The 72,089-nt window shown below is 47.1% G+C and overlaps 3 protein-coding genes and 1 long non-coding RNA gene across 5 annotated transcripts in view; 3 read left to right on the forward strand and 1 right to left on the reverse strand.

Annotated features, from left to right (window-relative positions):
- The first annotated feature begins 12,613 nt into the window (after window positions 1-12,613).
- LOC116971356 lies at window positions 12,614-21,853 on the forward strand. Its single transcript, XM_033018477.1, has 4 exons — window positions 12,614-12,991; window positions 18,177-18,590; window positions 19,909-20,008; window positions 20,875-21,853. The coding sequence occupies exons 1-4, from the start codon at window positions 12,631-12,633 to the stop codon at window positions 20,888-20,890; spliced, it is 891 nt and encodes a 296-aa protein (XP_032874368.1). The 5' UTR covers window positions 12,614-12,630; the 3' UTR covers window positions 20,891-21,853.
- A 22,819-nt stretch (window positions 21,854-44,672) lies between these two features.
- Window positions 44,673-51,807, reverse strand: LOC116971582 (sodium channel subunit beta-2-like). The gene is made up of 3 exons (XM_033018817.1): window positions 51,716-51,807; window positions 44,838-45,197; window positions 44,673-44,692 (listed from the first exon to the last, which is right to left on the reverse strand). Exons 1-3 carry the CDS (start codon window positions 51,774-51,776, stop codon window positions 44,673-44,675), a joined length of 441 nt encoding a protein of 146 aa, XP_032874708.1. The 5' UTR covers window positions 51,777-51,807.
- A 2,282-nt stretch (window positions 51,808-54,089) lies between these two features.
- LOC116971357 lies at window positions 54,090-59,837 on the forward strand. Its single transcript, XR_004411478.1, has 3 exons — window positions 54,090-54,100; window positions 55,918-55,923; window positions 59,805-59,837. It is a non-coding gene; the product is annotated as an uncharacterized LOC116971357 (long non-coding RNA).
- A 1,423-nt stretch (window positions 59,838-61,260) lies between these two features.
- Window positions 61,261-72,089, forward strand: part of LOC116971348 (dual specificity testis-specific protein kinase 1-like) — a 108,663-nt gene continuing 97,834 nt past the window's right edge. Inside the window, exons 1-2 of one of the 2 annotated variants that reach the window (XM_033018460.1) lie at window positions 61,261-61,453; window positions 62,220-62,889. In XM_033018460.1, the coding sequence (XP_032874351.1) occupies window positions 62,671-62,889 (219 nt within the window). In that variant the 5' untranslated portion in view covers window positions 61,261-61,453; window positions 62,220-62,670. Of the gene's footprint in view, window positions 61,454-62,106; window positions 62,890-72,089 lie in introns of those variants that run through there. The other variant, XM_033018459.1, reaches the window with a different exon arrangement.

Genomic DNA, 72,089 nt, shown 5'->3' on the forward strand with positions numbered 1-72,089 from the left:
AAAGTGCTGCAAATTCCCAGTTGGTTAGAAGGGGACCGGGCACGAAGCGTCACCTATCCATGTCCTACAGAGTTTCTGCCTGACCCACTGAGTTACGCAAGCACATCGTGTCTATCTTTGATAAACACCGGCATCAACAGTTCCCTCTTATTACAAGTTGGAAGGATATGGATCTAATTGAGGCCAACGGGATGCATGTGCATAGACAAAGATGTTCATATCGACATGTGTGTCCGAAGGCCCAATTTCTTCACTGTACAATTCTCTGACACGTTGACTTCAGAAGCATGTCCAAACCTTTCTGCAGTGGCAACCCCTGGATCCTGACTAATTTATTTCGAGTCCTTTGCTTTGTGGTGCTCTGCTTATAAATCTCAAATGATGCATTGAGCACGCAGGGAACACAACCTTATTATTAATGCAGTTTGCTTAATTTAAAATATTTACAACCTTCGAAGTAAATTTTAATGGAAGGGCGATAAATCGAAAATGCTAATTAAATTCACTTATGCAATACATGGAGAACTTAACTTTAATTTTGAATTCAGTATGCTTAATTTCGTATATGTATAAATCTCTCAATGTATTTGAATGAGAGAGCGACATGGAACAACGTGTAAAATGGTTATTAAATTCAGCTATACAATAATTATTTGGTTTGCTTTATTTTTATTTTAATACAATGACGTTCTGAATTGCTTGTAACATTTCCAAAGGACCATTCGGCCCATTGGATCCATGACCACATCGACCATTTGACTCATCTCCAGTTCTGTTTATTTGTTACCTGTTATCTTGCACAAACCTCAGTCCATTCCCCGCCATTCTCCAGCCAATCACCGTAGCGCTTGATCTTGGTTTACGGATACAGCATGGAAACTCCTTCGGTTCACAGAATCCACGTCCACCAATGATCACACGTTCACGCTAGTTCCATGTTATCCCATTTACTCTTCCACTCGCTGTACACTAGGTGAAATAGACAAAGGCCAATTGAACTACAGACCCGCACGGTCTTGGGATGTGGGTAGAAACCGGGTCTCCCGGAGAAAATCCTCCCGGTCACGGGCAGAACAGCACAGACAGGAGCTCAGTTTGACAAGTTGGTGCCTGATTTTACAATCATAGAACATGCAAACAGGCATTTCGGCCCCACTCGTTGATGTTGCCCAAGATGCCCCACCTAATTTGGACCCATTTGCCTGCGTTTGACCCATTATCCTTCTAAATATTTTCTACCCATTGACCCATCAATCACTCACCCTTTCATATATTAGTCGTTTGTGTTTCCCAGGCTCAGCAGGTACTATGGGAATACGGAACCCTAGTGTTTAAATGGAGCGTGGGACCCGTACCCGGGTTAAAATAAAGGATCACACAAACCTGGGGCCTCTGTTTGTCAGAGGTATTACGAAAATGTGGGTCTTGGTGTGTTAACAAACTTTGATTCATAAACGAACAAGCAAATTCCAATCAAACTCAAATCACTAATCCCGCGTAAATCCAGTCATCCATGTGTCAGTCCCAACCAGACCTTATACTTTAGAGATATAGCGTGGAAACAGGCCCACGGCGTCCCCGCCGACCAGTCAACCCGGTATTAACACTATCCTGCACATCGGAGGAAACTCACGCGGTCACAGGGAGAACATACAAACTTCGTACTGACAGCACGCATAGTCAGGATGGAACATGTCGCTGTAAGGCACCAACTCCACTGTTGCTCCACTGTGCCGCCCCAAACTCTTCTTCAAACTTCTGAAGATGGGGTCCAGTGACATTTCCCCCTCTGTCATTGGATCTTTCACTTCCTGGCCCATGGACCACAAGCAGCGAAGATATGCGACAAAACATCCTCCACAATAATTGTCACCACAGGTGCCCCGCAAGGGTGTATTGGCATTCCCCCACTATACTCCCTATAGTCGCGGTTGTGCGGACAAACTCTGCTCTGGATCATCTACCAGTTTGGAGATGACACCATTGTAGTGGGACGATGTCAAACAATGATGAGACATTGTGCAGGATGTAGATAGAGAGCGTAGTAAACCAACCCTCACGCCCCCCCCCCCTCCCCCGCGCCCACACACCTGTTTCAATATCAACAAGACAAAGGGGCGGAATTTTTCCGACGCGAAATGTCAGCGATCCACGTCGTCCAGAGACGCTGCTTGAGCCGCTGGAAGTAGATGAAGGCTACCGGTTCCCTAATAATTTGCCCTAAGGAACCGTCCTTAGGGCAAATATCGCCAATAATGTGTCCTCGACCAACCACCCTGAAGCTACAGCCAAAAAGGCAGGGAATGGAGGGATATGGATTAAGAGCTGGCTGGTTAGAGTAGGTGTTGGCATCGTGTGCAGCCCAAACCTCTAAACCCAATACTACTGCCTTCTCCTCATAACCCATGACACCCGTACTCATTAGAATATATCCATCTCCGCGTTAAATATATAAATTGACGGCGATCACCAGCCTTCCCTGGCCACGAATTCCATAATTTCTAGAAGTACGTGTTCTTATTCTGGTCTTAGACTCGCCCACTAGTGGAAACATCCTATCCGCATCCACACTATTCAGGTCTTTCACTATTCGGTCAGTTTTAATGAAGTGACCCCTCATCCTTCTAAACTTCCCGTTTCCTATTGTCCCGCTGTTTTCCGATTACTGAACGATCCTCCCACAAACTAGGTCTTTTGTCCCGATCTTACAAGCTAGATTGTCACAGTCTGCCCTCTCCTCATTCTCATCCACTTCACCTCCCAGTACTTTTCCACCGGTCCCTCCTTCTCCTCACCTGCCTGCCTGCCACTCCCCTCTCATCAGCTCAACTCTCCTCACCTGTTGCACTCAGTTGCCTCTGATCACCAATTAACCCGGTATAAAGACTCTCCTCACCGTTCACACAATGCCAAATTGTTCTCAGCATTCATGCAAGACTCTCCAGCGATTTACCGACTGCCTACACGGATTCGAACCTTCGCTCAATCCTGAGCCTCTGTGTGAGTACGGTGTACCCATTCCTGTGTTACTACTCTGTGTTACAGTATCGTAATAAAGTTCATTACCAACTATACCTGCCTGAATCTGTGCTGCTATTGGGTCCAAGCTATACCCGTTACATAGATAAATGTGGACATATTCTCACAATGACGTCCGCCGATCCCACCTGCTTTTGCGGTGTGACTGACTTTATCGAACTTTGGTTGTCAATCATATTAATTCTCCGACTCGTCTTTAATTTGTTAATGTCACACAGTCGTTTACTAATTTATCCAGTTTACCCAGTCAGTTTCAGGGGGGCATTGTAATGTATCCCCCAGTGGGTTTAAAGGGAGCGAGGGACCTGGGGTCCGGTGAGTTTAAAGGGAGGGCGGGAACAGGAGCTCAGTTTCCCAAGTTGGTGCCTGTTGCTCGAGTAATAGAACTTGCAAAGAGGCCCTTCGGACCTACCCTTTGATGCTACTCGGGATTCCCCTTCTAGGATACACCCATTTGCCTGCGTTTGACCCATGTCGCTCTAAATCATTTCTACCCATCACTCTCAATCTTCCCTTTCTGAGTCCGTTGTGTTCGCCCAAGGAGGCACCGTGAGAATACAGAGCCTCGGTGCGAGAGCGAGTGAACCGGTTCCAGGGTGTCTATAATGGGACACTGAACGTCAGAGAAAACTAAATAATCACTCCGCAAAAAGACACAACGTTCCGGAGCTACTCAGCGCAACAGGCAGGCACCTCTGGAAGACGTGGATAGCTGACGATTCGGGAAAAGAGGATATGTACTCGATAGGCGAATGAACTTATTCCGTTGCTGTGTTTTATAATCTTATGATCGTATACATATATGTCGAAATACCGTTTGGAAGTCATAATCGCATCTGCTTCCATAGCTTCATCCTATATGCAGAAGAATGTCAGTGAAAATATTATTCATCGGTTCCCTCTTACATATCTCCAGTCTCACAACCCTCTGCCCTCTAGTTGTAAGGTCATCTGTCTTGGTATAAATACTGCGAGCTTCAGCTAATCCAGGCCCCTGATACTGTACACCTCAATGAAGTCACCCCTCAGCCTCGTGTACTCCAAAGGAAACTGTCCCAGCCTATCTTACCTCTCCCTATAACTGAAGTCTGCAACCCCATGTAATGACATGCTTCCTATCGCTGATAGGCCACAGTGCTCCGAATGTGGTCTCTCCAAAGACTTGTAGAACTGAACCATGATATTCCACATTTTGGATTCAATATCATTCCGGGAAAATATACTGTACTTGCAGATCTGTCTGTTCTGCAACATTCTCCATGGCTCTACCAAGTCCCGTCTTGGTTTAACACAATGAAGTGGACGTTATTTTTTTACACTGAGAGTGTTTGCAATCTGGAATATGCTATTTAAAAAAGGAGGTGAAAATTAGATACAAATACTTGCTCGATGGACGTTTGGACAAACATTTAATTAGCCAAAATTTGGAAGGTTAGACGAAGTGCTTGAGTTTCTCGGATCAGAAAGGATCCCGATCCGATGTCACCAATCCAAGTCCTCCAGAGATGCTGCCTGACCCGCTGAGTTACTCTACCACGTTATGTCTATCTTTGGTATAAACCGGCATCTGCAGTTCCTTTTCTTTACAAGTTGGAAGGATATGGATCTAATTCGGACAAACAAGATTCATGTACACAGCCAAAATGTTCACATCAACATGGTGGGCTGAAAGACCAATTTCTCCACTGCAATTCCCTGACGCGTTGACTGCAGAAGCATGTCCAACCCTCCCTCCTGTGGCAACCCCTGGATCGAACTAACTTCTTTGGTCCTTTTCTTCACAAACCTCAAATCTGCTGATAAACCTCAATTGATGCATTTAACCCGCAAGGAACACAATCTAATTATAAATGCAGTTTGCTTAATTTAGAATATTTGCAACTTTCGAATCAAATTATAATGAACCGAATCTAAAATGCTATTTCAATTCACTTATGCAATTCATAGAAAATATATCTTTATTTTTAATGCTCTATACTTAGTCCGGAAGTGGCGGCGCCGGGAACGGCTGCGGCTCGCCTGCAGTCCGTTTGTCTTTTACTTTTTTGTGTTGTATTTTTTCGTTTTGTCTAGTTACGTTTTTGGTTTTTAGGTCGTGTTTATGTGGGGGGTGAGGGTGAAACGGGGCTTGCCGTCTGTCCCTTCGGGGGAATACGACCTTTTTGTCGTATCCCCCTTCTCTGCCTCCGTCTACACTGAGGCCTAATGGCGGAGCTGGCGACCTCGGGACTCTGGAGGCAGCTGACGGGACTCGCCCTGAGCTCCCCTGAGGGTGGCCCAGCCCGGGGCTGGAACTGCGCTCTCGTGAGAGCGGCCTGGCGAGGGGCTGAGAGACTTTCCCGTGAGGGGCTGTGGCCCGTCGGAGTGGCCCAGCCCCAGGGAGGAGCGGCACTCCCGTCGGAGTGGCCAAGCCCGAGGGTGGAACGGCACTCCCGTCGGAGTGGCCCAGCCCGAGGGAGAACGGCACTCCGGTCGGAGTGGCCCAGCCCGAGGGTGGAACGGCACTCCCGTCGGAGTGGCCCAGCCCGAGGGTGGAACGGCACTCCCGTCGGAGTGGCCCAGCCCGAGGGAGAACGGTACTCACGTGAGGGCGATCCGGCTCGGGGCTGGAAAGGTGCTCCGGTGGCTGGGACGGCGTTCTGAGGCGGTGACCTGAGTCCGGGGTTCAGCCGCGGGCCAGCGGCTGCGTGTGCTGGACTGGAGGGCGGCAGCTTCGACCACCCCCGGGCCGCGGTGTTTTAACCGGCCCGTTTGCGGGGTTCGGTGAGCCGCGGGACTGTTGTGCCATCGCCCGGTGGGGAATCGCCTCAGCGCAGAGGGAGAAGAGGAGGGAAGAGACAGTAACCCTAAGATTTTTGCCTCCACCACAGTGAGGAGGTGCTTGGAGGATACACTGTGGTGGTGTTAATTTGTGTTTATTGTTGTTTATTATTGTATGATTGTATGTATGACTGCAGGCACGAAATTTCGTTCAGACCGTAAGGTCTGAATGACAATAAAGGTATTCAATTCAATTCAATTAATTTAGATTACATATTTATGCAAATATTTAAATGTATTTGAATAGAAGTGATATATGGTACATAGTGTAAGTTATTTATTAAATTCAGCGGTACAATGATTATTTGGTTCGCTTTAATTGGAGGCCTTATTTTAATTCCATTACGTTTTCAATTGCTTGTAACATTTCGAAAGGGGCTATTCGGCCCATTGGGTCCGTGTCCACACCGAGCATTCGACCCCTGTCCTGCCCAATTCATTTGATACCCACAACAGGTCCACGGACGATGCCAACGCCCTAGCCTTACAATACTGCCCACAACGCCAGGATAACAGATGTACATAGGTCAGACCTGTTCAAAGACTACAGCTCAGCCTTTAATATCATGATAGCTTTCCAAACTCATCACCAAACTCCCGGGACTTGGGGTCAGCTACTCATCTCTGCCAATGGATCCTCGACTTCCTTACCAAACGACCCCAATCAGTAAGGACATGGATCAAATCATCCTCCACTGTATTCCTCAACACGGGGGCTCCGCAAAGAAAGCGTTCTCAGCCCTGTTTTTTATTCCTTGTACACCCTTGTAGCCATGTATAAATCTAATTCAATTTTCAAATCTGAAGACAGCACCACCAGTGTGAGCCGGCTATCATGTATTGATGAGATGGAGTGCAGTTGGGAGATTAACAACCTCGTGTCCTGGTGCCCAGACAACAAACGTTCTCTTAATTTCTGCAAGACAAAGGAAATCGAGATCGACTTCAGTAAACGAAGCGATGCACAAACTCCAGTTTGCCTTGATGGTGCCTGGTGTGATGTTGCTGTTCAAATAACTGAAGCCTTACACCACGATAAAGGTCCAAAGACTTTATTAACGTTACAGCATCGGTAACTTCATACTAGCACGTTTCTGCAATAATGTGGGAACCAGGCAGGGAGGGTTACTGTAAAGCTAGCGGGCGTAACTACAAAGTATGACACATAGCATGAGTGACACTGATCTACATCCTCCCTCTTAAAGAGTCAACAACAGTACAAAACCTTTAAAAGGGTAAAACATGCATAGCTTTACTAAAGGAAAGATGGTTGAAAACTTCAAATTCCCATGAGTCAATATCCCCAGCAACTCCTGGACCACACATATTGAAGCCATGACCAAGAATGCACACCAGCGCCTCTACTTCCTTAGAAGGCTTAAGAAGTTCGGCAAGTCCCCGACAACTCTCACTAACTTCAACAGACGCGCGTTGGGAAGCATTTTATCATGTGCCGTCGCAGCTTGGTTTGGGAACAGCTCCATCCAAGACCGCAAGAAATTGTAGACGCAGCCCAGACCATCACACAACCCAACTTCCCTTCTATAGACTCAATTTAACCTCACGCTGCCCGGGCAAGGCCAGCAGCATTATCAAGGACGAGTCGCACCTTTGCCACCTTCTTCTCCACTCTCCCATCAGGCAGCAGTTAGAGAAGTGTGAAAACGCACACCTCCAGATTCAGGGACAGTTTCTTCCCAGCAGTTATCAGGCAACTGAATCATCCTACCACAACCAGAGAGCAGGACTAAACTACTATTTACATTTTTTGATGAACATAGGAGTCTCCTTGACCGGACTTTGCTGGCTTTACCTTGCACTAAACGACATTCCATATCACGAATCTATACTCTGGTTCTATTGTAATCATTTATTGTGTTTCTGCTGACTGGTTAGCATGCAACACGTGTTTTTTCACTGTTCCTCGGTACACGTGACAAAAAACTAAACTAAACTAAACTAAATTAAACAAAACACGCACATCAATGCCGGCCACTAGGAATAGCATCCACTTATTCCCCTGTGTGGTCTGTCCGTCACACACTGCCTTACTTTGTGGAGAAGTGAATATTTTCTGGATCCTCCACTCCCGACACTCAATGCAAGGCTTCCCTGCTGCCAAGGTAGGATTCCCCTGGAGGCAAACTTTGCTGCTGTGCCTTTCATTCCTAAATTGACTTTGCTGTCTGTTCTGCCTCCTTCCTTTGAGTGATGAATGTCAGTGTTGTAGTTTAGCATTGTTTGAACATTTTGCAGCAAATGAAGAGAGTAACTTCTACATTTCAGTATCAAGAAAAGAACATTGCGTGAGAGCACCGATTGAGCTGTTGGTGAGGAAGTGACTGTGGGGTTGTCTTTGCAGAGTTCTGATGTCGCTCTCACTGTAGCTTGACAGCGTTTGATTCATTCTTTAGAATCACTTCCTCACAGAAACTGTAGAGTCCAGAAACAATGTTCACAGCCTCAGGGTGAATGGAAACAAACAGAGATGACGGGTACCCGGGAATGAGATACAGCCTGTATTGGACTGAATGTGATCAATGTGGACTCAGTGTGAATGGTTGGCTGGTGGCTGGTGATGAAACAGGCTTCAACCAAAAATGGCTGCCTCCATCAAATGTTGTACAATAACATTTCCCGTTGTCCCAATAGGACATGGAGCTAATGGATCACAGGTGGATGGGGTTACCGGGAAACACAGGGAAATAAAAAAGCAGAACGCACTCTAGCACCAAAGAGGTTCGTTCCATACAACACGCATCCTCCGCATAGCATCTGTTCATGCAAACAGTGGTGTTGCATGCAACATCGTGCACAGCTTGAGTTGCACTTTTGACCACATCTACACATCTGGAAGATTGAAATTGTGCAAAGTCCAATCTTCAACGCCCGTCGTCTTCCTTTATGCTGGACTTCTACTTGTGCGTCCATGGGGATTCTTCTTGAGGGGGATTACGTTCAGTCAAACCTGTTTGCCGGGTCTATGTAAGTAAATCTGACTCCTTAAAACACGTTCTAATCCTCCCCGTACTATGTTGAAAGCCTTACTTGCCAAAATTCAACGTTCTCCCATCCCCATCCATTTCCGCTTTCCTTGAAGGGCTGTAACATAAAGCCCCACATAATATTGAAAGTGCTGACCAATGACAGCAAGCGTGCCATACTCCTTCTTCGCTACAGTAACTAACTGTCACCCCAAGGGCACAATGTCATTGTACCTCTGGATCTGTCTGCTTTGCAGCACTCTCCGGATGAGGATGTTTCCACTAGTGGACCAGAGGCTGTGGCCTCTAAATAGCAGGACGTGCCTTTAGAAAGGAGATGAGAAGGGATATATTTAGTCAGAGGTTGCTGAATCAGTGGAATTCGTTGCCACCGAAAGCTGTCGATGCCGTCAATGGATATTTTAATGACAGAGATGGATAATGTATCAGTACGGGTGTCAGGGTTATGGGTAAAAGGCAACAGAATGGGATTGAGAGGGAAAATAGATCAATTGATGTCAATGGATGAGGTGGGGCGGGTGGGGAATGTGGTGATATTGTCCATACCTAAGTGTCCTTCAGAAGGTGGTGGTGAGGCGCCCCCTTGACCTACCGAGCCGTTCGTGAAGGTTATCTGGTCACGGCTAAGATGGAGGGAAATGCGTATGGCGACCGCCATTAATAAAACAGAGTGAGACACGATAAGCAAGAGGGCAAAAGTTGACAGAGAGTAGGCGGGGATATGGAGAGAGGTTTAACAGCAGATCAGCCGCGATGTTATTGACCGGAGGTACAAATTGAAGGGGCCGACTGGTTTCCGTCGGGAGAAGTTCTAATGGAGGGATTAAACATTGCTTACAGAGAGGGTGTTCCCATTGGTGGACGGAGAAGAGATGGTTGGGAGTGATGCAGGGAGCCTAGTTTTGTAGTTTAGCAACTCCTGAACATTCTGCAGCAAATGAAGAAAGCAAATGGGTCTAGAATTAAACAGCCGTGAGAGAGGTGGTTATAGCACTGAGGTGTTGGTGAACAAGTGTCTGTGGGTTTGCCATTGCTGGACCCTGCTATCGCTCCGATTGCAGGGTGACAACGGGTGATTCATTCTTTACATTCACTTCCTCACACAAACTGGAAAACACAGAAGCAGATTTCACAGCCGCAATATCCTTGGAAACAAAACGAGATGACAGCTACCCTGGAATGAGATACAGCCTTTGATGAGTTGAATTGGATTAAGGTGGGATTAATGTGAATGGGTCACATTAATCCTGCCTAAACCTGCCACACACCTTCCTCGCCACGCTGACTACCCGTGTCGCCAATTTCTGGAAAATGTTAACTTGTGTGCTATTGGGCTCTTTGTTTTACAGCACTCGCCAGGGCGTTGTACAGTGTACGTCATTACTTTTTTTAAATGACTGGCCTTCGATTCCTTAGCACATTTTCGCAGTTGATCTAGATGATCATTAATTTTGTCTGCCTGTGCTATTACATGTAAAGACTCTCTGACGTTCTTTGCATTCCTCGAGGGTCACTAGGATTATGGCGATGGATACTTGTTGGCACATTGTACGCATGTCGGGTTAGAAGGCCTGTTCCTGCACTACATCGCTCCATGGCGATAATGCTGGGGACACGAACATGCAGATCCGGAATCTTGTGCGAAAACCAAATTGCTGGAAAAAGATCAGCGGTTCAGGCAACGCCTGTGGAGGAGAATGGGAAGACGACGTGCCGGGTCTTGACCTCTTTATTCAGACGCCGTCTGTCAATGTCCCTTCACGGATACTGCTTAACCCGCTTAGTTCCTGCATGACTTTGATTTTTGCTCAGGACCCTAACCCTGCCCAGTATGAAATGACTAATTATCAGTATCTTTGCCGGAAATGTAGAAATACTTGGAGCAAGTTCCGCATTTCAGCGTCAAGAAGCTCACAGCTGTGGGTGAGGTGGACTCCACACTGAAGTGTTGGCGATGTGCTCTCTCTGGGTTTGTCTCTGCACCGTCCTGTTCTCCGTCTCAGTCCACGGTTACAGTAGGTGTTTTTGTTGACCTTGTTATCTCCTCATTGTCTCGTCATATCTCCCAATGTACCGGTTCGTACTTTGTCCGCGCTCCTGCCGTTTGTACTTTGGCTGAGGTCTGTCAATAGATGAGGTGGGGCGGGTGGGGATTCAGGTGATATTATCCATACGGAAGAGTGTTTCAGAAGGTGGTGGTGAGGCGACTTATTTACCCACCGAGCCCTTGGTGTAGGTTATCTGGTGACGGCTAAGATGGAAGAAAATGCGTATGTAGACCGCCATTCATAAAACAGATTGAGACTCTCGATAACCAAGAGGGTATAAGGCGACAGAGAGCAGGCGGGGACGTGGAGAGAGAATTAACAGCAGAGTAGCCGTGATGTAATTTCCGGAGGTGCGAGCTGGAGGGGCCGACTGGCTTCCAGTTCCTAACACTGAGGTCGGGAGAAGATTTAATGGAGGGATTTAACAGTGTGCACGGGGGGGGGGGAGGGCGGAGACGCGAAAATTTAACCGACGGTATGTGAAAGTAAGGAAGTTGCAGGGCTGTCTGGAGGTCCGACTGGCTGGATTGATGTTACATTGAGTTAGCATAGAACCGATGGAACGAATGGCCGTCTCCACTGTGAATCTATTATGTGACAGTGATAGAATCCGAAGAATCCATCTCCGTTCCCGGTCCTGAAAAATGTCCAAACATTTCCCCTCCCCAGAATGTAAATAAATCAGCAACATTATAAAAAAACAACTCATAAGTTCATAATTTCATAAGTTCATAAGTTCGTTTATTGTCACATACATCAATTGGTGTAGTGAAATTCACTGGCCAGGTCAGTCATACAATTTAAAAAGCAGCAGACTCAAAAAAACAGATTTTAACACAAACATCCATCACAGTGACTCCTACATATTCCTCACTGTGATGGAATGCGAAAATAAAGTTCCAAGTCCTTCCCTTCTTGTTCTTCCTTGGTTGGCGGCCTCGAGCCATCCGTTGACGGGATGGTCGACTCCGGCGGCGTCGAGGCGTTCAGCTCCCCCGCGCCGGGCGATGAAACCTCGCGTCGGGGCTGGACGAACCTTCTGCGGCGTTGAAGCTCCCGACTAGCCTCTCCCGAGACTGCGAGCCCTTGGTGGTAAGTCCGCAGGCCGCGGTGGGAGCGATCCCAGGCAAGGGATCCGCTCCGATGGTAAGTCCGCGCCCCGCGGTGGGGCTCACGACAGCCGAGGCGGCTCCCAGCTCCAGCGATGGTAGGCCGCAGAGCCCGGAGAATGTGATCCAAACGTTGATCACATCTCCGGGAACCCCCCCCCCCCCGAACACCCCCCCTCCCCCCACACACACACACACACACACACACACACACACACACACACACACACACACACACACATAAACAAACAGAATAACTTAAACAAACGCTAAAAATAACAAAAAGGATGTAAAACGAACAGACTGCCGGCAGGGCTGCCATATCCCTCCTCCGGCAACCCCTTGTGCTGACCCGCGGAACAGACGTGATTACACACCCATGAACAGTTGATTATATCCCAGCCCCCGTGTTGATGATTCTGTCCCACAGACATCTGAAGACATCGCTTGTGACAACCACCCGGGGACAGTGTGTATTTGGAACCGCGCACCTGTACTCGTTCCAATATTAACCTCTCCCCTCCCTCTCCCCCCCCCCCCCCCCCCCCCCCCCTCTCTCTCTCTCTCTCTCTCGCCCTCTCTCCATATGTTTCCTACCTTAATTGGTCAATGTCCGGTGCTGATGAGGTGTCTGCCGTGGAAGGGGCCTCCGCTGTGTTGCCGTGTACATTCACCCACCCAGGCATTGATCACAACCTCAGCGGCTCCGTGCTGTGGTACAAGAGGACATCATTGAATCCCAGCATTGCGTTTAACTGCACATTTGCCGGTCCCGGCCGCTCCCAATGCGACGAAGTGACACAGGAGGCCGGAGGGAGTCGTTTCAGATTCGTGGGGAACCTCAGAGAGGGAGATGCCTCAATAATGATGGAGCGACTGAGATGGGAGGACTGGGATATCTACCGGTGCCGCCTGGAGCTCAGTGTTGGGAATTTTCAATCTGTGATTCCAACGCAGCTGACGGTGGAAGGTGAGAACAATGTTCAGAGACTGTCGCTGCCCCAGAGCTCACGGACCGCGGGTTCCCCCGGTACATTGCTCATCAATACATGTTGATCGTTCAATTCAATGATTCAATGATACTGTATTCTCACACGTGCCTAGGTACAGTGATATACGTTGTTTTGCAGACAACCCAGAACAATCATGTAGCAGACGTCACCTTGACAGTACACAAGTGTCGCCACGTTTTGGCGCCGACAGCTGCAAAGATTCACCGCAGTTATCTCTACTGCCTGCTGCCGCTGGTGGCATCGGCCCCACCTCCCCCTCACTGTCATTCTGGGCTGCCCTCCTCGCCCCCCGACAGCCCCACTCACTTTCAGACGACCCTCCACTCTCCCGGACGGAGGTTTCTCCCGGGTCCCTCTTCATTATTACGGCGCGGGTCCTGTCGTTAGGTCCGCGGTCGGCGAGCCGGTCCTAAAGTAGGGCCAAGCCGGAGAACACTCACAGCCGCGCTGCTGGGCGAGAACCATCGCCGCCTGGCGTCGAGTGGTGTGGGGTGGGGGGGGGGGAGGGGGGAAGGGTGCAGAAGTGCCGGAGTTCCTACTCCTGATTCCTCTCCAGTTAATCCGTCTGGATAGTGCGCTCCTGGAGTAGACGAGACGCCGGCCTTGGTCGACAGTCAAATACAGGTGGGCTGTGTCAACTGAGAAATAGGAAGATGACGTTATAGACAATAGACAATATGTGCATGAGTAGGCCATTCGGCCCTTCGACCCAGCAGCGCCATTCGATGGGATCATGGCTGATCATCCCCAATCTGTACGCCCTTCCTGCCTTCTCCCCATATCCCCTGACTCCGTTATCTTTAAGAATCCTATCTAGCTCTCTCTTGAAAGTATCCAGAGAAACGGCAGAGAATTCCACATACTCACAACTCTCTGTGAGAAAAAGTGTTTCCCCGACTCCGTTCTAAATGGCTTACCCCTTATTCTTAAACTGTGGCCCCTGGTTCTGGACTCCCCCAACACCGGGAAAATGTGTCCTTCCTCTAGCCTGTCCAAACCCTTGATAATCTTATATGGCACAATATGATCCCCTCTAATCCTTCTAAACTACAGAGTGTACAAGCTCAGCCGTTCCATTCTCTGAGCATATGACAGTCCCGCAATCCCGGGTATTAACCCTGTAAACCTACGCCGCACTGCCTCAATAGCAAGAATGTCATTCTTCAAATTAGGGAACCAAAACTGCACACAATACTCCAGGTTTGGTCTCACTAGGGCTCCGTACAACTGCAGAAGGACCTATTTGCTCCTACACTCAACTTCTCTCGTTATAAAGACCAACTTGCCATTCGCTTTCTTCACTGCCTGCTGTACCTGCATGCTTACTTACATAGACTGATGAACAAGGACCCCCAGATCCCGTTGTACTTCCCCTTTTCCCAACTTGACACCGTTTGGATAGTAATCTGCCTTCCTGTTTTTGCTACCAAAGTGGTTAACCTCACATTTATCCACATTAAACTGCATCTGCCATTCATCTGCCCACTCACCCAACCTGTCCAAGTCACCCTGCATTCTCTTAGACTCCCCCTCACAGTTCACACTGCCACCCAGCTTTGTGTCATCTGCAAATTTGCTAATGTTACTTTGAATCCGTTCATCTAAAGCATTGATGTATATTGTAAATAGCTGCGGTCCCAGCACCGAGCCTTGCGGTACCCCAATAGTCAATGCCTGCCATTTTGAAAGGGACCCGTTAATCATTTCAGCAGGACTCAGCAATTTATTCATCACATCCAGAGTAAAGTCCAGAAGATTTGTCAAGCATGATTTCCCCTTTGTAAAGCCATGCTGACACGGACCAACCCTGTTACTGCTATCCAAATGTGCCGATATTTCACCTTTTATAATTGACACCCAGCATCTTCCCCACCACCGATGTCAGGCTAACTGGTCTATAATTCCCTGTTTTCTATCTCCCGCCTTCCTTAAAAATTGGGATAACATTAGCTACCCTCCAATCCTCAGGAACCGATCCTGAATCTATAGAACATTGTAAAATTATCACCAATGCATCCACGATTTCTGGAGCCACTTCCTTAAGTAACCTGGGATGCAGACCATCAGGCCCAGGGGATTTATCAGCGTTCAGTCCCATCAGTCTACCCAACACCATTTCCTCCCTAATGTGGATTTCCTTCTGCTGCTCCGTCACCCCAGATCCTATGGTGACGAGTATATCAGGAAGATTGTTTGTGTCCTCCTTAGGGAAGACGGATCCAAAGTACATGTTCAACTCATCTGCCAATCAAATAAGATAAAAGAGAACAAGACGTCCTACAACTTTAGGCTGTGCACGCCATACGCAAGAAAAATAATAACTCATCTGCCATTTCCTTGCTCCTCCTAATAAATTCACCCTTTTCAGTCTTCAAGGATCCAACTTTGGTTTTCATTATTTTTTTCCTCTTCACATACCTAAAGAAGCTTTTACTATCCTTCTTTGTATTCTTGGCTGGCTTACCTTCGAACCTCATCTTTTCTCCCCGTATTGCCTTTTTAGTTATCTTCTGTTGCTCTTTAAACATTACCCAACCCTCTTGCTTCCCGCTCATCTTTGCCTAGTTGTACTACTTCTCTTTTATTTACATACTGTCCCTGATGTCCCTTGTCAGCCACGGTCGCCCCTTATTCCCCTTGGAATCTTTCTTCCTTTTTGGAATGAAATAATCCCGAACCTTCTGTATTATTCCCAGAAATACCTACCATTGTTGTTCCGCTGTCATCCCTGCTAGGGTATCTTTCCAGTGAACTTTGGCCAGCTCCTCCCTCATGGCTCCATAGTCCCCTCTATGCAACTGTAACACGGCCACCTCCGATCTACTCTTCTCCCTCTCCAATTGTAGATTAAACGACCATATTAGTCACTACCTCCTAACGGCTCCTTAACCACAAACTCCTTTATCAAATCCGGTTCATTACAAAACACTAAATCCAGAATGGCCTTCTCCCTGGTAGGCTCCAGTACAAGCTGCTCTAAGAATCCATCACGGAGGCACGCCACAAACTCCCTTTCTTGGGGTCCAGTGCCAACCTGATTTTCCCAGTCTACCTGCATGTTGAAATCTCCCATAACAACCGTAGCATTATCTTTGCTACATGCTAATTTTAACTCCTGGTTCAACTTGCACCCTATGTTCAGGCTACTGTTTGGGGGGCTGTTGACAAGCCCATTAGGGTATTTTTACCCATACAATTCCTTAGTTCTATCCATACTGAATCCACATCTCCTATTTCAATGTCACCCCTTGCAAGGGACTGAATTTCATTCCTCACCAACAGAGCTACCCCACCTGTCCAGCAGAGCCCACCTGTCTGTCCTTTCGATAGGAGGTATACCCTTGAATATTCAGTTCCCAGCCCTGGCCCTCTTGCAGCCATGTCTCTGTAATTCCCACAAAATCATACTTGCCAATTTCTAACTGAGCCTCAAGCTCGTCCACTTTATTTCTACTTCGCGCATTCCTATACAACACTTTGACCTCCGTATTCACCTCCCCCTTCGAACCGCTCGCAATTGACGCTGACATTCTCTTATCCCTTTTCGAACTTTCCTTCCCGAGAGTCTTTTGTAATTTTTCCAGTACTCACTTCCCCTTCAACCCCATCTTTATACTCCCAATTTGTCACTCCCTCCCCCCCCCCCCCACTATTTAGTTTAAACCCACACGTGTGACCCTAGAAAATCTTCCTGCCACAATGTCGGCCCCTCTCCAGTTAAGGTGTAACCCGTCCCATTTGTACAGGTCACCCCTACCCCAGAAGAGATCCTAGTGGTCTATAAATCTAAATCCTTGCTCCCTGCACCAGCCCCTCAGCTACACATTCAGATCCCCTATCTCCCTGCTCCTGTCCTCACTAGCACAAGGTACTGGACAAAATCCAGAGATAACCAGCCTAGAAGTCCTGCCTTTCAGTCTGCTTCCTAACTCTCTTAACACGCGTTGCAGAACCTCCTTCCCCTTCTTCCCGATGTCGTTTGTGCCGACGTGCACAACTACTGCGGGCTGTTCGCATTCTCTCTCGAGGATGTTCTGAATTCGGTTCGTGACATCTTGAAACCTGGCACCAGGGAGGCAACAGACCATCCTCGCGTCTCGCCTGCCTCCACGGAATCTCCTGTCCGCAACTCGGATAATGGAGTCACCCACCACTATGGCTCTGCCCGACGTCGGTCTCGCAAGTCGAGTCCCATCTCTAGGATTGGAGCCACCGACGTGTCCACTGCTCGGACTGGAAGCGTCGTCTCCCCCAAGAGTGTGTACATGTTTTCTTTAGGCACAGCCACCTTGGTCTCCTGCACTCCACGGTTACCTCCCTGTCTCACAGTCACACGCCTTCGTTCTTCCCGTATCCTCGGCGTGGCTACCTCACTGTAGGTCCTGTCCAGGAAACTCTCGTATTCCCAGATGGCCCTGAGGTCAGCCAACTGCTTCTCCAGTGCCCCAACACGGTCCTTCAGGAGCTGAACCCGGACGCACATGCCACTGTTGTAGCAGCCAGAGGCTCCATCCATGTCGCTGGGCTCCCACATTCTGCATCACACTGTCTCATCTTCCCCTTCAAGTGTTCACCGCGTCCCGTCATCTCCAGCCTTTTGCGTAGTCTCATCTCCTCAGCCTCCTCACCGAAGAATCTCGAGCCAAAGACTCACACTTTACTCACGGCCGCTCCCTCACTGCCGCCCTCCCAGAGCAGCCTTGCTTCTATTGACCAATAAATTGCCTAATTTACAAATCAAATTCCTTAGTGTTCACCGTGTTGGAATCCAACTATCAATGGAAACCGAAGTGTCCAGTGTTAAAGGAGGTGTCGGTGCCCGGTGCCCAATCCCGTGTGGGCGGGTCTCCCTCTCGGTGTGGACTTCACCGCTTCACATATTGAATATTCCCCGTGGAGACCAGTGTTGGGATCCGGGTAGGCGCAGGTTCGCTGTGCCTTCAGCGACGACCAGTGACCCCCTGATGCAGAGCCATCCTTGAATGTGTCCTGTCCCCTGCGCACTCTGACCCATCTTCCCTGGGGCCTTTACTGTCAGCTCCACACTGGGCACCGCCTCCACCCACTCCCACAGGGAGAGGTCGGTACAAGACGATTCACCCACAGAACGCTGATACATTCCGGTGTCTGTCCTTCCCTCAGATCTCGACGGGGATGTCTCAGTGGTAACTGAGACTGAAGGGGGTTCGGCCACGTTACCATGTGTGTATCGGCAATCCCTGAATCACCGCAGCGCCCTCACGGTCACATGGATGAGGAAGGATCCCTACCGACACATCGTCACGTTCAGACACCAAGCTGATGGATCCTGGGCGGCGGAGAACGGAGCAACTCGGTTCGAGCTGGTCGGAAACCCAGAGCGGGAAAACGCCTCAACCAGGATAAACCAGCTGAGTGTGGAGGACAGTGACGGCTACCTGTGTCTGGTGGAGTTCAGCAAAGAGAAAAACTACGATCCGATAAAATACATCGACGAAAAGTTGAGGAGCAGCGTACACCCCCCGTACACCCATCAGTACCAGCGTGAGGTCCAGCTCCGGGTGCGGATCACATCCGGTAAGAAACCATCGCCACATTCTGCCGTGTAGAGGGAAGGTGCAGAGGGAGGGAGGAGAGCAGGAACAGGGAACCCTGTCTCTCAGGTCTCAGTGGGCGCAGCCTCGCATCTGGAGGGTCAGATACAACTCCAGAGAAAAGTCAACCATAGTTGATCAATGTATTGGAGTCCTTTGGCGAGGTGAGGTTGAATGCCCGAGAGGGAACAAGGTGCTGTGGTAGGTTTGGATTCTCAGAAGGATCTAGGTTGGGTCCCAGCCAGGAGTTTGGGGAACCAGGTGCGAGAAGGCGGCATTAAGGCAACGCACTGTCAGGGATTGAGAAGCAGTTATCGAGCAGAAGGTAGAATGAAATATCTGGATCTCTGTCATGTTGAGAGTCTGCGGCTGGCGAGGTACTTCACAGATTGGTTCTTGGTCTCAGCTATCCACAGTCTGCATCAGTGAGTTTGATTGGGGGGAGCCAATTGTTAGGTCTGATGATGGTGGTAGTGCCGTGGGACTGTGAGAGGGCAGGAGGACGCGGAGCTTCGGGGAAGGTGGACATGCTGAATGAGTGGGTGGGAGCATAATGTGGAATAAAATGTGGCAAATTGTCAAATTATCCGCACGGGTGAAGTAAACATAAAACAAGAGTGTTTATTAAATGGTCAGAGATCGGGTAGTGTGGATGTTTAAAAGGAACCGAGTGTGCTTGTTCTCGTGTCAATGAAGGGTGATGTACTGATGTGGAAGAATCGAGAAAGGCCATAGTTGTTCAGGTTTTATCAAGAGAGGAGTTATATTCAAGGGTTGAAATATTTTACCGCAGTTATATAATGTTCTAGTGAGACGACCCCTGCAGTACTGGGTCGGACTTTGTTCTTCTTAACTGCAATAAAGCCACGATTAGTGCAGTGAAGATTCCGTCACTGTTTTACCAGAAGGGCAGGTTGATTGAAGATCAGGGGAGATTGATTATACCGGAAACCCTGTAGAATGCAGGCACATGAACCTTGAGCAGAAAAAAAAGCTACTGGAGGAACTCGATAGGCCAGGTAGCATGTCTGGAAGGAAATTACCGAATGACAATTCATATCGAGACCTTGCCTCAAAACTGGAAGGATTCCCGGACAAAACGACGTCTTTGGATTTCCTTCGACAGTTGCCTGACTTCCTGAGCGCTGTCAGCAGTCTGTTGTTTCCTCCAGCAGATTAGACCTGTATTCTCCAGAGTGTAGAGAATGGGAGGTGATCTTAGTGAAGCAAACACCATTTGTACATTGTCGATCGCTCCCCTTTCCCAGTGACCACTCTGATCTCTCTCACTCTCTCCTCAGTCACACAGAGTTACAAGGTTCTGATCCTGTGGATCCCTCTCGGATTGAAAACCATTTTCCTTTCATTGATGTGTGTTATCTTCTACTATGACAAACTCAGGTATGTAATGTTGCGTTTCTATGCCTGGAATATAAACTCAATGACCTTTGGGGTGTTATTGAAAACTGTGAGGCTTCCTAGGCCGCGCCAACCATCGATCATCCATGCACTAGTTCTATCCTGCACTATAGGGGGCGTTTGCAGAGGACAATTATCCTACAAACCCCACACGACTTTGGGATATGGGAGGGACAAAAACCATGCGGTCACGGGGAGCACGTGGAAACTCCGCACAGACAGCACCCGTAATCAGGATCGAACCCGGGACTCTGCGCTGCAAGGCAGCATCTCTACAACTGCGCCACCGTGGTACCCCTGTCACGTTGGCAACAAATGGCTCAGGTGCATCATGTACCTACAGATGGAAGAACAGTTTCTTACGCGCTCAGACGCGTTGAGAAATCCCTCAAAAGATAAGATTGTATTCCCGATCCTCCAGTCTACCTTGATGGGGCCCTTGCCCTCTGCCCTTTCTCTGTAAGACTATATTCTGCACGGTTTGGGTCTATGGAATAATTTATCTGGATGACACGCGAAACCAAGTTTTTTTCCTCGTATCTGTGTCAAGGTGACGATAATAAACCAATACCTTGCTGCAGGTCAGACATCCTCCTCACTGTCAACACAACGACCAATATACGTGACCCCTGTTAAGTTAATCACCTGTTTCGCATATTGATGTTCACCTCAAATGTTGTTGTCAAACGCTGACATTGACAATAACGTTTCCCCTCTGGAGAATTCCGTTCAAATCTCCGGCCGAATCACTTCAAAGATTTAAATGACGGCTGTGAATGGAGATGCCAGAAATGGTCTTGTGGTACAATTACTGAGGCTTATTTTAATTGGTCTTGTTTTATCCGCAGCAAGAGTGGAGACTGATCCATCCGAGGAAGCTGAGCAGACCAGTGTTCCGACTGCAATATAACCTGCCTCGCAATGAAGTCCGCCGATCCCACCTGCTTTTGCCGTCTGGCTGATTTTGTCGACCTTTGGTTGTCAATCATATTAATTCTCCGACTCGCTTTAATCTTTGTGTAATATAATAAAATGCAGTACTTCTAGTTCAAAGGAGAGGTTTGAACTCCGAGAGGGTTTGATATCTGGATTATGATAGTAAACAAAGTGGTGAAAATGAGATACACCAACATGTACAATAGACGTTTAGACGCATGAACAGGCTCTTAATTAGGAAATAGTTGGAAGGATAGACAAAGTGCTGCAAATTCCCAGTTGGTTAGAAGGGGACCGGGCACGAAGCGTCACCTATCCGTGTCCTACAGAGTTGCTGCCTGACCCACTGAGTTACGCAAGCACATCGTGTCTATCTTTGGTAAACACCGGCATCAGCAGTTCCCTCTTATTACAAGTCGGAAGGATATGGATCTAATTGGGACCAACGGGATGCATGTACAGAGACAAAGATGTTCATATCGACATGTGTGTCCGAAGGCCCAATTTCTTCACTGTACAATTCTCTGACACGTTGACTCCAGAAGCATGTCCAAACCTCCCTGCTGTGGCAACCCCTGGAGCCTGACTAATTTATTTCTAGTCCCTTTCTTCGTAGTGCTCAGCTTATAAATCGCAAATGATGCATTTAACACGTAGTGAAGACAATCTTATTATTTATGCAGTTTGCTTAATTTAAAATATTAACAACCTTCGAAGTAAATTTTAATGGAAGTGCGATAAATCGAAAATGCTAATTAAATTCACTTATACAATACATAACTTTAATCTTGAATTCAATATGCTTCGTATATGTATAAATCTCTTAATATATTTGAATGGGAGAGCAACATGGAACGTGTAAAGTGGTCATTAAATTCAGCTATACAATAATTATTTGGTTTGTTTTCATTTGATGTTTTATTTTAATACAATGACGTTCTGAATTGCTTGTAACATTTCCAAAGGACCATTCGGCCCATTGGATCCATGGCCACATCGAGCATTTGACTCATCTCCAGTTCTGTTTCTCTGTTACCTGTTATCTTGCACAAACCTCAGTCCATTCCCCGCCATTCTCCAGCCAATCACCGTAGCGCTTGATCTTGGTTTAGAGATACAGCATGGAAACTCCTTCGGTTCACAGAATCCACGTCCACCATCGATCACCATTTCACACTAGTTCCATGTTATCCCATTTACTCATCCAGTCGCTATACACTAGGTGAAATAGACAAAGGCCAGTTGATCTACAGAACCGCACGGTCTTGGGATGTGGGTAGAAGCCGGGTCTCCCGGAGAAAATCCTCCCGGTCACGGGCAGAACAGCACAGACAGGAGCTCAGTTTGACAAGTTGGTGCCTGCTTTTAGAATCATAGAACATGCAAACAGGCCTTTCGGCCCCAGGTACTAAGGGAATACGGAACCCTAGTGTGTAAAGGGAGCGTGGGACCCGTGGCCGGGTTAAAATAAAGGAACAAACAAACCCGGGGCCTCTGTTTGTCAGAGGTATTACAAAAATGTGGGTCTTGGTGTGTTAACAAACTTTGACCCAAAAACTAACAAAGCAAATTCCAATCAAACTCAAATCACTAATCCCGTGTAAATCCAGTCACCCATGTGCCTGTCCCAACCAGACCTTATGCTTTAGAGATATAGCGTGGATTCAGGCCCTGCGGCCCATCACGTCCCCGCCGACCAGTCAACCCGGCATTAGCACTATCCTGCACATCGGAGGAAACCCACGCGGTCACAGGGAGAACATACAAACTCCGTACTGACAGCACGCATAGTCAGGATGGAACATGGCGCTGTAAGGCAGCAACTCCACTGTTGCTCCACTGTGCCGCCCCAAACTCTTCTTCAAACTTCCGAAGATGGGGTCCAGTGACATTTACCCCTCTGTCACTGGATCTTTCACTTTCGGGCCCATGGACCACAAGCAGCGAACATAGGCGACAAAAGATCCTCCACAATAATTCTCAACACAGGCGCCCCACAAGGATGTATTGGCAGTCCTCTACTATTCTCCCTATGGTCGCGGTTGTGCGGATAAACCCTGCTCTGGATCATCTACCGTTGTAAACCGTTGTAGTGGGACGATGTCAAACAATGACGAGATGGTGTACAGGATGGAGATAGAGAGCGTAGTAAAACAACCCCCCCCCCCCCCCCCCCCCCCCCCCTGCAATATGAACAACACAAATGAGCGGAAGATTTCCGACCCGAAATGTCAGCTATCCACGTAGTCCAGAGATGCTGCGTGAGCCGCTGGAAGTAGTTGAGGGCTTCCGGTTCCTTAGGGCGCATCGCCAATAATGTGTCCTGGCCCAACCACACTGAAGCTACAGCCAAAAAGCTGATATTGTACTTCCTCGGGGGATGAAACAAGTACAGCATCTCCGCAATAACAACCCACAGGGTGGTAGGAGCCTGGATGGTTCTGCTTGGCGTAATGCTGGAGGCTGATGCCATAGTGGTATTCAGGAGGCTTGTGGATAGGCAGGTGGGTATGCAGGCAATGGAGGGATATGAATTAAGAGCCGGCTGGTTAGAGTAGGTCTTGGCATCGTGTGCAGCACAGACCTCTAAATCCCATTCTCCTGCCTTCTCCCCATAACCCATGACACTGGTACTAATTAGAATCTATCAATCTCCGCCTTAAATATATAAATTGACGGCGATCACCAGCCTTCGGTGGCAACGAATTCCACAGATTCATCATCCTCTGATTAAAGAAATTCACCCTCATCTGCTTTCTAGAGGTACGTGCGTTTATTCTGATGCGAAGGCATCTGGTTCTAGACTCTCCCACTAGTGGAAACATCATCTCCACATCCACTCGATTCAAGTATTTCGCTATTCGGGCAGTCTCAATGAATTACCCCTTCATCCTTCTAGACCTCCCGTTTCCTATTTATCCGCTGTTTTCAGATTATTGAACGATTGTCCCACATACTAAGGTTTAGTCCCGCGACTAAGGGTTAGTCCCGATCTTACAACCTAGCTTTATGTGGACATATTATCTGGAATTGTAATCCTACAATGCTCTAAAACTATATTCTGCGCTCTGGTATATTTCTCTCCGAACGACCCATTGCATTTATATATGGCTTGTGTTTACTCGTGTAGAGTATGATTTCGTTTGACTGGATAGCACACAAACAAAAACTATTCACGGTGTCTCGGTAGACATTACAATATCAACATCTCAATGGCCAGTCTTCCCATTGTTTCTCGACCCCAGTTCTCCTGCCAACCGCCACCACGTTTCAGCTCAATCAAATCCACTTCCATACTGCCCGCCATTATACTCTACCACCATACTATTCACTAGTCACTGCTATTTCCCCCCTACTGCCCCATTAACCAATCACTCCTAAAATGACCCAAAGTCCTGGAGTAACCCAGCGGCTCACGCAGCATCTCTGGACGACGTGGACAGCTGATATTTCGGGTCGGAACCCGTCATTATTCTGAATCGTCACCTATCCATGTCTTGCAGAGATGCAGCCTGACCGGCTGAGTTACTCCAGCACGTTAGGGCTTTTTTTGTGAAACTGCATCTACAATTCATTGTGTCAACCAATCATTCGTGTTTCAATCCCTGTGTGCCATGAACCAATTATTCTTAGTTTAGTTTAGTTTAGAGATAACAGGTGCAAACAGGCCCTTCGCCCCACCGAGTCCGCGCCGACCAGAGATCCCCGCACTTTAACAACTTCCCACGCACACTAGGGACAATTTCAAAATGCGCCAAGCAAATGAAACGGGCCCTTCGGTCCACGGCCTTCCCAGCGGGGTCCGACTTCCCTTACAGAGTAGGTAGACAAACAAATGCTGGAGAAACTCCCGAAACGTCGCCAATTCATTGTCTCCTTGGATGCTTGCCTCACCCGCTGAGCTTCTCAAGTATTTTTTGTCTACCTTCGATTTTTCCAGCATCTGCATTTCTTTCCTAAACATTCCTTTACAAAGTGATTTACCACTGTTATGGCAATTTACACGTGCACCAAACCAATTGACCTACAAACCTGTCCGTGTGGGAGGAAACCCAAGCACCCACAGTCGGAGTCGAACCCGGGTCTCCGGCGCTACAAGCGCTGTAAAAGGCACCAACTCTACCGCTGCGCCAGCCCCTGTCCCACTTAGGAAACCTGAACGGAAACCTCTGGAGACTTTGCGCCCCACCCAAGGTTTCCGTGCGGTTCCCGGAGGTTGCAGGTGGTTGCCGGAGGTTGAAGGTAGTGGAAGCAGGTAGGGAGACTGACAAAAACCTCCGGGAATCGCACGGAAACCTTGGGTGGGCGCAAAGTCTCCAGAGGTTTCCGTTCAGGTTTCCTAAGTGGGACAGGGGCAGATGACTTCCCAGTCTCTTCGTCCACTTTTGAAAAGAGAAAATGTTTAATGAAAGAATATCCAATCCTGGAAACAGGCGCGATTTCTTCATCTTCGTCCTCCCAGAATTTGGACAAACGATCTCGGTGGAAGCTCCAAAGGACTGTCGAAATATCTCCCCGAAGTGAGTCTGAAAGACTCGTTACATCAGCAGCATTCTTTATTGTACAAGCCGCATATAAAGAGCGTCTCAATCAAGGGCTCAGGTCACAACTCCAATGATAATTGTAATGCGCAGATATTTATACAGAGAAGTGAGGGAGTTTCTAAACATGGCGCCTGAGGTTCTACCAAACTGTAGAACCAGGGGGTTAGTTGTGCAATGTGCACCAGCTGATCTCAGCAGAAATATTTTAATAATATCTTGCGAAAGGGAACGTGATTAACTGCTCACATGACAGGTACAGCGATACAGCGGTAGATTTGCTGTCTTACAGCGCCAGAGACACGGGTTCGATGCTGACCTCGGGTGCTATCTGTACGGAGTTTGTACGTTCTCCAAGGTTAATTCCCGGGATGGCGGGACTGTCATATGCTGAGAAAATGGGCTTGTACACTCTGGAGTTTAGAAGGATGAGAGTGTATCTCATATAAGATTGTTAAGGGCTTGGAGGCAGGAAACATGTTCCCGATGTTGGGGGAGTCCAGAACCAGGGGCCACAGTTTAAGAATAAGGGGTAAGCCATTTAGAACGGAGACGAGGAAACGCTTTTTTCTCACTGAGAGTGGTGAGTCTGTGGAATTCTCTGCCTCAGTGGGCGATGGAGGCAGGTTCTCTGGATTGTTTCACGAGAGAGCTAGATAGGGCTCTTAAAAATAGCGGAGTGAGGGGATATGGGGAGAAGGCAGGAACGGAGGACGTGCAGAGACGTGCCTGCGGCTTCAGCGGCGGGCGCAGCGAGTGCGCCGGTGTCCGCCAACATTCCAAAGACGTACAGGTTTGTAAGTTAATTGGCTTCTGTAACTTGTCACTTGTATGGCAGATAGAACTAGTGTATGAGTGATCTTTGTTCGACGTGGACTTAGTGGGCCGTAAGGCCTGTTTCCACGCTGTATCTCTAAACTAAACTAAAAGATTTCCCCTTAAATCTCTCCGCTCTCACCTTAAGCCTATGTCCACGAGTTTTTGAATCCTTTACCATGGGAAAATGACTGTGAGGGTTCACTTTATCTATGCCCTCGTGATCTTGTGCACCTCAATAAGGTAATTCTTCAAGGTCGGCTGCAGGAGGTTCCCTGGGATCTAGACATCCAGGGAATGTGATGGCTGGAGGCCCTGCAACAGCCTGGGGCTCACCTGGATCTGGAGCTGCTCATAAGACCTGGAGTTCAGGCTGGACTTTTAAATGGCGGCAAAACCTTGCGCCTCTTGCATGCAGTCTCAGTGGACTATTTCTGTACACTTTGCTAATCGGGGATTGTGGTTAGGTATTGCAATATGGCATTAGAGACCCTCGGACTATCTTTGATTGGACTTTACTGGACTTTTTCTTGCACTAAACGCTATTCACATTGTTCCCTTTGTCATGTATGTGTACACTGTGAATGGCTCGATTGTAATCATGTATTGTCTCTCCACTGACTGGTTAGCACACAACAAAAGCATTTTACAATACCTCGGCACACGTGACAATAAACTAAACTCAAAACCTTACTGGACTGTATGTAAGGCAAATAATGTCACTGTGTGTTTGCACGTGACAATAAAAGCAACATTGAATCATTGATTCTGACCCAAAAAATGGGCTAGAACAGGGACGATGGGCTGAATGCTCTGACTGAGTGCAGTGCAGATTATCACTGAGGAACAGCCAACGTCCTTGCACAAAACAGGTTTATTTGTTGCATTTCAAGTCATTGTAGCGTCATCGAAAAACTTTCATAAACTCCGAGACTAGCTTGGATAAGGCACCTTGGTCGGCACGCATGAGTTGGACTGAAGGGTCTGCTGTGTGCCGTATGTCTCTACGACTGTGAAAGCACAGTCCACCACAGTGGGAAAGGTAAAATTAGCAAGGATTAGGAACTCTTTATGGGGAAATACGGGTCTGGTCACCCTGAGACTGACAGACCCAAGGAGAAGGAACTATCCATTTGACTGCCTGTAGCCCACCAGCTGGGTTTTGAAATTCTTCGTGACTGGGAGGTCACAAGGAGAGAGGAGCTCATCCCAACGTCTTAGAATAAAGGGGAGGTCATTTAAGACTCTGGGTGAGAAAATACTTTTTCACCCAGAGAGTTGTGAATTTATGGAATTCCCTGCCACAGAGGGCAGTGGAGGCCAAGTCACTGGATGGATTTAAGAGAGAGATAGATGGAGCTCTAGGGGCTAGTGGAGTCAAGGGATATGGGGAGAAGGCAGGCACGGGTTATTGATAGGGGACGATCAGCCATGATCACAAGGAATGGTGGTGCTGGCTCGAAGGGTCGAATGGCGTCCTCCTGCACCTATTTTCTATGTTTCTATGTAACTCCACATTAAATGGTACCTCTCCCTCAACCCTGTTTTCCGATCTAGAATTTCTATGGTAACCCTGTGTGCGGATGATGGGCGGCACAGTGGTGCAATGGGTAGAGTTGCTACCTCACAGCGCCAGATACACGGGTTCGATCCTGACCTTGGGTGCTGTCTGTGTGGAATTTGTACGTTCGCCCTGTAACCCTCTGGGTTTCCTCCTGGTGCTCTGGTTTCCTGCCACATCCCACATCCCAGGGTTTGTAGGTTAATGGTCTCTGTAAATTTCCGCTGGTGTGTAAAGAGTGTATATGAAAGCGAGGTAACGTAAACTAGTATGATGTGTGTTTGTGTGTGTGCAAATACATGCATTGCTGTATCATAGTACCATCCTGCACCATGTCTACATGCACTCTTGTCTGCTTATGCACGTGTTATTTGTAAATGCGTGCATCAGCAGTACATGGACTGTGTATGCAAATACATGTGTGTGCATATATATGATCTGTGTGTTATATGCTGATAATAATTCTGTGTACAATTCTGTACAATTATACTTGTGTGAATAATTATGCAACTTTGTGAAAGGTACATATGTTTGCCATTGTTTACCCTTCTACTGTATCTTCACTTGTGGTTCATTTCGGTCTTGAATGCATTTTATTATGCCTGTCTGCCCTGTAGGTACATTCCCAACTTCTGATGAGCTAGTGGGAAGTCCTAGAACTAATATGCGTGGGTGATCGATGGTTGGCGTGGATCGGTGGGCCAAAGGATGTACTCCCATGCTGTATCTCTAATCTAAATCTCCATATCCCACCACTCCCCTGACCTATTCCCTCCACACTGATTATCGCCTCTCCCTCTTACGCCTCGCTACTCTTTCCCCGCACTCAGCCCAAAATAAATGTTCCCAAATTTCTCACCCTGACTGTTTGTGAAGTTTAGTTACTGGTATATTCATGTCCAGAATTATTATTGGGAATAATTGTACATAAATCCCAGTGGGAATGCTAGGGTAGGGTGGGGTACAACGGTGATGGATAGCTCGTAGGCAGGACGAAATTTGCTCTTGGGGCCATGCATCGCGCATCGAATGATTGCCTTTACAAGCGCAGCCGAGATCAGCGGAGGCAGGCAGTGTGGAAAGAGCGGCAGATGTGCATGTGGATGAAGAAAATGGGTGTCTCAGCCTCCAGCGGTGGATCAGTCCCGACTCCTTCTGTGGACAGAACAAGACCAGTTAAAATGAGCTTCAGTAATTCCACAGGAAAATCTTTTTTATCACATTAATTGGTAGCATCACGGAATGGTTACAGCATAGGCGGTGACCACTCAGCAGGTCAGGCAGCTTCTGTGGAGGGAAATGGACGGACGGCGTTCCCGTGTGTCAAGGAACTGCAGATACTGGTTTATCAAAGAAAGACACCTGATTATTATGGGTTTCGGGGTTATGGGGGAGGGCAGGAGAATGGGGTTGAGAAGGGAAGACACATCATCCATGATTGAATGGTGGCATAGACTTGATGGGCCGAATGGCCTAATTCTGCTTCTTGAACTTATGAACATGAACTTAAGACGCAGTGGGTTAGGCAGCATCCCTGGAGAACCCTGGAGCATCTCTGGTAGATCTTCCCCTTTGCTCTACCTGTTGTACTTGAGTGTCACTTGATTGCAAATATGTATCATATTATCTAATCTGAGTGGATGGCATGCAAAGCAAAGCTTGTCACTGCACCTCAATAGCCGTGCCAATAATAAGCCTAATCCTAAACCTCACTCGCTCACCCCCTTCTGGACTTGCAGCGCTCCATTCACTGAATACCATCACATCTGAGCTATTCAGGCAAAGAATGTGAAGGGCCATGGGGAGAGACAGAGCAGAGCATGGGAGACACAAGGAACTGCAGATGCTGGAATTGTGAGCAAAACGCAGAGTGCTGGAGGAATTCATTAGGTCAGGCAGTGTCTGTGGAGGGGAAGGACAGGTAACATTTTGGGTTAGGACCCTCCTTCATCCCCTGAATTTTCTTTCACCTTTAGGTTCAGGTTTATTATTGTCACATGAACTGAGGTGCAGTAAAAAGCTTTGTTTTTCATGCAAAACAATAAAATCAGATTATGCTACACATAAAAACAATCATGTCAAACAAGTACGATAGGTAGAGCAAATGGGACGATGCAGAGTGTAGAATATAGTTCTCAGCAATGTAGCGCATCAGTTCCAGATACAAAGTACAATGTCCACAATGGACACGAAAGGGTTAGAGGGATATGGGTCAAATGCCAGCAAATGGGATTATATCAGATGGGGCCAAAGGGCCTGTTTCCATGCTGTGTGTTATAGACAAATTGGATGCTGAAATGGGTAGACAAGGTTTGACACAGAGAAAAACAGAGGAAACCTGGGAAGAAAGGATAATGACAGACTGTGCAGATCCACATTTCCTGAATAATGAATGAATGAATGAATGAATGAATGAATGAATGAATGAATGAATGAATGAATGAATGAGTGAGTGAATGAATGAATGAATGAATGAATGAATGAATGAATGAATGAATGAATGAATGAATGAATGAATGAATGAATGAATGAATGAATGACTGAATGAATGAGTGAGTGAATGAATGAATGAATAATTTTGAATGAATAAAAATAACTTCTCAGATGTCCGAAAGGGGAAAACATTGTGAGAACAGAAGGAGAATGGAATAGCAATCTTGCAGGAGACAGGGTGGGGCTGGGTGTAGTCAAGGAAGATGTCAGTGTGTTTGCTGAAAATATCTATGGATAGTCTGTCCCCTGAGATAGAGACAGAGAGATTGAGAGAGGAGAGGAACACTGAGAACACTCAGTTGGTCAGGCAGCATCTTCAGAAGAGAAAAGGAATTAATGTTTTAGATGAATCACCAGAAGAAGACCATGCATCACATTGCGGACATTGGAAGGCAAGTATCTCGCAGCAATATTACATACCTGGTTTTGTCCCTGATTAAAATGAAGCCCATCACCAAAAGGACAAGGCTTTTCACTCCAAGTGGAATACACAGTATCAGAGTGTAGGAAAACTGTGGGGCTGAAGAGAGAGAAGTCAAACCAGACTCGATCAATAACATGGAGACAATTCATTTTGCCATCTCCGGCAGAAGGTACAGAAGCTTGAAAGTATGCACCACCAGACTCGGGAACAGCTTCTTCCCCTCTTTTATTACGATAGGTAGACATTGAGGCAGTGGGGAAGATTAATAATAATGGGGACTGTAGTACAAACTCGCTGTTGGCTGGAGTCGCAGTGTAAGGTAGGTGGTTGTGTTTCTTCAAAACGGTCCTTGCTTTTCCAAATAACAAGGAATAGAAGGTAAAAGAGAAATCCTGGGGAAAAACAAGGATGAAAGCTGCCGAGAAGCGTTGTTCAATTATTTTAAAATGTAGAATCTCTATGTGGCCGTTGTAGCCAAAAGCCTGTTGATGCTGTGAATCATTGAAACACTTTGGGTTCCCTCAGAGTGTTCCCCAGTATTTAGTGTGAAGGCCTTGAATAACACGACTTGTTTGAGAAACTCGTCACCATTCTGCGAGATGCTGACTGTCCTGGTCAAACACACAATTCCCTCCAACAAGGACCAACAAAATGGGGCGTACATATTACATTAGTCACACGGTTGCCCTTGACATTGAGGCAATGGGGAAGTTTAATAATAATGGGGACTGTAGTACAAACTCACTGTTGGCTGGAGTCACTGTGTAAGGTAGGTGGTTGTGTTTGCTCTGGGTTAATCATCTCAACGCCAGCATTTTGTAGAGCCCCAACTACTTCCCGCTGCTCCATCAACTGACCATCCCGCAGCAAAGTGCAGCACTGTGGCGCCACTGATAGAGCCGGTGCCTCACAGCGCCAGAGACCATGGTTCGATCCCAATCTCAGGTGCTGGCTGTGTGTGGAGTTTGAACGATCTCTCTGTGACCGCTTGGGTTTTTCCTCCAGTTGCTCCGGTCACCTCGCACACTCAAAAGACGTACAGGTTTGTAGATTAATTGGCTTTGATAAAATTATAAATTGCCCCCAGTGTTTGGAATAGTGCTAGTATACAGGGTGATCACTGGTCAGTGTAGACTCGGTGGGCCGAAGTCCTGTTTCCGCACTGTATCTACAGTATGTATCTCTAAAGTCCAATGTCTAACGCATGCGAAACAAAGCTTTTCACTGTGAAGAGCTTTTGTTCGCTGTAAAGCTCACTTTTCACATGTGACGAATATAACCCTAAACCTAAAATATTGTGAGCGCAAGAGCTATAATGACATCCTGTCTGAGGGCGCCACCTTGTGACACTCCAAAGACATGACACCATTTACAGAGCACAAGTCAGGAGTGATGCAACATTCTCCAATTCTTCACTAATGCCCCTGTCCCACTTAGGAAACCTGAACGGAAACCTCTGGAGACTTTGTGCCCCACCCAAGGTTTCCGTGCGGTTCCCGGAGGTTGCAGGTGGTTGCCGGAGGTTGCAGGTAGTGGAAGCAGGTAGGGAGACTGACAAAAACCTCCGGGAACCTCCGGGAACCGCACGGAAACCTTGGGCGGGGCACAAAGTCTCCAGAGGTTTCTGTTCAGGTTTCCTAAGTGGGACAGGGGCATTACAACCTTTAAGAAGCTCAAAACTTTCCAAGACAAAGCAGCCAACTTAGAATAGTGTTTATAGATACAGCGTCCCCGCCGACCAAGTATCGCATGTACACTAGTTCTATGGTGTCCTACCTTTCTACACACTTGGGGCAATTTACAGGAGCCAATTAACCCACAAACCTGTGTGTCTTTCAAATCTGGGAGCAAACCAGAACACCCAGAGAAAACTCACACGGTCAGAGGGAGAATGTGAAAATTTCGTATAGAGAGCACCCAGAGTCAAGATTTAAACTGGGTTTTTGGCGCTGTGCGGCAGCAACTCTACTGCTGTTCCACCCTGTTAATTCTGTATTATCCCACTTTTGCATCCTAAAACCTTGGAACAATTTACAGTGGCCAAGTAACGTGCAAACCCGTAAGTCTTTGGAGTGTGGGAGAAAACCGGGGCACCCGGAGAAAACCCACACGGTCACAGGGAGAACGTACAAACTCTGTATGGACTTCTGAATGGTCCTTCCATAAGCTATGACACAGTTACGATTTTCCAACCTACCTCATTGCGGACATTGGTCTCAGGAAATGTAACCTTACAATATGAAGAAACGAGTTTTCTATAATGTGGGTGGCACGGGGGCACTGCGGCAGAGTTGCTGCCTTGCAGTACCAGAGACCCGGGTTCAATCCCGACTACGGGTGCTGTCTCTACAGAGTTTGTACGTTTTCCTTGTAACTGTGTGGCTTTTCTCTGAGTGCTCTGGTCTCCTCCCACAATCTAAAGACATACCGGTTGATCGGTTAATTGGCTTTAGGAAGATTATAAATGTTGACTAGTGTGTAGGATTGTACTCGTGTGTACGGGGTGATCGTTGGTCGGCACCAACTCGGTGGACCGAAGGGCCTGTATCCGCGCTGTAATTCTCCATATTCTGCAATCTGATTTCTTTCTCTTCGCTCTACCTATTATAGAGTAAATGAGTCATCGAGTAACACAATGTGGAAACAGGCCCATCAGCCCAAATTTCCCACACCAACACCGACCAACATGTCCCATCTACACTAATGTGTAGGAAAGAACTGCAGATGCTGGTTTAGATCTGCCTGAAGAAGGGTCTCCACCCGAAACGTCACCCATTCCATCTCTCCAGAGATGCTGCCTGTCCCGCTGAGTTACTCCAGTGTTTTGTGTCTACCAACTACACTAGTCCCACTTGTCTGCATTTGGCCCATATCCCTCTAAACCTGTTCTATCCATGTACCTGTCTAATTGCTTCTCAAACACTGTGATAGTACCTGCCATCACCTATATGTGAAAAAGTTACACCTCCCATTCCAATAAAACCTTTCCCCCTTCCCCTTAAACCATTGTCCTCTGGTTCTCGAGTTCCCTGCTCTGGGCAAGAGTGTGCGTCTACCCAATCAATTCATGTGGTACTTGTGTTTGGTTTTATTGTATTCGCATACAGTATTATATGACTTGATCAGATAGCCTTACAAACACAAGCTTTTTAACTATACTTCAGTACACGTGACAATACAAAACAAAAACCTAGCACTAAAGCTAAACCTAAATACCTTCGCTGCACACTGCAGCATGAGTTGATGGGGTTTCTTACCTGTTGCAACTTGCAGTTGGATCTCGCACAGGAACAGATGGTAGGTCGAGGTCACGAGACACAGGTAGTCGTCACTGTCCTCCACCCTCAGCTGCTTTATCCTGGTTGAGGCGTTTCCCAACTCTGGGTCCCCGGCCAGCACGAACCGAGTTGCTCCTTTCTCCGCCGCCCAGGATCCATCAGCTTGGGGTCTGAACGCGACGATGTGCCGGTAGGGATCCTTCCTCATCCATGTGACCGTGCGAGGCATGTGGCTCGGCAGAGGCGGTGAGAAGACACAGGGTAACGTAGCCGAAGCCCCCTCAGTCCCAGTCACCACTGAGACATTCCCTCTGGGAGCTGAGGGAAGGACAGACACCGGTCAAGAGAAGCAGGACGAGGGAGCTGGAGATACTGTAAGCTGAAAATAAGAACTGGATGCTGGACTCATGCTGAATGAGCTTTATACGTGTCATAAGTTCATAAGTGGTATGAAATGAATTAGGCCATTCGGCCCATCAAGTCTACCATTCAAACATGGCTGATCTATCTTACCCTCTCAAACCCATTCTCCTGCCTTCCGCTGGTAACCTGTGACACCCGTACTAATCAAGAATCTGGCAAATCTCTGCCACAAAAATATCCATTGACTTGACCTCCACAGCCTTCTGTGGCAATGCGTTCCACAGATTCACCACCCTCTGACTAAAGAAACTCTTCCTCATCTCCATTCTAAAGGTACATCCTTTTATTCTGAGGCTGTGGTCTCTGGTCCTTGACTCTCCCACTAGTGGAAACATCCTCTCCACATCCACTCGATCCAGGCCTTTCACTATACAGTAAGTTTCTATGAAGTACCCTCTCATCCTTCTATCCTACAGCCCATGGGCGGAAATCCCGGGGGGGGGCTGAGGGTGCACGTCCTCCTCATGCTTTGAGAGGCGGGGGACAATCCCCCCCCATGTTTAATAATTCGGTAGAAAAACTATTACAAATCACCGCTTTCCACGAGACTGCGGGTGGAACTGATGATCAAGGGCGCCAATTGGACAAGAGAGACGTCGGTCAGCAGGCAGTGGGTGGGCGAAGGGGGGGCGAGACATTATGATTCAGCGTGATGATTGGAGGATGGAGGTGTCGTTCCGAGGCGGAAGTACGGGGGTGGGACTGAGGTGATTGGAGGAGGGAGGTCCTGGTGGAGCAAAGATCATAGAGCGGAGCTTGAATCGGCCCGTTAGCAGGACCTTTCATCGCACCGCCGGGCGATGGAAGCTCCTGCGGCCGGTTTTAAGCCGCGCCGGGCGACGAAAGGCCCCGCGAACGGGCCGATTGAAGCACCACTATACAGGGCGGACGAAGCTGCTGTTGCTGGAGTCGGTCACCAACCAGATCAGCCCCCGATGTTATCGTCCACAGGGCCGACGGCCGAAGCCTGCATGTGTGCGTGTGCGTGCGCGAGCGGCCACCAAGAATTTGTGTCCCCCCCGTGTTTTTTTTTTTTTTTGTTTTGTTTTAAATTTTTTGAGAAGGAAGTAAGCAAGACAAGAAAAAGAAAACAATAGAAAGGGGGAAAAAGGGAAAAATAGATGGTAGAGAATAGAAAAACGTGAAGTGTGTATATAAAAAAAAAGAAAAAGTGGAAAGTAGAAATAGGAGAGAAGGCCCCTTAAAAGAGAATTTTTCAAATCTTTATTCGGAGATGTAGATCTATCCGCGGCATGAACTGAAATCAGCAATCTTTACGGTACCGCTGCATCACATGATTCCAAAACGTCGATGAAAGGAGACCAACTCCTTAAGAATTGGTCATATTTATCTATTAGTCGGAGTCTCATTTCTTCAAGGCGTGCTATGTCCATCATATTCCTAATCCACATTTTAACAGTTGGTATGGTTGTATTTTTTCCAAAATGTAAGTATCAATTTCTTTCCAATTATTAACCCATAATTAAAAAAAACGTTTTGGTCTTTCTTTAAATTCATATCTTCTACAATTATTCCAAATATAGTCCATTCCGTTTTAGGTTCTGTTCTTGACTTGAAAAGCTTTGTAAATATATCAAATATATCGCTCCAAAATGTATTCAACTTTGTACATCCTACAAATGAATGTGTTATATTAGCGTTTTGAAACAAACATTTATCGCATCTGGGAGAGACGTTTGGATAAAATTTATTCAACCTCGTTTTTGAATAATATAGTCAATGTAATAATTTGAATTGAATTAAATTATGTCTTGCATTAATAGAACAATTATGTGTGTTCATCAGATACTTTTCCCATCTATCCTTCGAGATCTTTATCATTAGCTCATGTTCCCAATCTTCTCTTAGTGCTTCTGTTGAGGGTAATTCTCTATTTAATATATTATTATAAAAGTATGATATTAGTTTTTGTGAATCAGCCTTAATATGCATTGCTTCTTCTAAAGGGTCTAAAAATATAGTTTGAAATCTATGTGTATATTTCTTCATGAAGTCACATATCTGTATATATTTAAAATATTGATTATCCTTCAATTTAAATCATGTTTTGATAGCGATTTCCATCCTGGCTCCAGCCAGTACAGGCCCAGTGCCATAAAACGCTCATCATATGTTAACCCACTGATTTCTGGGATCATTCTCATAATAGACAATAGACAATATACAATAGGTGCAGGAGTAGGCCATTCGGCCCTTCGAGCCAGCACCGCAACTCAATGTGATCATGGCTGATCATCCACAATTAGTACCCCGTTCCTGCCTTCTTCCCATATCCCCTGAATCCGCTAACTTTAAGAGCCCTATCAAGCTCTCTCTTGAAAGTATCCAGAGAACCGGCCTTCACCCCCTTCTGAGGCAGAGAATTCCACAGCCTCACAACTCCCTGTGTGAAAAAGTTCTAAATGCCTTACCCCTTATTCTTAAACTGTGGCTCCTGGTTCTGGACTCCCCCAACATCAGGAACATGTTTTCAGCCTCTAGCGTGTCCAAACCCTTAATAATATTATATTTTTCAATAGAAACCCCTCTCATCCTTCTAAATTCCAGAGTGTACAAACCCAACCACTCCATTCTCTCAGCATATGACAGTCCCGCCATCCCGGGAATTAACCTTGTGAACCTACGCTGCACTCCCTCAATAGCAAGAATGTTCTTCCTCAAATTTGGAGACCAAAACTGCACACAATACTCCAGGTGTGGTCTCACTATGGCCCTGTACAACTGCAGAAGGACCTCTTTGCTCCTATACTCAACTCCTCTTGTTATGAAGGCCAACATGCTATTAGCTTTCTTCACTGCCTGCTGTACCTGCATGCTTACTTTTATTGACTAATGAACAAGGACCCCCAGATCTCATTGTACTTCCCCTTTACTCAAGTTGACACCATTTAGGTAATAATCTGCCTTCCTGTTTTTGCTACCAAAGTGGATAACCTCACATTTATCCACATTAAACTGCATCTGCCATGCATCTGCCCACTCACCCAACATGTCCAAGTCACCCTGCATTCTCATAGCATCCTCCTCACAGTTCACACTACCACCCAGCTTTGTGTCATCTGCAAATTTGTTAGTTACTTCGAATCCCTTCATCTAAATCATTGATGTATATTGTAAATAGCTGCGGTCCCAGCACCGAGCCTTGCGGTACACCATTAGTCATTGCCTGCCATTCTGAAAGGGACCCGTTAATCCCTACTCTTTGTTTCCTGTCTGCCAACCAATTTTCTATCCATGTCAGCACTCCACCCCCAATACCATGTGCCCTAATTTTGCCCACCAGTCTCCAATGTGGGACCTAATCAAATGCTTTCTGAAAGTCCAGGTACACTACATCCACTGGCTCTCAAAGGTTCAAAGGTTCAAAGGTAATTTTATTTATCACATACACCTAGGTGTAGTGAAATGCTTCTTGCCATGCAGCACATAAAGAAAGAATACAGACATAACAATAATAAAGAAATTTAAACATAAAAACATCCCCCCACAATGGTTCCCATTATGAGTGAAGGCACAGTGTCCAGTCCCCATCCCATGTCCACCCATAGTCGGGCCTATTTGAGGCCTCCACAGTTGCCTTTAAGGAGGCCCGATGTTCCAGGCCGTTCTCGCTGGATGATTGTACTCCGGCGTCGGGAGAATCCTCTCGGCGGCATGGGAACCCTGGAACGGCCGCTTCCCTCACCGGAGACCGTGGCTTCCGAAGCCAACAAGGCCGCGCCGGTTGGAGCTCTACCACTGGCCATCTCATCGAGAGATCCCAGGCTCCCGATGTTTAAGTTCAGCGCCGCCGCCCGCAGCTGGCCGCTCCACAGACCCGCAGCTCCGCGATGTTTATCTCGGCGGTCTCAGCGCAGCGACCCAGGCAAGGCATCGCCCGCTCCGCAATAGCACTCCAGCGCTGTGCCGCCGCCGAAGCCGAGGTACTGGGCAGTCCCCTCACAAAACGCCGCTCCAGGACCGCTGGTAGGCCGCGAGGACGGGTCGAAAATGCAGCCCGGAGAAAAGCTACCTCTCTGACCAGGTAGGAACACTGAAAAGTAGATTTCCCCCTCCCCACCCCACATAGAAAAGTCTAGAACTCCATAAACAAAACACTAAAACTCACTAAAAATTTTTTAAAAGAGTGAAAAACGAACAGCTGCAGGCTGGGCAGCCACACCACAGGACAGCGCCCCCTCCCTTGTCCATTTTCCTATTTACATCCTCAAAAACTTCCAGAAGATTAGTCAAGCATGATTTCCCCTTCGTAAATCCATGCTGACTCGGACCGATCCTGTCACTGCTATCCACTGCTATTTCATCTTCTATGATTGACCAGCATCTTCCCCACCACTGATATCAGGCTAAATGGTCTATAAGTCCCTGTTTTCTCTCTCCCGCCTTTCTTAAAAAGTGGGATAACTTTAGCTACCCTCCAATCCACAGGAACTGATCCTGAATCTATAGTACATTGGGAAATTATCACCAATGCATCCACAATTTCTAGAGCCACTTCCTTAAGTACCCTGGGATACAGACCATCAGGCTCTGGGGATTTATCAGCCTTCAGTCCCATCAGTCTACCCAACACCATTTCTGCCTAATGTGGATTTCCTTCAGTTCCTCAGTCACCCAAGATCCTCTGGCCACTAGTACATCAGGAAGATTATTTGTGTCCTCCTTAGTGAAGACGGATCCAAAGTACCTGTTCAACTCACCTGCCATTTCCTTGTTTCCCATAATAAATTCACCTTTTTCAGTCTTCAAGGGTCCAACTTTGCTCTTAACTATTTTTTTCCTCTTCACATACATAAAGAAGCTTTTACTATCCTTTTTATTCTTGGCTCGCTTACCCTCGCACCTCATCTTTTCTCCCCGTATTGCGTTTTTAGTTATCTTCTGTTGCTCTTTAAACATTACCCAATCCTCTTGCTTCCCGCTCATCTTTGCTATGTTGTACTTCTTTTCTATTATTTTTAATCTGACCCTGACTTTCCTTGTCAGCCATGGTCGTCCCTTACTCCCCTTGGAATCTTTCTTCCTCTTTGGAATGAAGTGATCCTGTACCTTCTGTATTATTCCCAGAAATACCTACCATTGTTGTTCCACTGTCATACCTGCTAGAGTATCTTTCCAATCAACTTTGGCCAGCTCCTCCCTCATGGCTCCATTGTCCCCTTTGTTCAACTGTAACACGGACACCTCCGATTTACCCTTCTCCCTCTCATATTGGAGATTACAACTTACCATATTATGGTCACTACCTCCTAATGGCTCCTTAACCTCAAGTTCCCTTATCAAATCCGGTTCATTACATAACACTAAATCCAGAATTGCCTTCTCCCTGGTAGGCTCCTGTACAAGCTGCTCTAAGAATCCATCTCGGAGGCACTCCACAAACTCCCTTTCTTGGGGTCCAGTACCAACCGGATTTTCCCAGTCTACCTGCATGTTGAAATCTCCCATAACAACCGTAGCATTACCTTTACGACATGCCAATTTTAACTCTTGATTCAACTTGCACCCTATATCCAGGCTACTGTTTGGGGGCCTTTACCCTTACAATTCCTTAGTTCTATCCATACCGACTCCACATCTCCTGTTTCAATGACACCCCATGCAAGGGACTGAATTTCATTCCTCACCAACAGAGCTACCCCACCCCCTCTGCCCACCTGTCTGGCTTTTCAATAGGAGGTATACACTAGAATATTCAGCTCCCAGCCCTGGCCCTCTTGCAGCCATGTCTCTGTAAATCCCACAAAATCATACTTGCCAATTTCCAACTGAGCCTCAAGCTCGTCCACTTTAATTCATATTTTGCACATTCATATACAACACTTTGACTTCGGTATTCACCTCCCCCTCACACACCGGTCACTATTGCCCCTGACCTTACTCTCTTGTTGCCTTCACGAACTTTCTTTCCCAATAATTCGGGAGTCTTTTGTAACTTTCACTGTACTCACTTCCCCTTTAACTCCATCTTTATACTCCCAGTAAACCTCCACTGGACATGTCGGTGGACATCTTAATGGGCAAGGATGAGAGGAGGCAGCCCTGATGTACAGGGACTGAGAGAACTCCAGGTGTAGTGCTGGGCAGAGGTCTCCCCACAGATCAATGCAGGGCTCAACACCCATGGGCATGGTCATTATGAGCTTTGAAGGTCTTACACGGGTGGTGAAGTTCAGAGAAGGTCTCATTAAATCCCACCTTTCAGTCGTTGGCACCACAGTCTCCTCCCCTACCCTCCCCTCCCCACCCTCCTCACCTCCATTCAGTGACTTCAGAAGTCACCTCCCAGCAAATCCCTATCACAGTTTGTGTCCAGCGTTATGATGCATCACTTACACACACACATATGCTCACGAACACACGCACATAGGCATGAATGCACTCACACACACACATACACACAACATGCGCACACACACACACGCATATACACACAACATGCACACAAACACATGTACACACTCACAAACAGACATATGCTATCACACATGTACAAACACATGCACGCACATAGACACACACATGCCCACATACACACACATACACACACACAGACCCACACATCCACACACACACATGCTCACACACAAACACACACAGACCCCCACACACACACAGACCCACACACACACAGACCCACACACACACACAGACCCACACACTTACACACTCACACACACAATATAGGGTTGCAGATGCACACGTACATTCACAGATATATGCACACAGAAATGAGAAGCACACACACAGTCACTGACATACACACAAAGTAGACACATACACAGTGATACGTACACACTGCCGCATATACACACGCACGCAAATGAGATGTGCACACATACAGGAATATAGACAGACACACAAACATACACCAGCAAGCGACACACACACACACACACACACACACACACACACACACACACACACACACACACACACACATAAAGACACTCGCACGCACAAGACATACAAATGGACACACATACACGTACTCATACATTCATACAAAAACATACACAATCACCCTATGACACACACAAACCAAGAGACATTGACTCATACATGCATGCACGCACCCTACAGAATCACACACACATAGATATACAACCCACATGCACACACCCATACACAAATAGACACACACGCATAGAGATAGGCACACACGTACTCACACACACATGCACTCGCACAGACACACATGCAGCCACAAATGCAGCACCAGACACACACAAATACACATTTTAGTACCTGCACTTTCTCTGTAGGTGTAGCGCTTTTGCACTTCCTGATATACTCAATTTCTCAATATTTCAACATAAGGCCGGCACAGTGGGTCCCTCCCGGTTTTCCTTGTGTGCTCCGGTTTCCTCCCACATTCCGAAGATGTGCAAGTTTGTAGGTTAATTGGCTTCTGTAAATTGCCCCAAATGCGTAGGATGCGAAACTGGGATCGCATAGAACTGGTGATCGCTGGTTGGCTGGGACTCGGTGGGCCAAAGGGCCTGTTTCCATGCTGTATCTCTAAACTAAACTGAATCTAGAAGACATTTGGACTGGTACAAGGATACGAAAGGTTTAGAGGAATATGGGCCAAAGACGGGCAGGTAGAACAGGTGTACAGGTGGCATCTAGATCTGCATGGGAAAGTGTCTGTTTCCACTCTGTATGTCTATGATATGATTCCAACATAACGGGTGTCAGAGGTTACGGGGAGAAGGCAGGAGAATAGGGTTAGAAGGGAGAGATAGATCAGCCATGATTGAATGGCAGAGCAGACTTGATGGACCGAATGGCCTAATTCTACTATTCCTTACGACCTTCTGACCTTAGCATGCAAAACAAAGATTTTCACTCCATCTCGGTAAACTTAATAATAATGCATCAATCAACCAAATAATGCCCAATTAAATCAAAGTGAGGGAGAAACTCAGTGGGTCAGGCGGCATCTGTGAAGGGAATGGACAGTCCGTCTAATCCCTCCACCGATGCTGCCTGAATTGCTGGGTTTCTCCAGTACCTTGTTTTGCTTGAGATTGAAGCATCAAGAGTATTTTGTGTTTCCAACCAATTGCCTTGGTTGGGATGTATTGGTTACTAGAAGGTCCAGTTACTAGTTTAGTTTACTGTCAGGTGTATTAGGATTCATCACAGCATGGTTTGTGAAAAGCTCCATCCAAGACCGCAAGAAATAGCAGAGAGTTGTGGACATAACCCAGCCCATCGCACAAAACAACCTCCCTTCCATTGATCCCGTGTACACTTTACACAAGGCCAGCAGCCAAGACTATCGCCCCAGTCACCCCATCATCTCCCCTTCCCACCAGGCAAGAAATGCAGAAGTGTGAAAATGCACACATAGAAACATATAAAATAGGTGCAGGAGTAGGCCATTCGGCCCTTCGAGCCTGCACCGCCATTCAATATGATCATGGCTGATCATCCAACTCAGTATCCTGTACCTGCCTTCTCTCCATACCCCCGATCCTTTAGCCACAAGGGCCACATCTAACTCCCTCTTAAATATAGCCAATGAACTGGCCTCAACTACCTTCTGTGGCAGAGAATTCCACAGATTCACCACTCTCTGTGTGAAAAATGTTTTCCTTATCTCAGTCCTAAAACATTTCCCCCTTATGCTTAAACTGTGACCCCTTGTTCTGGACTTCACCAACATCGGGAACAATCTTCCTGCATCTAGCCTGTCCAACCCCTTAAGAATTTTGTACGTTTCTATAAGATCCCCCCTCAATCTTCCAAATTCTAGCGAGTACAAGCCGAGTCTATCCAGTCTTTCTTCATATGAAAGTCCTGACATCCCAGGAATCAGTCTGGTTAACCTTTTCTGTACTCCCTCTATAGTAAGAATGTCTTTCCTCAGATTAAGAGACCAAAAATGTACGCAATACTCCAGGTGTGGTCTCACCAAGACCCTGTACAACTGCAGTAGAACCTCCCTGCTCCTATACTCAAATCCTTTTGCTATGAATGCTAACATACCATTCGCTTTCTTCACTGCCTGCTGCACCTGCATGCCTCATTTTAATGACTGGTGTGCCATGACACCCAGGTCTCGTTGCATCTCCCCTTTTCCGAATCGGCCACCATTCAGATAATAGTCTACTTTCCTGGTTTTGCCACCAAAGTGGATAACCTCACATTTATCCACATTATACTGCATCTGCCATGCATTTGTCCACTCACCCAGCCTATCCAAGTCACCTTGCAGCCTCCTAGCATCCTCCTCACAGCTAACACTGCTCCCCAGCTTCGTGTCATCTGCAAACTTGGAGATGTTGCATTCAATTCCCTCGTCCAAATCATTAATATATATTGTAAATAGCTGGGGCCCCAGCACTGAGCCTTGCTGTACCCCACTAGTCACTGCCTGCCATTGTGAAAAGGACCCGTTTAGTCCTACTCTTTGCTTCCTGTCTGCCAGCCAGTTATCGATCCACATCAATACTGAACCCCCAATACCGTGTGCTTTAAGTTTGTATACTAATCTCTTATGTGGGACCTTGTCGAAAGCCTTCTGAAAGTCCAGATATAACACAACCACTGCTTCTCCCTTATCCACTCTACTAGTTACATCCTCGAAAAATTCTATAAGATTCTATAAGATAACACCTTCAGATTCAGGGACAGTTTCTACCCAGCTGTTATCAGGCAACTGAATGGTCCTCCAACCAGCTGGAGTGCGGTTCTGACCTCCCATCCATCTCATTGGAGACCCTTTGAACTATCTTGAATGGGACTTTATCAGACTTCAATGTTATATGTTTGCACTAAAAGAGCATCTTTGCATCCTTTATTCTTTATCTGTTTACTGTGGACAGCTTGATTGTATTCATGTATAGCATTTTCTTTGACTGGACAGCATGCAAACAAAAGCTTTTCACTGTACCTCGGTGCATTTAGGGCAAATTACAGAATCCAATTAACCGACTAACATGTGTCTTTCAAATGTGAGAGGTAACTGGAGCACCCAGAGAAAACCCACAGGGTCACAGGGATAACGTGCAAACTCTGTACAGACAGCATCCATAGTCAGGATCGAACCCGGCTCACTGGCGCTGTGGAGCAGCAACTCTACCACTATTATGTTGAAATGTTGAGAGGTTGAGTATACAAGCTGGCGCAACAAAGAAAAGTATCAGAACGCAGTAGAATGTGCTGCAGCGACAGAGAAAGTGCAGGTAAAAAAATTGCAAAGGCTGCAACAAGGTGGATTGGGAGATTGATCCCGGGTCTCTGCCACTGAGACGCAGTGGCTCTACCACTGCTCCACTGTTATTGGTACAATTAGAGCCTTCCTCACCTCTCATAGTCAGGTGAATGACCTTTTGTAATAGAGGACGTCCATCGATGTTGTTCACATTGCACTGATATAGACCATTATCCTCCTGTCCCAGTCGCTCCACCATTATCGAGGCATCTCCCCGGCTGAGGTTCCCGATGAACTTAAACCGATCTCCTCTTGCCTCATGCCTCACTTCATCGCACGAGGAGTGGAAGGGAGCAGTGAACAGACACGTAATAATGGCATTCATACCCCGCAGGTCACCTTTGAACCAGCGCAGCTTGAGTTTGAGGATGTGATCAGTGGCTGGGAGGGTGAACGTACATGGCAACACAGCCGAGCCTCCTTCCACGGCAAACACTTCATCGGCAGTGGCTGCTGGAATAGAAAGGGTCGGTAATCAATATCGCGTCGGTAATATCGTGAATAATATTTAGTGCAAGATAAAAGTCAAGTAAAGTTTGATCCTAGACTATGATCAAACTTTACTCATAGACAGTCCAAAAGTCTCTTAATGAGGTAGATGGTGGTTCAGGACTGCTCTCTAATTCTAGTAGGATGGTTCAGTTGCCTGATAACAGTCGGGAAGAAACTGTCCCTGAACCTGGAGGTGTGCGTTTTCACATTTTTTACCCTTTTGAGCCTGAATCTTTGGCGTTATGTGTCAGCAACTCTAGCGTTGCGCCACTGTGCCAGCCAAAGGGAAAAAGACAGAGGACATTTCAGGTCAAGCCGTTCTAAATGTTGTCCGTCCTGTTCCCTTCTCAGCTGCTGCCTGACCCGTTCACTCCCTCCAGCACTTTGTCATATTTCCCCAAAACACAAATATCTTTGTGAAGCCACTGTGGTTCAAAAAGGGCAATAAACAAATACATTTTGGAATCAACATTTCAAATTGTGGATTTTCACGTGGAAAGAAATTGTGTGGAGGGCGGGGGGTGGGGGGGGGGGGGTAAGTAAAGGCCTGGAAGACATTGATCTGAGGTTTGAAATAAACCTTCAGGAAGAAATTAGGAGATTAAAAGGATGTTCCTTCAGAAAGGAGATGAGGAGGAATTTCTTTAGTCGCAGGGTGGTGACGTCATTGTCACAGACGGCTGTGGAGGCCGTACATTTATAATTTTAAGGTGGAGATTGATAGATTCTTGATTCAATAGACAATAGACAATAGGTGCAGGAGTAGGCCTTTCGGCCCTTCGAGCCAGCACCGCCATTCAATGTGATCATGGCTGATCATCCCCAAACAGTACCCCGTTCCTGCCTTCTCCCCATATCCCCTGACTCCGCTATTTTTAAGAGCCCTGCCTAGCTCTCTCTTGAAAGCATCCAGAGAACCGGCCTCCACCGCCCTCTTAGGCAGAGAATTCCACAGACAGGTTCGTAAGGATGTCATGGGTTATGGGGAGAAGGCAGGAGAATGGTGTTGCGAGGGAATGATAGATCAGCCATGATTGAATGGTGGAGTAGACTTGATGGATCAAACAGCCAAACTCTGCTCCAAGAACTTATGAACTCATGAACTTGGGACAGTGAGCCTCACATGCGCCGTTGTCAATGAAACAAGAAATGAGGGTTGGATAGCACATAAACAAAGGTTTTTCACTGTACCTTGATACCAGGAACGGGGTACTGATTGTGGATGATCAGCCATGATCATATTGAATGGTGGTGTTGGCTCGAAGGGCCGAGTGGCCCGCCCCTGCACCAATTTTCTATCTTCCTATCTTTCTATACGGCTGGAAGACCTCAGCAGACCAAGCCGTAACCGTGGAGAGAAAGGAACGACAGGCACAAAATGTTGGAGTAACTCCAGCTTTTTGTGTCTATCTTCATATGTAGCCTCCTGAACCCTCTCTAAGATCTCAGTCCATCACTCATTCCTGAGCATGCTACTATCTAAGCTGCCACATGGTGGCGCAAGTGGTACAGTTGCTGCCTCACTGCCTGGGACCTCGTGTGCAATGACACAGTCATAGAGTTATACAGCGTGGAAACAGGCCCATCGGCCTGACTCGTCCATGCTGACCTCGCTCGTCCCATTTGCCTTTGCCTGACCCATATCCCTCTCAACCTTTCCAATCCACGAACCTGTAACAATGTTTTATAAACATTATAATTGTACCACTCCTTCTGAGAGCTCGTTCAACACACACATACCACCCTCTGTGTGAAATACTTGCCCCTCAGCTCCCTTTTACGTGTGCAGTTTTAGTTTGAAGAAACAGCTAGAAAACAAGCCCTTCAGCCCGCTGAGTCTGTGCCGACCATCCATCACCAATTTAACTTTAGGTTAATTTAGATTAGAGATACAGTGTGGAAACAGGTTCTTCGGCCCACCGAGTCCGCGCCGACCAGCGATCCCTGTACACTCGCTCTATCCTACACATCAGGGACCATTTACGGAAACTAAATCATCTACAGACTTGCACGTCTTTGGGATGTGAGAAGAAACTGGAACACCTGGAGGAAACCCACACGGTCACGGGGAAAACCTGCAAACTCCATACAGACAACCGTAGTCGAGATCGAAGCTGGGTCTCTGGTGTTGTAAGGCAGCTACTATACCATTGAGCCACTCTGCCACCCTAGTTCTATGTTATCCCACTTTCTCATCCACTCTTTATACACTAGGGGTAATTTACAGAGAGCCAATCAACCTACAAACACATACATCCTTGGAATGTGGGAGGAAACCGGAGCACCAGGAGAAAACCCACGCAGTCACAGTGTGAATGTGCAAACTCCACACAGACAGCACCCGAGGTCAGGATCCCTGATGCTGTGAGTCAGCAGATATTTGTTAAACTTGGCATCACATTCGGCACAGACATGGCGGGCTGAAGGACCAGATCATGTGTTGTCCTGTTCTCTGTTTATTTTTCCAGTACATTAATGACTACATCGGTAGTACTTCCTGCTTTTGTACTGAAACTTAACGGTTCTTTCTTGCAGCAAATTTCCACATTGTTTGCATTAGAACAAGAGAAAGAGGAACAGGAGTAAGCCATTTGGCTGCTCGAGGCTTGTCTGCTTACACTGTGGCCGTGGCTGGTCACACCATCCCCTGCGCTATGCCTTCATCCCCCAATATCACTAAATCTACCAGATTTTCTATTTTGAAGTCACAAAGAACATGCTTATCAACACCCCTGCTTCCTCACAAGTTTGAGGAGTCTCGACAGGTCGCTGAACACTCCACCCAACCTGTACAGGTTATACGGTGGAGAACATAAAGACGGGTTGTGTCGCAGCCTGGTTCAATAACTCAAACACACAGTAATGAAGGAGGCTGCAAAGAAGATGTGGGGTCTTGTCTTCCATGCCCTCAAGGTCGGCTGTGGGAGGCGCACACTGGGAATGAAGGCCGAATGTGGCCAGGAGAGGAGAGGGATGACAGTCATTAGGTCATAAGGAATAGGGGTAGAATTAGGCCATTCAGCCCATTAGGTCTGCTCCGCCATTCAATCATGGCTGAGCTATCTCTCCCTTCCTACCCCATTCTCCTGCCTTCTCCCCTCAACCTCTGACACCTGTTATGTTGAAATCATATCATAGTCATACAGTGCGGAAACGGGCACTTCGGCCCAACTTTCACATGATGACCTAGATGCCTCCTCTACACTTGTGCCCATCTTTGGCCCATATTCCTCTGAACCTTTCGTATCCATGTACCTGTCCAAATGTCTTCTAGATACAGGCCCTTTGGCCCACCGAATCCCAGCCAACCAGCGATCACCAGTTCTATGCGATCCCAGTTTCTCATCCTACGCATTAGGCGGAATTTATAGAAGCCAATTAATCTACAAACTTGCATGTCTTTGCAATGTGGGAGGAAACTGGAGCACACAAGGAAAACCGGGATGGACCCGGGTCTCTGGTACTGTTACTGCCGCCACTGTGCCAGCCTTATGTTGAAATGTTGATAAGTTGAGTATATCAGGAAGTGCAGAAGAGAAAATTATCACAGTGCAGAATGTGGCACTACACCTACAGAGAAAGTGCAGGTAAGAAAATGTGTATTTGTGTGTGTCTGGTGCTGCATTTGAGTCTGCATGTGTGTCTATGCGAGTGCATGTGTGTGTGAGTACGTGCATGCCTATCTCCATGCGTGTGTGTCTATTTGTGTCTGGGTGTGTGTATGTGGGTTGTATATCTATGTGTGTGTGATTCTGTAGCGTGCGTTCATGCACGTATGTGTCAATGTCTCTTGGTTTGTGTGTGTGTCATTGGGTCATTGTGTATGTTTTTATATGAATGTGTGAGTGCGTGTATGTGTGTCCATTTGTATGTCTTGTGCATGCGAGTGACTTTATGTATGTGTGTGTGTGTGTGTTACATTCTGGTGTATGTATGTGTGTCTGTCTATATTCCTGTATGTGTGCGCATCTCATTTGCGTGCGTGCGTGTGTATATGCGACAGTGTGTACGTGACACTGTGTATGTGTCTACTTTGTGTGTATGTCAGTGACTGTGTGTGTGTCTCATTTCTGTGTGCATATATCTGTGAATGTATGTGTGCATCTGCAACCGTATATTGTGCAGGCATGGGTGTGTGTGTGCGTGCGTGTGTGTGTGTGTGTGTGTGTGTGTGTGTGTGTGTGTGTGTGTGTGTGTGTGTGTGTGTGTGTGTGTGTGTGTGTGTGTGTGCACGTGTTTGTACATATGTGTTAGCACGTGTGTGTTTGTGCGAGTGTGTGCATGTGTATGTGTGTATATGCGTGTATGTGTGTGTGTATGTTGTATGTATGTGCGTGTATGTGTCCAGTGGAGGTTTACGAGAATGATCCCAGGAATGGGTGGGTTAACATATGATGAGCATTTGACGGCACTGGGCCTGTACTGGCTGGAGTGTAGAAGGATGAGAGGGTACTTCACAGAAACTTACTGAATAGTGAAAGGCCTGGATAGAGTGCATGTGGAGAGGATGTTTCCCCTAGTGGGAGATTCAAGGACAAGAGGCCACAGCATCAGCATAAAAGGATGTACCTTTAGAATGGAGATGAGGAGGAATTTCTTTAGTCAGAGGGTGGTGAATCTGTGGAATTCATATCCGTCGAAGGGTGTGGAGGCCAAGTCAATGGATATTTTTGAGACAGAGATTTGCCAGATTCTTGATTAGCACGGGTGTCAGGGGTTGCGGGGAGAAGGCAGGGGAATTGGGTTGAGAGGGTAAGATAGATCGGCCATGTTTGAATGGTAGACTTGGTGGGCCGAATGGTCTAATTCAGCTCATATCACTTATGAACTTATGACACATCTAAAGCTCATTCAGCATGAGTCCAGCATCCAGTTCTTATTTCCTGCTTACAGTATCTCCAGCTCCCTCGTCCTGCTTCTCTTGACCAGTGTCTGATCTTCATTCAGCTCCCAGAGGGAATGTTTCAATGGTGACTGGGACTAAGGGGGGTTTGGCCACGTTACCCTGTGTGTTCCCACCGCCTCCACTCAACCATGTCCTGCTCGCGGTCACATGGATGTGGAAGGATCCCTACCGACACATCGTCACGTTCAGACCCCAAGCTGGTGGATCCTGGGCGGCGGAGAACGGTGCAACTCGGTTCGAGCTGGTCGGGAACCCAGAGCGGGAAACACCTCAACCAGGATAAAGCAGCTGAGTGTGGAGGACAATCACGGTGGAGATCGTGACCTCATCCCCTCTTCCAATTCCCAATTTTAATATTTACCAAAGCCAATTAACCTACAAATCTGTACATCCTTGGAGTGTGGGAGAGAACCGTAACACCCAGTGTAAACCCACAGAGGGAGAACGTACAAACTCCGTACAGACAGCACCCCTAGTCAGATCAAATCCGGGCCTCTGGCGCTGTAAGGCAGCATCTCTACCGTAGCCAATAGGGAATTTTTCTCTTTTGTGCATGCGTATGGCGTGATTGCAAGTCAAGAATCAACAGTATTTAATTATCATATGTGCTGAAACAAGACAATGACATTCTTATTTACAACAGCATAACTGGTCTATAGGCACATTAGATAGCATGATAATCGAAAGATCAATAAAGTAACAAAAAAAAACAATATTAGTTATAAAAAGGATAAAAAGGATGTAATAAAAAGGAACGACTGATGGTGGTTTATACCAAAGATAGATTCAAAATGCTGGAGTCACTCAGTGGGTCAGGCAGCATCTGTAGAGAATACTCCCTCTTCTCCCCTCTCGCATCAGGCAATAGGTACAGAAGTGTGAAAACGCACACCTCCAGATTCAGGAATAGTTTCTTCCCAGCTGTTTTCACGCAACTGAACCATTCCCATCAACAACTGGAGGGCGATCCTGAGCTACCAATGTCACTTGGATGTGATCCAAGTCACATTGAAGCCCCTTGGAATATCTTAAATCGGACTTTATTGGACTTTATCTTGCACTAAACGTTATTCCCTCTATCCTGGATCTGTACACTGTGGACGGTTGGATTATATTCATGTACAGTCTTTCTGCTGAGTGGATGGCACACAACAAAATAAGCTTTACTCTGTACCTTGGTACACCTGGCAATAAACTAAACTCATCTAAACTGTGTGACGTTTCTGAAGACAGGCCCTGACACAAAACATCACCTATCCATGTTCTTCAGTCTAAAGATAGGTCTAAGTCTCCTCAGTCTGAAGACGGGTCTCGACTCAAAACGTCACCTATGCCTTTTCTCCAGAAATGCTGCCTGATCTGTTGTTACTCCAGCATTTTGTGTCCACCTTCACCAGAAATGCAGCCTGGCCTGCCGAGTTACTCCAGCACTTTGTGTCTATCCCGATATTAGTATATCCCATGGATTGACTGGAAAGCACACAAACACGGTTCTTCACTGTAACTCAGTACAGGCAACAGTAATAAACCTACACTGTACCAATAAGGCGATCGTAATAAAAAAGACACCTACTGTTTCCATGTACTGAGACCAACAGCAGAACTGTAGGCAGCCAAGTGGAGAGAATCATCATCGCTGGCTATCTCCTGGTGTCCAGCTCTCCGCACTGGGACTTTCAGCCTCTACACAATACAAAACCAGATGCTTAAGTCAGCGTTTCTTCACTTCCTGGAACACTCCCAACGAACAGTGAATTCAGTGACAATTAAGAGATGGGGGCGGCACGGTGGCGCAGCAGTTGAGTTGCTGCCTTACAGCACCAGAGACCCGGGTTCAATCCTGACCACAGGTGCTGTCTGTACGGAGTTTGTATGCTCTCCCCATGAACGCGTGGGGTTTCTTCGGTTTCCCCCACAATCCAAAGGCATACAGGTTGGTAGGGTGGTTTACCTATTGGCTTTGGTCCATTTGTAAATTGTCCCTAGTGTGTAGGATAGTGCTAGTATATAAGGTTCACTAGTCCATACGGACTCGGTGGGCCGAAGATCAGCGTTTCCACTCTGTATCTCCAAACTAAACCAAACTAAGCATTTTTACATTGAGAGTGGCCGCGCATGTTTTCTCCAGGTGCTACGGTTTCCTCCAAAGCAGTGCGAGGTTTGTAGGTTAATTGGCTTCTGTAAATCGTAATTTGTCCCCAGTGTGTGTTGGATGGTGTTAGTGTACGGGGTGAATGCTGTTTGGCGTGGACTCGGTGGGCCTAAGGGCCTGTTTCTGCACTGTATCTCTAAAGTCTAAAGTCCAAAATAAAACACTGTATAGTTCCACATTTCACACAGAATGTCTGACCTGATGTGTTTCCAAATCTTCCTGTTGCATTATGCACTATAGTTGTGAAATCCCTTTCCAGTCAGAAGATCATTTGTAAACTCAGAACCTATTGACCATCTAAGTTAAGTGATTCGCTGGGGAACTGCAGAGGGAAGATCAGACACAGCTGAGGTGGTGTGGGCCTACTGTTATATGATGAAACAATAACAGTGTCGGATTTGCTTCTCAAAAGGACGTTAGTACTTCAATTTGTTTAGTTTAGAGATACAGTGTGATCCCACCGATCCCACGTCGGCCAGCAATCACCCACACAATAGTTCTATCTTACATACTATGGACAATTTACAGAAACCAATGAACCTACAAACCCACATGTCTTTAGAATCTGGGAGGAAACCGGAGCACCTGGAGAAACCCCACGTGGTCACGGTTTCAAGGTTTCAAGGTCAGTTTATTGTCACATGTACCAATTAAAGTATACAGCCACACGAAAAAAAAGCAACAAGACACACAACTACATAAAAGTCAACATAAACATCCACCACAGAGGATTCCCCACGTTCCTCACTGTGAAGGAAGGCAATAGAGTCCGACCTTTTTCCTCTTTTATTCTCCTGCAGTCGAGGTAGTCGAACCATCCACACTTGGGGAGGTCGAAGCTTCTGCAGCTTGGTGTTCCCAAAGTGGGTCTCTAACCAGAGACCGTGAGCTCCACGATGTTAAAGTCCGCAGGCACCCGTGGTGGAGTTCTTGAAGTCGGTCTCCAGCAAAGGCCGCCAACTCCTCGATGTTAGGGGGAAATCGCATCTCCGTCCAGGTAAGAGATTAGAAAAATGTCCCCCCCCCCACAGAAAACAAGCTAAAGAACATTAAAAACATACATTTAACACATACAAACAAACAACAAAGAAGGAAGGGACAGGGTGAACGTACAAACTCTGTACAGACAAACACCCTTAGTCAGGATCGATCCCAGATCTTTGGTGCTGTAAGGCAGCAACTGTACCACTGTGCCATTGTGCCACCCAAATTGGACAGGATTTCACAAATGATCACTTACTTTTTATTCCAATGTCTACTTTATTTAATTTCATCAGATCTGTCCATTGCCAAAAAGGCCAGCAGTTAATTGCTCCAAAAAAGACACCAGTGCTGGAGGAACTCAGCGGGTCAGACACCTTCCATCCTCCAGCCTCACAATTTGCAACTCTTCAGTCCTTTTATGTCACACCTTCTGTCTTTACATCTCTGGTCTTTGTCTAACCATCTGCCTCTAACCGCCCTCCCCCCTCCCCCTGTATCAACCTATCACCTCTCAAGCTTTGTCCTGCCCTGCCTCTCTTACAGCTTTCTTCTCCCATCTACAATCAGTCTGAAGAAGTGTCCCGACCCAAAACGTCACCTATCCATGTTCTTGAGGGAGGCTGCTTGTCCATTGCATGGGGCATTTTGGTTGGCATGGACAGATTGGGCTGAAGGGCCTGTTCCGTGCTCTACCACTCTATGACCAAAGGGCAGCACGGTAGTGCAACGTTAGAACTGTGCGGAGTTTGTACGTTCTCCCCGTGACCTGCGTGGATTTTCCCCGGGATCTCCGATTTCCTCCAACACTCCAAGGACGTACAGGTTCGTAGGTTAATTGGCTTGGTCTAATTATAAATAGTCTCATGTGTGTGTGGGATTGCTGGTCGGCACGGACTCGATGGGCCGAAGAGCCTGTTTTTGAGCTGTATCTCGAAACTAATCTAAAGGAGGTAGTTGTACAGGTACAATAAGATCAGTTAAATGACAGGTGCATGGGTAGGACAGGCGTAGAGGGATAAGGGTCGGGCGTGGACAAATAGGACTAGCTTAGACGGGACATTTTGGTTGGCATGGATAGGTTGGGTTGAAGAGCCTGTTTCTGTGCTGTATGACTCTATGACTAATAATATGGGTTATGTTAGGATTAGTGTAAACAAGTGGCTGATGGGCCGAAGAGCCTACAACCCTATGACAACAAACCCATGATCTTTCCATTGTTATCCTCGAAGAGGAACCCCTCAGGGAATGCGGGGCTCAAATCTGATTTCAGAAAACAAACTGCTGGAGCAACTCAGCCGGTCAGGCAGCGTCTGAGGAGGAGAATTGATCTGTCGACATTTCACGGCAAAACCTTTCGTTAGAGCCTTCACCCCCTCAGTCCACCAATGATTACTGACCTCTCTCTCACCCCTCTCCCTCTCCTCCTGATATCCATCTTTCTCTTAGTCCTGATACAACATCAACTCCTTCCCATCCACAGATGCTGCCTGCCTGACCTGCTGAGTTCCTCCAGCAGATTGTATTTTGCTCCAGATTTCAGCAACGGAAGTCGCTTGTGTTTCAAATCAGCTTTAACTACATCTCATTGTTTTTCATTAACGGCTTGAAAGATCCAGCCTGGAAACAGGCCCTTCGGCCCATCGAATCATTTAGAACGGAGATGAGGAAACACTTTTTCACGCAGAAAGTTGTAAGCCTGTGGAATTCTCTGCCTCAGAGGGCAGTGGAGGCCGGTTAACCATATAACAATTACAGCACGGAAACAGGCCATCTCGGCCCTACAAGTCCGTGCCAAACAACTTTTTTCCCTTAGTCTCACCTGCCTGCACTCATACCATAACCCTCCATTCCCTTCTCATCCATATAACTATCCAATTTATTTTTAAATGATACCAACGAACCTGCCTCCACCACTTCCACTGGAAGCTCATTCCACACCGCTACCACTCTCTGAGTAAAGATGTTTCCCCTCATGTTACCCCTAAACCTCTGTCCCTTAATTCTGAAGTCATGTCTTATAGAATTATAGAATCTTATAGAATTTTTCGAGGATGTAACTAGTAGCGTGGATAGGGGAGAACCAGTGGATGTGGTGTATCTGGACTTCCAGAAGGCTTTCGACAAGGTCCCACATAAGAGATTAGTTTACAAACTTAAAGCACACGGCATTGGGGGTTCAGTATTGATGTGGATAGAGAACTGGCTGGCAAACAGGAAGCAAAGAGTAGGAGTAAACGGGTCCTTTTCACAATGGCAGGCAGTGACTAGTGAGGTACCGCAAGGCTCAGTGCTGGGAACCCAGCTATTTACAATATATATTAATGATCTGGATGAGGGAATTGAAGGCAATATCTCCAAGTTTGCGGATGACACTAAGCTGGGGGGCAGTGTTAGCTGTGAGGAGGATGCTAGGAGACTGCAAGGTGACTTGGATAGGCTGGGTGAGTGGGCAAATGTTTGGCAGATGCAGTATAATGTGGATAAATGTGAGGTTATCCATTTTGGTGGCAAAAACAGGAAAGCAGACTATTATCTAAATGGTGGCCGACTAGGAAAAGGGGAGATGCAGCGAGACCTGGGTGTCATGGTACACCAGTCATTGAAAGTGGGCATGCAGGTGCAGCAGGCAGTGAAGAAAGCGAATGGTATGTTAGCTTTCATAGCAAAAGGATTTGAGTATAGGAGCAGGGAGGTTCTACTGCAGTTGTACAGGGTCTTGGTGAGACCACACCTGGAGTATTGCGTACAGTTTTGGTCTCCAAATCTGAGGAAGGACATTATTGCCATAGAGGGAGTGCAGAGAAGGTTCACCAGACTGATTCCTGGGATGTCAGGACTGTCTTATGAAGAAAGACTGGATAGACTTGGTTTATACTCTCTAGAATTTAGGAGATTGAGAGGGGATCTTATAGAAACTTACAAAATTCTTAAGGGGTTGGACAGGCTAGATGCAGGAAGATTGCTCCCGATGTTGGGGAAGTCCAGGACAAGGGGTCACAGCTTAAGGATAAGGGGGAAATCCTTTAAAACCGAGATGAGAAGAACTTTTTTCACACAGAGAGTGGTGAATCTCTGGAATTCCCTGCCACAGAGGGTAGTCAAGGCCAGTTCATTGGCTATATTTAAGAGGGAGTTAGATGTGGCCCTTGTGGCTAAGGGGATCAGAGGGTATGGAGAGAAGGCAGGTACGGGATACTGAGTTGGATGATCAGCCATGATCATATTGAATGGCGGTGCAGGCTCGAAGGACCGAATGGCCTACTCCTGCACCTAATTTCTATGTTTCTATGTTTCTATGTCCTCTTGTTTGAATCTTCCCTATTCTCAAAGGGAAAAGCTTGTCCACATCAACTCTGTCTATCCCTCTCATCATTTTAAAGACCTCTATCAAGTCCCCCCTTAACCTTCTGCGCTCCAGAGAATAAAGTCCTAACTTATTCAACCTATCTCTGTAACTTAGTTGTTGAAACCCAGGCAACATTCTAGTAAATCTCCTCTGTACTCCCTCTATTTTGTTGACATCCTTCCTATAATTGGGCGACCAAAATTGTACGCCATACTCCAGATTTGGTCTCACCAATGCCTTGTACAATTTTAACATTACACCCCAGCTTCTATACTCAATGCTCTGATTTATAAAGGCTAGCATACCAAAAGCTTTCTTTACCACCCTATCTATATGAGATTCCACCTTCAAGGAACTATGCACGGTTATTCCCAGATCCCTCTATTCAACTGTATTCTTCAATTCCCTACCATTTACCATGTACGTCCTATTTTGATTTGTCCTGCCAAGGTGTAGCACCTCACATTTATCAGCATTAAACTCCATCTGCCATCTTTCAGCCCATTTTTCCAAGTGGCCTAAATCACTCTGTAGACTTTGGAAATCCTCTTCATTATCCACAACACCCCCTATCTTGGTATCATCTGCATATTTACTAATCCAATTTACTACACCTTCATCCAGATCATTGATGTATATGACAAACAACAAAGGACCCAACACAGATCCCTGAGGCACCCCACTAGTCACCTGCCTCCAACCCGACAAACAGCCATCCACCATTACCCTCTGGCTTCTCCCATTCAGCCACTGTTGAATCCATCTTGCTATTCCTGCATTTATACCCAACAGTTGAACCTTCTTAACCATGAGGAACCTTGTCAAAGGCCTTACTAAAGTCCATATAGACAACATCCACTGCTTTACCCTCGTCAATTTCCCTAGTAACCTCTTCTCAGGAAACTTTCAAGAGAGAGCAAGATAGGGCTCGTGCTGATAGCGGAGTCAGGGGATATGGGGAGAAGGCAGGATGATCAGCCATGTTCACATTGAATGGTGGTACTGGCTTGAAGGGCCGTATGACCTACTCCTGCACCCATTGTCTATAGTCTATTGAATTCACATTGACCATGTTATCTCACTTCTGAATCCACTTGCTACACATGAGAGTCAATTTGCAGAGGGCCCAATTAACCTACAAACCTGCACATCTTTGGGGTGTGGGAGGAAACCCATGCGGTCACAGGGAGAACATGCAAACTCCTACAGACAGCTGTCGAGGTCAGTAACTAACCTTGGTCTCTGGTGCTGGAGGCAGCAGCTCGACCAGTTGCTACACTAATGATTACAGATAAGATTTCTAATCACTCTCCAATCTCAGTCTCCAACAGTTAACCTTCATCCCTGGCCTTAATGCCAGGGGAGACTATAAAACAGGTCATTGACATGTTCTGGACCAGAGTTCTCCACATGTGCTTCCTGGCATGGATATTGATAAGGCAATTGATAAACTCCCCCATGGCAGGCCATTAGCTCCCGATCAGCCGTGCGGGACAGCAGAAGCTCCCAGCAGAAGCTCCCAGCAGAAGCTCACCAGCCGCAGAACCAGGAACTCAACTGGAGTCATCCGAGGCTCGTCTCCTGCTCAATTCCAAAGACCAGGAACCGGGAAGGAGGGGGGGAGGGGGGAGGCGACGATAGCGGACGCTGGTCAGAGGGCCGTTTTCAAGATGGCGGTGGACAGGGGAGAGGATCGGTGTCTCCAGGACAACGGGCCTTTAAGGCCGAGATAAGACTGCGCTCTTAACAACTTTGAAACTTTGTGGGCACCAGAAACATGGCGACCCTTTGTTTACTGTCTCGGTGAAGCCGACCATTGCACTACAATCGGTGCACATTTGTATTTATTTATGGTTGTGCTTATCTATAGTATGATTTGCCTGGATTGTATGCAGATTTGCACTGTGCCTCGATACATAGATACAAGTGACAATAAAGTATCATTGTCATCAGAAGATTAAGGTACGTTCACAGTGACCTGGTCAGATGGATTCAGAACTGGATTACTGATAGAAGACTGAGGGATGTGGTGGAAGGTCAATATTCAGGCCGGAGAGAATATATAATTAATGGCATGACCCTTATCAGCATTGATGTACAGAGGGATCTTTGGGTCCAAGTCCCTGAAAATGGCAACGCAAGTGGATACAGTGTTAAAGAAGGCATATGGTATGTTTGCTGTCATTGATCAGGTCATTGAGTATTAGAGTCAGGAAGTCATGATGCAGCCTTGTAGGACTACTTTAAGGGCAGCATGGTGGCATAGCGGTAGAGCTACTGCTCACAGCGGCAGAGACCCGGGTTCGATCCTGATTGTGGCTGCTTGTCTGTACGGAGTTTATACATTATCCCCATGAACCATGTGGGTTTTCTCCGAATCTTAGGTTTCCTCCCACACTCCAAAGATGTACAGGTTTGTAGGCTGATTGGCTCGGTATAAACCTAAATTGTTCCTAGTGTGCGTAGGATCGTGTAAATGTGTGGAGATAGCTGGTCGGTGCGGCTCGGTGGGCCGAAGGGCCTGTTTGCGCGCTGTATCTCTAAACTAAACTAAACTAGACTAAGGTTAGGCCACATTTGGAGTATTGAGTGCAGTTCTGGTCACCCCATTACAGGAAGGATGGGAAGCCTTTGGAGAGGGTGCAGAGTAGGTTTACCAGAATTATGCCTGAATTAGGGGGTATTAGTGCACAGAGTGGTTGCACAGACTTTGGTTATTTTCTCTAGAAAGACCAGATCAAATTATATAAAATTATGAAAGGAGTAGAAATGAAAGAATCAGAACTTTTTCCCAGGATGGAGATATCAAATATTAGGAGTCAGAGCTTTAAGGTGAGAGTGATAAAGTTTAAAGGAGATGTGCGGGGCAAGTTTTTTAAACAAAGGGTGGTGAGTACCTGGAATGCTTTGCCAGGGATGGTAGTGGAGGCAGGTCCGACAGTCAATCTTTGCCTCTCAACCTCATTGTGCTGCCTTCTCCACATAACCCCTGACACCTGTACTAATCAATAATTTATCTACTGTATCTCTGCCTTAAAAATATCCATTGACGGCCTCCGCAACCTTCTGTGGCAATGAATTCCACAAACTCACTACCCTCAGGCTAAAGAAATTCCTCCTCGTCTCCCTTCTCAAGGTACGTCCTTTTATTCTGAGGCTGTGCCATTGGTCCTTGGGAAGGAGAGATATGTATTAAGTGCATGCAGATAGGAGTAAGTCTTGGCATTATGTTCAACACAGACATTGTGGGCTGGAGGGCTTATTCCTGTGCTGTACTGTTTTATTTTCTATGTTCTGACCTGTTGACTTACTGCAGCTCGTTGCATTTTGCAAAAGAATAAAACATACGGTTATTATGTTTTAGTAATTTAATTTTTTTTTGCACTACTTCAAGAATAAAACAGTCCATCTTTTTCCCGAATGTATTGTAGAACCGGATTGTAATATAGTTATTTAATATTTAGTAGTAAGAATAATTGGTAATGTTTGTATTTGCTGGTGGGTGTGTTGGTGTTGTTTGCTTGTTGTAAATAATTGAACACATTTATTTTTAGTAAAAAAAATCTTCTTCCTCATAATAAATCAGTGCAATTCGTGCCGACACAATGCAATTTGGAATCTGTCACTAGAGGAGTTTTCAATCCCTTGTTCGTTACTATTAGTGATGTATATGTGAACAGATACTGAATCCAGAAAGCTTGTCGCTGGAAACTACCTATTGAACGAGTGTCCCTAGGGACCGCTTCTATCGGTAACGTATCCATGGAAACTACACCTAGATAGAGTTGTTGTGGATAACACATTTCCAATTGATTGACCATGAAAAGTGCAGTCTCATGATCAGCAATAGAAGTCACAGATCAGATTAGTTTATTGTCATATCCCACAGGGTGCAATGAAATTGCTTGTTCACTTGAGACGCATGGAGTAAACAGTACTCATATAGCAATGATAAATACAGCAAGACCTTCAACGACAAGAACAAAACAGCAGAATGGAGAAAGATATACGTATATATAAATACATAAATATAAATATATATATGTGTGTAAACATGGTTCACTGTAAACAATATAATAAATGGAAAAAGTTCATATATATTTATATATAAACATATGTATACACACATACACACACACACACACACACACACACAAATTGATGGATCTCTGCAAGGGGAAAGGGGGAGGGAAAGAGGGATGAGGGAGAGGGAGAGAAAAAAAGGGAGAGAGGGAGGAAAAGAGAGGGGCGAAGAAAGATTGATAGGGAGGGGCACAGAGAAGAGTGAGAGAGAAGAGGGGAGAAGGAGAGTAAGAGGGGGCGAGGGAAGAGTGAGAGGTGGAGGGGGAGGGAGTGACGGAGAGAGGAGAAAGAAGAGAGGGGAGAGCGAGGAGGGAAGAGTGAGGAGGGGAAAGGGTGAAGGGGGAGAGAAGAGGGAGAGAGGGGGAGAGGGAGAGTGATGGGGAGGGGGGGAGAGTGAAGGGAGTGAGGGTGACCTTCATGTCCCGGGCTCTGGGACACTCCGAGCCAAAGATCCTCTAGTATCTTTGCTCCGAGCGGCGGCTTTGCTGGGCTCGGCAGTGGCCCGCAGGCGGCGCCCGGGGTCTGCGGCAGGCGGGCAGGGCAGGGCAGGGCAGCGCCGCCCCGCTCCAGCCTCCCCGCCCTCCCGGCGCTCCCACATAAGGAGCCGGAGCCGGAGCCGGAGCCAGCGCTGTGCGCAGGGCGGCAGCTCCGTCAGTCCCAGCGTCGGGATCGCAGGCGGAGCCGGTGCCGGAGAGCGCAGCCCGGGAGGCCTAGCCGGAGCGGGAGCAGCTAAACCGAGATCAAAGGTGGAGGAGCACTTACACCGGGATCAGACCCGGAGCGGGCGGAGCAAACCGGGAGCAGGCTAGGAATCGGGAGCAACTAAACTGAGATCAGATCAGGAACGCGAACCCGGGATCAAACAGAATCAGATCAGGAGCAGATAGACTGGGATCTAACCAGGATCAGATCAGGAGCAGATAGACTGGGATCAGATCTGGAATCAGCTGCAGATAGACAGGGATCAAACTGGGATCAATCCAGGATTGGAAAGACTGGGTGGGATCTGACAAGGAATCAGCGGATATCCTGGGACTGGACCAGGACTCAGGATCAGGTAGACTGGGCTCAAACAGGATCAGGTAGACTGGGATCAAAGAGGATCAGGTAGACTGGGATCAGACCAGGAGCAGATATACCAGGGTCAGGCCAGGAGCAGGTAGACCAGGGTCAGACCAGGATCAGACAGACTGGGATCAGGCCCAGACCAGTCCATGATTAGATAGACCGGGTCAAACCAGGAGCAGATAGATTGGAATCGGACCAGGAATCGGGATCAATTAACAGCATTGCCGGCTTTGAGCAGAGAAGAGGTTCTATTGCTACTCTACCCACTCCGAATCAATACAATCCATGCACAGGGTGAAGGGACCTCAGCCACCTCCCAGGTCAACACCCCAATGGTGATTAGTGACCAGTCTCCAAGTTCAGGAGACCTATTGCTATTTTAGTTTGCGATTGAACGCTGAATATTGACTGCTTATCATCGCTTTATCCATTCATCTTTGCCAGATCAATCATCGTTGCTGGATTATACCGATCATTGATTAATGGATCGCCAATTCATCAGTTTATTTGTTGATTTATCAATGCTGGATTATTGACGACTAGTTGCTGTGCAGAGCCAGGTTATTGATCAACATTGCAAGACTATTCGTCGACTATTGTTGAATGACCGATGGTTTATTGATTCATTGTGATTGGGCATCTAAATGACTCGCAAAGTGATCCAGGCTAGTCCTAGTTTATCACTAGCTGCTCATTGCTTCTCGCCTCTTCATGGGTTTGATCATACGAAGAGTGGGCCAAGTGGATGAAATGCCGGGGTTGAAGGTGTGAAGGCTTCATCTCTGAACACTCCTGGAGCACCCCGTCTCCCCTTGCATTCCGCTCCCGAGTCCGGGGAAGATGTGAATCAGGTTGGGGTAGGTCCGCTGGGAGGGGGAGGAGGGCAGGCAGAGAGATGGCGAGGGAAACAAACCTGAGATTGGACTTGCCCAGCGAGGTCCTGGTGCCTGACTGCGGGCCCTACTCGGCCCCCGTGTCGGGCGCGATGCTCGGCTGCAACTGTATGCGACCCTCCTCATACCGGGCGCTGTGCAGCGCTGTGTCCACCCTGGCCAGGATCGACGACTTCTACTGCGAGAAGATCGGCTCGGGATTCTTCTCGGAAGTGTTCAAGGTAAGGGTCTGACCATCTAATCTAAAGAGTGTTTCAATGTAGACTCATGGAACTGCTTTACAAAAAAGCACAAAATCAGCGGGTCGGGCAGCATCTGTGGAGAACATGGATAGGTGACGTTTCACAGAGTATTGGAGTAACTCAGTGGGTCAGGCAGCATTTCTGGAGGACATGGATCGATGACGTTTCACAGAGTGCTGGAGTAACTCAGCGGGTCAGGCAGCATCTCTGGAGAATGTGAATGGGTGATGTTTCAGGTCGGGACCTTTCTTCAGACTGATGGTAGTAATGGGGGGGGGGGGGGAGGAATTTCAGATAAAATGTTTACTTACTGAAGCTGAAGCTGCATCTGTCGGAAGGATGTCGTTAAGCTGCAACGGGTGTAGAGAAGATTTACGAGTATTTTGTCAGGACGAGGGTCTGAACGGCAAGGGAGTGCTTTGGCAGGCTGGGACTTTATTCCTTGGAGTGCTGTAGGCTGAGGGATGATCTTACAGAGGTGTATAAAATCACGAGAGGAATAGATCAGACGAATGCATGGAGTATTTTACCCAGGGTAGGAATCAAAAGCCAAATGACGTAGTTTGAAGGTAAGAGGAGCAAAAAGGCAATGTTTTCACTCTGAGGGGGGGGGGGGGGTATATGGGACAAGGACGTAGTTGAGGCACGTACTGGAAAACATACAGTACTTGGACACGTACATAGATACAATTTAGAAGATAGACAAGAAGCTGGAGTAACTCAGCGGGACGGGCAGCATCTCTGGAGAGAAGAAATGGGTGACATTTCAGGTCGAGACCCTTCAGAAGGGTATGGGCCAAACGGGAACAAATGACAATAGCTTAAATGGGGCATCTTGGTCAGCATGAATGTTGGGCCAAAGGGCCAGGATCCGTTCTGTATGACTCTATATAGCAGTAAACACAACACACACAGATAAGAATGTAGTAAACAAAAGTTCAATACATTAATGACCGCATTACTGGTGCAGAAAACCCAAAGTCCTTAGAGCAAGCAAAGACAGTCTATTCTTCATAGCTGGTTTATAGTGTTGTGCGGTGTTAAAGAGCCTGATGGTGGTTGGAAAGGTCTGAATAAGGGCCCCGACTTGAAGCATTATCTATCTGTTTTCTCCAGAGATACTGCCTGACCTGCTGAGGGTACTCCAGCAATTTGTATCTATCTTTGGTTGTTGCAAGAAGCTGTATCTGAATCTGGTGGTCGTGATTCACAGGCTCCTATATCTCCTTCCCAAATGAAATGAGATTGCAGCCAGGCTGGTAAGGGTTTTTGATGCTGGCTGCCTCTTCTGAGGCAGCATCTCCTATAGATCCCTTCGATGGTAAGGAGGTCAGTACCTGTGATGGACCGGGCAGTGTTCACCTTCTTCTGCAATATCCTTCGTTCATATGTCAGTCGCACCAGTTCACATGATGAAAGAATGGATCGACTGGGCCTATATTCACTGGAATTTGGGAGGAAACCCACAGGGTCACAGGGAGAATGTGCAAACTACACTCAGACAGCACCCGAGGTCAGGATCGAACCTGGGTCCCTGGCACTGTGAGGCGGCTGCTCTACCGGCTGTGCCACTGGACCGCGCAGGTGGTTGGTGAGCATTGGCTGCTCTGGTGATTGGTGCCGCCCTTTGAGCAAGAGAAGAGTTCTGTGCCAGGATCCCTGCCCATTTCTCTCATGCCGACTCTCCCGCTGACTGCTGTTTCAGGGAGCATTGCACAGTGAGGTGCAGTTGAACATAGAACAGAACAGCACAGGAACACTCCCTTCGACCCACAATGTCTACTCCGAACATTATACCATGTTAAACTAGTTTGGTTTAAAGATACAGCGCGGAAACATGTCATTCGGCCTACCGAGTCCGTGCCTACACCAACCCTATCCTACACACCAGGGACAATTTACAATCTTTACTGAAGCGGATTAACCGACAAACCTGCATGTCTTTGGAGTGTGGGAGTAAACCGGAGCACCCGGTGAAAACCCACGTGGTCACGGGGAGAACGTACAAACACCGTACAGACAGCACCCGCAGTCAGGATTGAACCTGGGTCTCTGCCGCTGTAAGGCAGCAACTCTACCGCTGTGCCGCCCCCATCTCCTCTGCCTCCTTGTGATCCATATCCCTCCATTCCCTGCATATCCAAGCGCCTATCTAAAAGACTCCTAAGCAACACTATTGTATCTGCCTCCACCACCACCCCTGGCAACACGTTCCAGGCACCCACCGTTGTGCATAATAATAATTAAAAACTTACCCCTTTATTCATTCCCCCTCTCAACAGAAAGCTTTGCCCTGTAGTCTGTGATATTTCCACTCTCAGGATAAAGATTCTGACTGTCTACCCCATCTATGCCTCTCATAATTTTATATACTTCTCTTACGTCTCCCCTCAATCTCTTGCGTTCCAGAGAAAACATCTCAAGTTTGTCCTGGCTGTCCTTGTAGTTAATATCCCTCTAATCCAAGCAGCATCCATGTGCCTATCTAAAAATCTCTTAAACACCAGTATCGTATCGGTCTCCACCGTCATCTCTGGCAGCTCATTCGAGCTACTGACCCCTCTCTTGCACCGCGCGTCTCCTTTAAACTTTGCCCCTCAGACCAATTGCTCCTTGTAGCTAATATCCTTTAACCCAGGCAGCATTCTGGTAAAACTGTCCTGCACCCTTTCTGAAGCTCACACATCTTTCCTGTAATGGGGTGACCAGAACTTCTTGAGTTAGCCAGAAGCAAATCTTGAATTGAGAAGAGAGAACATGTCGGATTTGAGGGGGGGCAAAATAGAATTGAGGGATGGTAATTGTGAAGTGATGATGTTAATTAGCCCCCTCCATGGCAGCGGAGTCTGCTGCGGTAGAGAGCACGGAGCTGGGGGCCAATGAGGGGTTAACGAGACACATTGTGTCCAATCAACTCATCCGGCAGGAGTTAAAAAACAAAGAGCATATTGGATTTTGTACCCACAGAAAACTAAGATGTTGCCAGGACTCGAGGGACCTAAGCTACAGGGAAGGGCTGAACAGGCTAGGGCTTTATTCCTTGGAGCGCAGGAGTTTGAGCGGTGACCTTATAGATGTGTGTAAGATCATGAGAGGAATAGATTGAATAAATGCACACTTATACCCAGATTAGGTGAATCGGGAACCAGAGGACAGGCACTTCGACCCAATATACCAACTCTAGTAGTTCCGCGTGTGGATTAATGTGGATTAATGTAGATTTACTATATGCCGTTTATCTTGCTTGGAGCCATATAGTCATACAGCATGGAAACAGGCCTTTCTTCACAACTTGCCCACACCTGACCAACACTAGCCCAACCTGCCCACACCTGACCAACATGCCTTTCTACACTAGTCCAACCTGCACACATTTGGCACATATCTCTCAAAGCTTATCGTATCCATGTACCTGTCAAAATACGCAGAGTAAGTTCATCGAGAACCAGAGGACATTGGTTTAAAGTGAGGGGGGGGGGGGGGGGGGATTTAATAGGAACCTGATGGGCAACTATTTTACGCAAAGGATAGCAGGTGTATGGAACGAGCTGCCGGAGGAGGTCATTGAGGCAGGTACTGTCACAACGTTTAAAATGCATTTGATCAGGTACGTGGATAGGAATGGTTTAAAGGGATATGGGCCAAACGCAGGCAGGTGGGACTAGTGTAGATGGGGCATGCTGGTCGGCATGGGCAAGTTGGGCCTGTTGCCATGCTGTATGACTCCATCATAGAATGTAAACAAGATAAATGCCATGTAGTAAATCTATGTTAATCCAGCACACACGGGTCTATTAGAACATGAATGGATATTTATTCAATAGCTAATTTCTAGGGATGTAATGCCCCCTGGATATAGTATCCATTCACATAGACATTACTAATATTAACAAAAGTAGGATTGTAACTCTATCCTCTAGTGCCATGTTTCAGAAATTGTCCAGTGCAGCCACTAATTCCATCAATTTATTGTCTGGGAAAAGCTGGGCTGTTTTATTCTCTTGCAAGAACACAGAGTGCTGCAGTAACACAGCGGGTCAGAACCTAGAACATAAAACTTAGAACAGTTCAGCGCAGGAACAGGCCATTTCAGCCCACGCTGAGAATTATGCAAAGATAAACTAATCTGATCCACATCCTTCCATTCCCTGCATATCCATCTCCCTAATTAAAAGCCCAGTAAAAACGTCACCATTGTATCTACCTTCACTCACACAGAAATGTGGCTTCTCAGACCACCATACTGGTCATCAAGTACTAATCTACACTGCACATGTTTTGTAACCTGCTCTATCTTAATGTTCTTGTTAGGCCATTCAGAGCAGAATTAGGCCATTCGGCCCATCAAGTCTACTTTGCCATTTAATCATGGCTGATCTATCTTTTCCTCTCCTGCCTTCTCCTTGTAACCCCTGAAACCTGTACTACTCAAGAAAGAAGGGTCTCGACCCAAAACGTCACCCATTCCTTCTCTCCAGAGATGCTGCCTGTCCCGCTGACTTACTCCAGCATTTTGTGTCTATCTCTAATCAAGAACCTATCGATCTCTGCTGTAAAAAAAAATCCATTGACTTGGCCTCCACAGCCATCTATGGTAATGAATTACCATCTATGGTAATGAATATTCACCACCCTCTGGCTAAAGAAATCCCTCCTCATCTTACTTGTTGTTTCAAGTGTATGTCTAAACGCTTCTTATACATTTTGAGAGTCTCGGCTTCCATCACCCCTCAGGCACTGCGTCCCAGATTTCCTCTGAGTGAAGAGATTCTCTCGGAGATGTGCTTTCATCTTGTTCCTCCGTCTTGATGTTACACTGGTGAATTTATCGGACTTTGATGTGACTTCAATTAACATAGCTTTTAATTCAAGCAAAACACAAAGTGCTGGGTAAACAGCGGGTCAGGTGGCATCTTTGGAAGGAATGTGACGATTCAGGTCGGGTCCCTTCTTCAGAGTGATTGTTGTGGTGGGGGGGGGGAGAAAGCTGCAAAAGAGAGGCGGGGGCGAGACAAAGACTGGCAAGTGATAGATGGTTGAAGTGCGGAAGAGCAGCAGGAATCACAATACATCAAACATGAAATTAAAGTGACGAGTGGAAAGGATTGGGGATGTGCAAAGATGTATAAAGATTGGGGGAGGGGAGTCAGTCTACCCCACGACAGAAGGGGGAGGAGTTGTACAGTTTGATAGCCACAGGGAAGAAGGATCTCCTGTGGCGTTCTGTGCTGCAACTTGCTAGAACCACATTGTTGCTGACGGTCCTCCTCAGGTTGACCAGTGTGTCATGGAGGGGGTGAGCTGTATTGTCCAAGCCGCTCCACTGTTTGAGGGGGCCTCCACTCCAAGACCACCTCCCATGAATCCAACTCCGTCCCCAGGATGGAGCTACAGCGCTCAGAGTTTAGAAACTCTGAAACTCTAGTTTAGAGATACAGCGGGGAAACGGGCCCTTCGGCCCACCGAGTCCACACGCTTACACTACCCAACACACTAGGGACACAAGCCAATTTGCCTTCAAACCTGTACGTCTTTGGAGTGTGGGAGGAAACCGGAGATCCCGGAGAAAACCGACGCAGTTCACCGGGAGAACGTACAAACTCCGTGCAGACAGCACCCGTAGTCAGGATCGAACCAGGGTCTCCGGCGCTGTACTGTGCTTCCTCAAAGTAAGCATATCTGGAGGAGATTCTGCAGTAGAGAGAAGGATTGGAGCCACAAGGAATTGCAGATGTTGGAATCTTCAAGGTTCCAAAGTTCTGTTTATTGTCACATGTACCAATTCAAGTACAGTGATATGCGAATTACCATACAGCCATACTAAAAAAAAGCAACAAGTCGCACAACTACATAAAAGTTAACATAAACATCCACCACAGGAGATTCCCCATGTTCCTCACTGTGATGGAACGCAATAAAGTCCAATCTCTTTCCTCTTTATTCTCCCGCGGTCGGGGCAGTCGAACCATCTGCAGTCGGAGGGATCGAAGCCCCCGTAGTAGGCTGTCAAAGCCCCCGTGTTGGGTGATCGAAACTCCTGCGCCGGGGTGTTCGAAACTCCCGTGTTGGGGCGATCGAAATTCCCGCATCGATACTCCTGTGGCTTGGAGTCCCCGATGTCAGTCCCTAACCAGAGACTCCGTGATGTTAATGTCCGCCGACACCCATGGTTGGAGCCCCAAAGACGATCCCTGACAGGGATCGCGAGCTCCGCGATTTTAAAGTCCCGCAGGCTCCCGCTATGGAGCTCCCGGCCGATCTCCAGCAAAGGCCGCCAACCCCTTGATGTTAGGCCGCAGTGTGGACGGAGATACGATACGGAAAAAATAGCATCTCTGTCGAAGTAAGAGATTAGAAAAGGTTTCGCCTAACTTCCCCCCCCCCCCCCCCCCCCCCCCAACCCCACATAAAACAAGCTAAAGAACACTAAAAGCAAACATTTAACACACACAAAACAGACACAGAGAAGGAAAGGACAGACAGACTGTTGGCGAGGCAGCCATTGTTGGTGCCACCCGGTGTCTGCGGAAACTTGCACAAAACACACAGAGTGCTGGAGCAACTCAACGGGTCAGGTAGCATCTGTAGAGGTAATGGGCTGGGTCTGTTTCCATGTTGTATAACTGTATTGTTAGACTAGTCTTGATACTCAACCAAATAAGGAAATATGAGCAAGCAGGGGAATTATGCTCATGGCTGCTTTGGTCAGAGTGACCTCAACTCTACATTCTTATCTTCTCTGCAATAACCTTTCTCTCTCCTGCTTATCCAAAAACCATCTATCTTTGCCGTGACAATTACTGAATAGCTTTGCTTCCACAAGCCTTTTGTGGAAGAATGTTCCAAAAATGTTGAGGAAAAAAAAATCGTCTTTATCTCTCTCGTAAATGGGGGAGCTTTTTTTAAAACATTTGTTGATATGCAGGAAATGAGGCAACGACAGGAACCTCTACCAAACTGCCTGAAGATTCTGATGGGATAGTCAATTCTTGAGTGTCAGTTGAGATCAAATGTGTCTCAATTATCTCTGATGTGCTGGCCAGGACTCTGGAGATAATTCACCCAATGCTCTTTGTCCGGAAGCTGGCTGTAGATCAAGAGGTCCCCAGCTCAAAACATAATGCTGGAGGAACTCAGAGGGTCAGACACCATCTATAGAGGGAATGGACAGGCAACATTTCAGTTCAGGACCCTTGGTCAGGCTGTATTTAGCGTATTTTGTTCTGTTTTTGTCACCGTGTTATAGGAAAGATGTTGTCAAGCTTGAAAGAGTTCAGAGAAGGTTTACCGGGATGTTTCCAGGACTTGAGCTACTGGGAGAGGTTGTGCAGGCAAGGGCTCTATTCCTTGGAGAGCAGGAGGGTGAGGGGCGATCTTATAGAAGTGTATAAAATCATGAGAGGAATAGATCGGGTAGACGCACAGCCAGACTTTTGCCCAAAGTAGGGGAATCGAGAACACGGGGACATAGGTTTGAGGTGAGGGGGGAGAAAGATTTAATGGGAACCTAATGGGTAATTTTTACACACAAAGGGTGGTGGGTGTATGGAATAAGCTGCCAGAGGGGGTCATGTAGGCAGGTACTATTGCAATGTTTAAGAAACATTTAGACAGGTACATGGATAAGATATGTTTAGAGGGATATGGGCCAAAAGCAGGCAGGTAAAACCAGTGTAGATGGGACATGTTGGTCAGCATGGACAAGTCGGGCCAAAATACCTGTTTCCACGGTGTATGACTCTATGACTATGTCCCGAAGCACTGCACATCTATTTTCCTCCCTAGATGCTGCCTGACCTGTTGAGTTCCTCAAGATTCTAGCATCTGCAGTTTCTGGTCCCCAGTTCAAATCTGCCCCATTAGCCACTTTGCTTGTCAATAAGTTGGAAAGGGTGCAGAAGAGATGGGCCAGGATGTTACAAACTGGAGCTTGAGTTATAGGGGGAGCTTGGATAGGATGGGACTTTTTATTTTGGAGCATAGAAGGCTTTGGGGTGATTTTATGAAGGTACACATGATTATGAGGGACGTGGATAAAGTGTAGAGGATTCTAAAACTAGAGGTCAGAGCTTTAAGGTGAGGGTGGAGAGTTTTAAGAGGGAACTCAGGGACAACGTTTTCACTCGGAGGAATGAGCTGCCAGAGGAAACAATAGAGGTGGATACAAGACACAGTTTCAGGCTCCGTGGGGAATAATTTTTAAAATAGGATTAATAAAGTAGTGTTAGTTTAGTTTAGAGATACAGCGTGGAAACAGGCTCTTCGGCCCACCAAGTCCATGCACAAACACCTATACACTAGTTGTACCCTACACATTAGGAACAATTTACAGAAGCCAATTAACCCTCAAACCTGGACATCTTTGGAATGTTGGAGGAAACCTGAGCACCCGGAGTAAGCCCATACGGTCCCAGGGAGAACTACAAACTCCATAGAGACAGCACCAGTAGTCAGGATCAAATTCCGGTCCTCTAGCAACTCTACCACTGCGCCACCATCAAATGGGTGTTTGATGGTTAGTACAGTCTCAATGGGCTGAAGGGCCTTTTTCTATGCTCTGTCCCTCTATGAGTCTAGTTTACAGAGTAATTCTGCTCAGTCCCTGTTAATCTCTGAAACCTGTCTTCCCCACCTACCTATCAACTGCCCCCCCTAGTTCTTCCAATCCCCACGCACTTGGGGCGATTTACAGCAGCTAATTAACCCCACAGAGCCTGGAACGGGCTGCCAGAGGTGGTGGTGGAAGCAGATATAATTGTGGCGTTCAAAAGACATAGATTGGCACGTGGATTTTTTAGTTTAGTTAAATTTAGTGTCGAGTTACCGCGCGGAAACAGGCCCTTCAGCCCATCCAGTCCGTGCCAACCAACGATTATCCTGCACACTAACATTATCCGACACACTCGGGACTAGTTATGATTTTTACCAAAGCCAATTAACCTACAAACCTGTACGTCTTCGGAGCTTGGGAGGAAACCGGAGCATCCGGGGGAAACCCGTGCGGTCACAGGGGAGAACGTACAAACTCCGCACAGACAGCACCTGTAGTCCGGGTTGAACCCGGGACTCCGGCCCTGTGAGGCAGCAACTCTACCGTTGTGCCATCGTGTCGTCCTTACATGGGTACGCAGGGAATGGAGGGATATGAATCACGTGAAGGTGCCATGTTCGGCAAAGGC

The sequence above is a fragment of the Amblyraja radiata genome, chromosome 3 (assembly GCF_010909765.2).
Source record: "Amblyraja radiata isolate CabotCenter1 chromosome 3, sAmbRad1.1.pri, whole genome shotgun sequence".
In the NCBI taxonomy this organism is placed as follows: Eukaryota; Metazoa; Chordata; class Chondrichthyes; order Rajiformes; family Rajidae; genus Amblyraja; species Amblyraja radiata.

Excerpts from the sequence above, each read along its gene's own strand:
- LOC116971356 (XM_033018477.1), top strand. The coding sequence starts at position 12,631 with ATGTCCGGTGCTGATGAGGTGTCTGCCGTGGAAGGGGCCTCCGCTGTG. Across the intron at positions 12,992-18,176 it reads AACGCAGCTGACGGTGGAAG|ATCTCGACGGGGATGTCTCA; the intron begins GTGAGAACAATG and ends TCCTTCCCTCAG. Across the intron at positions 18,591-19,908 it reads CCGGGTGCGGATCACATCCG|TCACACAGAGTTACAAGGTT; the intron begins GTAAGAAACCAT and ends CTCTCTCCTCAG.
- LOC116971582 (XM_033018817.1), bottom strand. The coding sequence starts at position 51,776 with ATGATGATTCTCTCCACTTGGCTGCCTACAGTTCTGCTGTTGGTCTCA. Across the intron at positions 45,198-51,715 it reads GGTCTCAGTACATGGAAACA|CAGCCACTGCCGATGAAGTG; the intron begins GTAGGTGTCTTT and ends TTTCTATTCCAG. Across the intron at positions 44,693-44,837 it reads CATTCACCTGACTATGAGAG|CACATTCTACTGCGTTCTGA; the intron begins GTGAGGAAGGCT and ends CTGTCGCTGCAG.